Source organism: Pseudophryne corroboree, chromosome 1 (assembly GCF_028390025.1).
Source record: "Pseudophryne corroboree isolate aPseCor3 chromosome 1, aPseCor3.hap2, whole genome shotgun sequence".
Lineage (NCBI taxonomy): Eukaryota > Metazoa > Chordata > Amphibia > Anura > Myobatrachidae > Pseudophryne > Pseudophryne corroboree.
Window position 1 is genome coordinate 829,701,948 of NC_086444.1, and position 72,089 is coordinate 829,774,036.

Below are 72,089 nucleotides of genomic sequence, written 5' to 3' on the forward strand. Positions count from 1 at the left end.
TTTCCACTTCTCACATGGCCGAAACTTAGAGTTTGACAGAAGCTTGCACAGATCAGTGAGATCTGAAACAAATGGCGTGAGGGCCCCCAAAAAAACCTTAACCATCCCAGGGCTCTTTGAGCTGGTCCTGGTTCAAAAAGTACATAGAAAAAATGTGTAGGGTTCCCTTGTATTTTATGAACAAGGATCCAGGCTCTTGGAGCAAGTTCTGGTTTTAAAAACACAGGGAACAAAATGAGTAGAGGTCCCCTGATTTTTTAATCCAGCACCAAGCTCCACTAGCAGTAGAGTAATGACATAGCCAGGGGACACACATGGCCATAGAATTCATCCCCCTTAGCTAGTCAACCCAGGCTGGGGATTCCTGGGGAAGTGGGAAAGTAGGTCATTGGCAATCATCTTAGCGGTTCTTACCGTTGAAGTGAATGGGGAAGAGTTTATTGGCTGAGAGAGCTAAGGGCTCACTTCTCTCAGGCAGTAAACACTCTGCTTATTTTTTTGCAATGGCAGATTTTGCTGGTGACAGGAAATTCAGAAAGTAGTGAACGAACATGTCCGGTGGGTTCGTAATTGCAATTTTTTTGTTTAAAGAAGATCATGATGCCTACATGGACCAACACAAGGGGTATGTCAGTATGGGTTTTTTATTACAGTGATCACGAATGCTACTGGAAAAGTGGACTCAATTGGCACCAGGGACAAGGTATGTGTAAGTGCATGTAGATAGTAAAGGTATACTGTTACTGTGTGTGTGTCTTGTTTTTTATATTTCTTTTACAGGAGGACTACAGGTTCCAGTGGACCCTTTAATGCTGTGCATGCTGTCACTTGCGGTTCTCTAAGTGTCAGCATGCAGGGGAGGCCATGGGTGCTCTTGATGGGGGGGCTTTATTGAGTGGTCCCCACTACCCTAGCAATACCCAGCTTGGACTGACTAATTAGGAGCAATGTATGCTGTCAAGTATTGCCCCTGGCTGTGGCATGACCGCCCTGCTAGTGTAGTGCGGTGCTAGTTTTAAAAATACAGGAGACCTCTCTTAATTTTGTTCCCTGTATTTTTAAAACCAGGACTGGTTCCAACTGCCCAGTGATGGTTCACAAAATACAGGGGAACCCTACACATTTTTATCTCTGTATTTTTTGAACCAGGAACGACTCAGAGAGCCTGGGGCTGGTTACGCTTTCGGGGGCCCCACGCTGTTTTTCTTTCCTGATTTTTATCCTTTTCATTAATTTTACACACAGAAGCCTGCACGGATCTAGCAGATCTGCGCAGGCTTCTGACAGAATTGCAACCTTGTAATGAAACTCGCATTACAAGGTGCGAGTTTATCTGCAGTTTAACTCCTCACTAGATTGTTAGCTCTTCAGAGCAGGGCCCTCGTTCCTCTTGTTGTCAAAGCCCTCTTCTCAACACATTTCACTCACAGCTCTCTTCTACTCAGTGACCATCTTTACCTGCTTTTTCTCCTGCTGGTAAAGGCTCATCTCTATCTATGGCCGCCACGCCCAAGTAGTACGATGATTACTCCCTCACTACTTACATCTTAGCTGTATTATGTTTCAAGAATTGTGGTGCTCTTTGTTACCTGTACTCTATTTTTGTTATTTATTTACTGTAATGCTATGTTTTGTCTCCCTGTACTGTCCTTGTACGGTGCTGCGAAACACTTGTGGCGCCTTATATATAAAATGTAATAATAATAATAATAATAATAATAACTCGCATGACAAAGCATGCCAGTCAAACTCACACCCGCAAACTCGCACTCTATTACACTGTGCGAGTTGTAGCAAGTGAGTGACAGTTTGTACTTGAACAGTACAGTAACTTGCACCCTTTTACATTTAGCCCCAAGCATCATTTGGTCACATATCCAAGAGAGCATATAACACTTACTTTGCTCACCCTTGTTTTGCCTCTCCAGGTGTAAGTCTAAGATATGTTCAAATTTCAATAAAGACATTTGTATACCTTACCCCCACCTGCACTTATCCACCTGTAAATGAGGCCACAGAAAATGTTCTCCTCAAAGGATATCTTTTTGTATAAAATGTCTCACCATAACACCCTTTTTTAGACCTGGGGGTTTATTTACTAAAGTTCAGAGTTTGTCCGATTTGTGTTTTTTTTTTACAAGTGGCAACATGGTAATTTACTAACCACAAATCTCGGCAGTGTTTGGCCTATTTGTACTGGTTTTGATGGCAAAGTTCAGAAATACGAATGATAGACCATCGGTCAAACACGGCTGTTTGTTCATACAACACGGGAATTTACTATTCATTCGTATTTGGGTGTTTGACTCTGAATGTTCAACTGCGGTCGTATTTTTTTGCGATTCGTTAAAAAAAACAGCAAAAAAAATAGACCTGCTTTTTTCAGGCGTGTTTACATGTGTTGCAACTTAAAAATCAATCACACCTGAATTAGGATGCCTATAAAAGGAACTTAGGCCCATTTCAAACAACCTACACTCAGAAATGGCTGCTGGAGTATGGTGCAGTGATCTTTTGTGTGCTGTGGGATTCCTCAGACTCAGATATCAGCCTGGAAGTAACCAGGGCCAAGAAACTGAACATGGTCAGCAGGTTGTACAGGTTCCGCTGAGGCTGTGCATGCCTCATTTTTTTTAGGGGCGTTTAAACTTGAATGCATTGTCTGATGACAGGGTCATACAGATGTTCCGTCTAAATCGTAACAACATTTTCCATCTGTATGACCTTGTCAAACTGGGCCTAGACCCTGAGACAACATGCTCTCACCCTGTCTCAGGCCTACACAAACTCCTGGCTGTGTTGTACTTTATGGCTACTAGGAGCTTTCAGGCTGTGTCTGGGGATGTTATTGGAATCTCACAGCCCTCCTTTTCCAGAATACTAACACAGGTGACGTATACCTTACAACATCATCTGTTTATTTGTTGTTTTAATTACTCTCAGTGGCCAGTGATGATGTTATGTAATTTAATCTCAGTACTTTTTTTTTTATAAATATACACACAGGTGTTGGATGTTTTGCAGCCCTACATCGATGCCTCAATCTGCTTCCCTACCCAGGAGTCTCAGTGGCATGTCGTCAGGGTAGATTTCTATAAGCTTGTTGGCATGCCCAATGTGCTGGGAGCCATAGATTGCACACACATTCAGCTGAGACCACCTAGGGCAGGCAGCACATATATACTAATCGACATCTAGACAACTCCACAAATGTACAGGTGGTTTGTGATGCAAATCTCAAAATAATGAGTGTTGTTGCTGGTTACCCTGGGGGCTGCCATGACTCCTTCATCCTCAGTCAGTCATCCCTCTTTGATAAATTTGAGGATGGACAAATGCCAGATGGATGGCTGCTGGGTATGTTATTTGATATGTGTATTACTTTGTATACTACACAAAAATACACTGTGTTACTTATGTGTTGCTGTATCTTACTATGAAATACGTTACTATATCTGTCCTTCAGGTGATGGAGGATATGGCTGTTTCTCTTGGCTTCTAACTCCATTGTCCCGACCTGATTCCCCTGCTGAACACAATTACAATAATGCACATAAGTCCATGCGGAATGTGATAGAAAGATGTTTGGGATGCTGAAATCTAGGTTTCGGTGTCTGGATAAGTGTGGTGGTCTTTTGTTGTATAGCCCCTTGAAGGTGACCCAAATTGTGTTCTGCTGCTGCTTTCTTCATAACGTGTTTGCAACAAGATCTGCCACATGTTGATGAGGATGAGGAGAATGAAGAAAGCAGTCAGCAAGCAGAGGATTTAGAGACATCTGGCGACACTTGGCGTACAGATGTAGGGAGGCAGGTAAGGCAAGACCTCATAGTCATTTTTAAGGTATGTTTTTTTGTGTTATTTGTTGTGTCAACCAAAATATATTTGAAATCTCTAAAAAAAAAATTTTTACTCAGAATGTGTCTGTCTCCTTTACACATACAAACATACCCTGACTTCATGCAAAACAAATGCAGCATGTGTATTGTGTGTTTTTATTTTCTAAAAACAACAGATTATGAGTCACATTAATGAAGTCTGGAGAAGTATTTAAGCAATCAAAAATGGAAGTTATTAAAATCACACATAATCATGATAGTTAATGAATATGTTATTTACTTTGTGAATGTGTGCTACGTCTTAATGCAACACTTCATCACATTTAATATCTTATCCATGCTGAACACATGTCCCTATGTGTGGTGTTCCATGGGATATAAGGGACACAAACTTAGTCTCATCCAAAAAAAATATTTTTTTCTGTTTGCTGGAGGAAACCTGCAGATTTGTAAGAAAAAACACAGTAAACCAGATATATCCATTATTACACACATTAGTTTGGATTTTGAAATGTTTTATATTTCTTTTGTTATGCATCATGTTTTAGAATCAGATTACTCCTTTTTATGACACACAAACATGGCAGAACAATAATGACAATCATTTTTAAAAATAATGATCTCAATTTGGAAACAACATATTAGGACACTCTCTTCTAACACAGTAGTGTTATTATTGTAATGTCGTCTATAGAAGAAATGTAAATGAGTAAAAAAATCACATTATAAGTTGTATGGGTCATGGGACATTCTGTATGGCTGCCAATTATTAAAGCTGCAGGCTATGAGACTGATTGGAATCAAGAAGTATTCATTAGATAATCAAATTATATGGACTTATTTCTGCATGCTAAAGACATTCTGCATGGCTGCCAATTATTAAAGCTGCAGGCTATGAGACTGATTGGAATCAAGAAGTATTCATTAGATAATCAAATTATGTGGACTTATTTCTGCATGCTAAGAACAATGTGTAGCTCAAAGAACATTTTCCTCGACCAAAAAAATACAGAGAATGTCAATAATCATTGTGTCGAAAAAAGTCCTTTTGTTGTTTGTGTCGGTTGTAATTAATGATGTTTAAATTATTAAGGTTCACGTGTTGCAGCATTTTGAGTTTCTAAAATTCTGGTGATAGATTCATTGATCATTTGATTGGTTTCTAAAATGGTGAGGTAGCTTTGCTGTTGTCTGTGCTGTTCTTCTATTATGCATTGTAAGTTGCCCATGACATGTGTCATGTCTGCCCGCATGATTTCCATGGTATTGGCAATCCTCGTGGTTGGTTCCTTTTGGTGGCTGATATTTCTGCTGATTCTTCTGAGATGAGATGGTAGGCTTGAAAATATTTGGGTCTGCCTACGCAGGCAATCCTGATTAGTGGCCTGTGTGTAGCCCAACTGTCCCAAAACACTTGATCAGGGCCTTGTGCTACTGTTGTTGTTGTTGTTGGGCTGTTTTGTGGTGGTGGTGTGTTTTGCTGTGGTGATGTACTCACTGGTGCTGGGGGGGTGTTTCCTTCAATTACTGGCTGCATTTGTAAAATTATTGTCTCATCCATGTCACTGTGTTGCTGGTGTTGCATAGGGATGCTGGTAGCAGTACTTGAATCTGGAAGAACAATGATTTTGAGTTTAGTTATCCATATGTTGGAAAATTGACTCCAAAGCAAGAAACATGGAACACATGTATTTGAATGGTGATTGTAGATATCCTGCATAGCAACAATATCACTCATAGCTTAAATACATACATATGGCTGTTTTTGGCAAATGTGGCTGGTTACTTCATTTTGAAAGCAAGCACATGAGTTGTATTGTATATCAGACATACTCCACCATAAAAACACACTTGTAAACATAATGTGTTGCCTTTTACAGTGTAAACCAAAAACAGTAATGTTTTTGCATGTTGGAGGCAATGTTAGTTAAAACACACATGTTAAATTTAGGATTACAGCCTTACTATTTGACAAGCTTACACAACAATCTGCTACTGTATGGCTAAAGTGGACATACATATCTTTACTGGATGTTGAAAAGGCAATTTTGCTTTGGGTCCATTTGCTGTTTTTCTTCCTTTGGTAAGTATGGGTGATTTGGCTGGATCACCAGTTTATGAGTATAATTAAATGGCTCATTAAGAGATGACTAATATAGTATTTTGTTATAGATTCTTACTCACCATCAAGATGAGGGGAGTGTGGTTGGCGTCTTGGAGGTGTGTCCAAAATTTGGAGTGGTGGCACCGAAGAAACTGCAGACAATCTTCGTGGTGGGGTAGCCTGATGTGGTTGGGAGTGGCCATCAGACCTGGCTTTCTTTGTTGGCACATGTGTCCATTTTTTGTGTGGTTCAGGAGGCCGACTTCTGCTGCTCAATACTTCTATTGAGGGACCTAGTGTTTAAAGGAAAACATTTGTATGTCCATTCCTTTACAAACATAACCTGTACTACAATGGACACTTTACCTGCTTCTGCAGCGTCATCATCATCAGATGTCATGGGACTGACTGTAGGGCGAGCAGTAGTGCTTTTTTTCAACACTGTAAATCATGAAACAAATAAAATAACACATTTAATCATGCAATTGTATAAAAATCCAGCCATTATGTTTATAAACATTACAACCAAAAAAATTGAATTGTGATTTTTGTTTAAACATTTTTAGAATTTTTTTGTGATATTGCAAATACACACACACATTAACACATCAATATTGCTCAATAGCCATATGCACTATGGAAAGTGCAACACAGGAAATAATGTAAAGGCCACAAACATAGGACACAATTCCAAATACATACACTAACAATCCAAATCACACACATCTTGCTTTTATTATCTAATGTACTTAATGAAAGATGGAATATTGAAAATCCTCTGTGATGTGCCACTACAAACACACACTAGCACAATATCAGCAAAAAATTAAGTAAAGCATTTTTTATAAACAATATCCATCATAATAGTACTGTAACTAAGTCAGCAGTGTTGTGTCAGGGTACAAATACAGCCTCAAACTGAGCCACCAAATAGGGTGTTTGCTTTAAACATGATTACATTCTGCCCTAATTAAAAAACACATGTAACTGGTTTAAAAGTGTCTTATCACTACTCCAGCCTCTAACACAGGGGTGGCCAACCAGTCAGAGACAAAGAGCCAAACAATCTTGTTAGGTATGTCAAAGAGCCGACATCAAGCCGAAGGTGCGTGTGCAAAAATGGGGTGTGGCCTGCTAGGCCACAACCCTGGTATAAAATACAATGAAAATGCCAGATCCACATAAAATACATTGAAAAAGACACTTCCACATTAAATAATTAAAAAATCTAGATCCACATAAAATATATTGAAAAACCCATATTCACATAATACACTTCAGCTCCTCCATGTGTCACTCCAGCCAGCCAATGTGTCACTGTGTCACTATAGCCAGCACCCTCCTGTGTCACTCCAGTCAGCTCCCCCATTGTGTCTATCCTGCCAGCACCCTCCTGTGTCACTCCAGCAAGCTCCCCATTGTGTCACTCCTGCCAGCACCCTCCTTTATCACTCCAGTCAGCTCCCCCATCATGTCTCTCCTGCCAGGATCTTTCTGTGTCACTCCAGCCAGCTCCCCCTTGTGTCACTCCAGCCCACCCTCATATGTCACTACAGCCCAGTATCTGTCTCCCTCAGTTTTCAGTCGCCATAGTGCTGCTGTGTGTCTGGCTGGAGTGCACCAGTTTCCAGGATCTGTTGTGGTCACGGGACTGAGTGTTCGGAGCCACATTTGAATAAATAAAGAGCCGCATGTGGCTCAAGAGCCACGCGTTGGCCACGGCTGCTCTAACATGTCAACCACTGTTTTGTGAACATTGCATATGGATAAATGCATAAAAAAACACAGTCCAACTTTACAAATCTAAAATGTGCTAAAGGACAATATTACTGCTTTGCAATTCAATGACACACAAACTCACAAATAGACATACTAAATGTAATGTTAAAATACCACATTAATACTGTTCTATGGTACATTGGCTTTTGTACAAAACATTATACCAAGCTATGTATTTGCTGACGCGCACTTGAAGATGGTAGTAATGTGCTACATCACATGACACACAATTTCAATATACATTAATACATAACAAATGTAATACAATGTTATGAAGAAAACACATGCTCACCATCCTTCTGGGGCCGATTGGAATCACGGACATGGGTTGCTGACACTACTTCAGGAGGTATTAAACTCTGCATGGGCTCCTCATAGTCCAGATATCTAGCAATAAAGGGCTGTCCACCACCAGTTTTGCGAGCCGACTTCGCCTCCTTGGCTATTTTTGACTTCACACGGCGCTTTACGTCATAGTACCATTTGCGGCACATGTCTTCCGTCCGCCTGACCACCCCCTCACTATTTACAGCAGCAACAACTTTTGCCCACAACACCGTCTTCTTCCGTGTTGGCACCTTGGCGGACTCAGGCCCAAATAGCTGTCGCTGATATTTCTTCAGCTCCCGCACCAATGCCACATTTTCAGCATAACAAAATTTTACATTCCGCTCAGTCTTAGTAGTGGTGCGTGGCTGCGGAGCTGTCTGATTGTCACTTGAGGCTGCAGCAGCAACCTCACCCACCTCCTCCACCTCACTAACCTCACTCTCACTCACCTCCTCCACCTGACCAACCTCCTCCCCCTTACTCACAGCCTCCACCTCACTCACCTCACCCACCTCGCACACTTCTGAGTCAGACATAATTGTGTGCTTCAACAATTAACACAGAAAAATAATAAGACAAACAACACACTCCTCCACTACCACTACACAACACCCCTCCACACACACACACACACACACACACACACACACACACACACACACACACACACACACACACACACACACACAAACAAACACTGAAAAGGGACTCCAAATAAAAACAACTAGGACAAAAAATAAGACAAAACCAAAAAAACAAGACTACAAGAATGACAAGACTACTTTCAAACACAATACTACACTCAGAAATCGCAACAAAAACTCCTCACCAAACCAATTACTCGCCAACCTCCACAGCACAATCTCTCTCCTCACCACTAACTAAACCCACGAGGTGCAGATGGTTTGGGGCATATTTATATGGTTGCGCACAGACACTCCTACATCGGAGACACAACCAATCACGAACGTGGATGAAAATCGAAACTAAAAGTGAAAATATGGCCGTGGTTGGAGAAAAACACTGCTGTGTTAAACATTGGAAAAAAAACTAGTCAAAACAACAAAAACACAAACGCAAACGTGATTGATGGCCGTAAATGGCAAAAAAATACGACATACATCGACATCGGAAAATATACGAAAACCAATAACTCGACAGCTTTGTAAATTAGCATAGATAGATTCAAAAAGTTGCATGAAAATGCACCCTATAAAAAATTAGTTTAAACTCTACACAAACTGACTCAAACACGAATATTAGTAAATAAACCCCCTGGTATGAAGATAGAATATGTTAACAACTGGTACAAGGCTTCTGATGCCTGCTGCCACATCAGATTTTAAAGCTTACTTTACATTTGATCTGGTGCATTCTGGTATCATGACCTCGCCCCTCATTTGACATTACTAAATTTGGTGAGCCAGTCTAAAGGCCCATATAGACTGGCCGATGCAGGAGAGATGTGTGCTGAGCGAACCGCTCAGCACACATCTCTCCCGCCGCTCAGCACAGCGTGATCTGTGCTGAGCATGTGGGGGGAGGCGGGGGGGGGCTCCTCATTTCACCCAGCAGGTGAAGTGAGCGACCCGCTAGACTGGCCTGCATGCAGGCCAATCAAGCAGCAGCGATAGCGATGTGCGGGGCTGCGCATCGCTATCACTGTAGGGGGTACACACGGAGCGATAATGCTGAAATTCTAAGCAATCTAGCCACATTGCTAAGAATATCGCTCCGTGAGTACCCCCCTTTACTGTGCAATCTTGTACTCTGTCATCTTCATATAAAAGCACTCACTTTCAAAAGACCAAAACAATACATTTAGCTGTGCTATAAAAAGGATTATCAATTCTTACTAGACTAAGGGGGAGATGTACTAAGCAGTGATAAAAGTGGAGGTGAGCCAGTGGAGAAGTTGCCCATGGCAACCAATCAGCTGCTCTGTATAGTTTTATAGTATGCAAATTATAAATGTTACATCAATGCTGGTTGGTTGTCATGGGCAACTTCTCCACTTTTATCACTGCTTAGTCCCCCAAACTCTTCAAGAGTATCTCTAACATTCATGATTGGTCAGATGCATGTTAGCTTCGGCTTGATCTATGTCGAATACAGTGCAACAGTATTATTATATTTTATTACGTGTTATTTATATAGCGCACACATATTCTGCAGCGCTTTATAGAGAATATTTTTTGCCATTCAGATCAGTCTCTGCCCCAGTGGAGCTTACAATCTATATTCCCTACCACATACACACACACATTCATGCTAGGGTTCATTTTTGCTGGGAGCCAATTAACCTACCAGTATATTTTTTAGATTGTGGGAGGAAACTGGAGTACTCGGAGGAAACCCACACAAGTTCGGGGAGCATATACAAACTCCACACAGTTAGGGCCATGGTGGGAATTGAACCCATGACCTCAGTGCTGTGAGGCAGTAATGTTAACCATTACACCATCCGTACTGCCCTTCCATTTCTTATTTTAGATGTATATGAATGACCTATGGTTTGGAGGAGCTTGTAATACAGTACAGTGGCATAACTTTGTGGGTCCTATAGCATCATTTTGAAGGGTCCATTTCCAAATGCTTCTAGAGAGACACCTCTTTGCAGCAGTTGTTAATGTTATGCCTCATAGTAGTGCCCTAGTTCATTTTGTGAACCATAGTAATGCCATAGTTCATATTAAGTCACATTGTAGGGCTGCCAGTACACATTATGCAACACAGTGCCCCTAATTCACATTATGACATCCAGTGTCCCCAGTTCATATTATGACACATTACAGTGCCTCTAGTTCATATGCCACACTATAGTGCCTTCACTTCATTTTGTGCCACATTACAGTGCCCTTGTTCATATTATGTAACATTATAAAGCCCTCCAGTTCATTTTATTCCACATTACTGTACAATGAACATGTGACGTATCTAGATATTTGAAGGTCCCAAGGCAAAAGTTTGAGAGGGCCCATATCTACCACCCAAGGATAAAAAATATTTATATCAGATAACTTTGACAGGAAAGGTGGGCCCCTCTGAGTTATGGGCCCCATAGTAGCTGCACTCCTTGCACCTATGGTAGCTACACCCTTGCTACAGTGTTTTATACAGATGGAATATGCTGAAACCTTGGAGATCTGTGGCAATGATGGGATTGGTAGGGAGAAACAGATTTTAAATACAGTGCTATCTGTCTATAACATTGAGAATTAACCCACTGTACAAAGCACCTTATACTATGATGTCTGTGTAACTCCCAAAATAAAATAAAAATCCTTTATACCAGATGGCTAGAAAATCAAAAGTGTCAATTTCAATCCCTATTGACAGTAGCAGTCGGATGATACTATGTAAGGCGGCAGATACAAAGCGAAAGCCTTTGTGCTGGTTGTCCCTGATTTGAACATCCTTAATTAAACAGTCACTCTGAGGATGTATTGTAATATGTCAAAATTGAAATCTCAATCAACTCAATCAAAAATTAGAATTTCAATTTCTGGGGTTTTTAGTAACTTAATAGGAACATACTTCAAATACACAACAAATTTATTGTAGGTATGTAAAGACATACAAATGTATCTTACATGCGTTATACTAATTGTATTTTTAGAAAGTTTAATTTTTGTTTATTAATGATACAACAGCACATTAATTTATTAAAATGAATTACTATATATCCCCATAACACTAAACACTAAGACTAGAGATGTATAAACTTTGCAGATCTCGGAGTCATGTCAGTTTTCTTTTTTTTATTTTCTTATTCATATTTTATAACTTCTGAGAAACCAATCTAGAACTATATTAATTAAAACTCAGTCCAATACTTCCCTCTGCAAGATTTAGGAATTAGTGTGATTTCATCTCATTAGATCCTTTATAGCTGTGTTCATCCTTTTAATTAAGCATTAAGTCCCTCCAAGCAACGCTTCATCATCCAGTAACACATTTAGGCCTCAGCTGCTGGTCTAAAAGCACATCTCTTGGATGGTATCCATTATAAGAGTGTGTTACCATACTTGGTGCCAGAGCAAGTTGCTGCACATTAAAATGTATTCAATGCACTATACCTATAGTGTTAAAATAAATTACAAGCAATATAAATGTTATTGTAGAATTATACATTTGATTTAAATATATGTAAATAAAACTGTTAGAATGCAGACATTTCATTGCAGCATAATATTATCATTCATTTTTAATGAATTACATTTAAACTTCTGTACATCCCCATGCATAAAGTGAAGGCACTGATCCATCCTTCTTAGATATCTGTATGTTACAGTAAGTGCCATAATAGTGAGCATTGACATCAGTACAAATTTTTTTAACATTACAGAAAATAACAATGTTACCTATATAAAGTAGGCAATAAAAATAGGAAAAATCAATCACAGTGCGCTACCAATGGTGTAGGAGCAGCCTACCACTGACACAGGTACTTTCACCAAAATTCCAAGGTATACATAAAGAAAGAAAAATGGAAAGTGGTGGGTGCAACACCATATAATCTTACATATAAAATAACGATGGACTGGAGGATTCTCTCTTAGTCCGGCAGCAAGGGCTTAGTGGGTCTGAGGTGAATTCTCTCTGTATGTCTTCCCAAGGTATGGTGTCTATCTCGGTATGAAGAGACAGATCATAGAGCAGACCAGTTTGACAAACGACAACAGATTTATTCACACTAAGCACTCACAATTTGACAGATAAAACGAGCATGTAACCACATCAAAGTGGATATAGGGGTAGCTGGCATCTGGTATTCAAGTTACCCTCCCAAAAGGTACTGAAAACTCCGGAATCCACAGCACATCGGGGGAGAAACGACAGCCCAGGTCAGACAGCTACAACCCTTCACAACCAAACGCCACTAGCTTAACGCGTTTCGGACTATATAAGTCCTTCCTCAGAGGCATATGGTGTTGCGCCCACCACTTTCCATTTTTCTATATAAAGTAGGGAAAGTAATACTTCTCTTTCATGTTTTACATGAACACATCGAAGTATATTTGTAAATGTATCACGATGGGATAAATATCTGTTAAACGCTGAAGATGAATTACGTATTATGTGTTGCATGTGATTAAAAATGTATTTTAAAGTGTGCACCAAAAATAACAAAATTTAAAAAAATCTTAAAACTACCATACAGTCAAGTGCAACCTGAGTGAGAGTGCTGACTCGCTACAACTCTCTGCAGAGGAGGATGCAACAAGTCGGCATTCAGTAAAGCTCTATGAATGCCATGGACATCTTGAAGTGTATTGGATACAGGGGCATATTGGCAATAGGGCTTTCTTGGAATTTTCCCAGTGGACCACTGGCCTGATGGGGCCAACTGGAGCTGTCTTTTTTTAAATTCATTAATGGCACAGAGAGAGTAGGTGTTATTGGCAGTGGGAGTGGAGTTGGGGTAGGTAGGGCCACACGGCATATTAACAGAGGTGGAGGCCCATGCACAACCTCCTCAGTCCGGGCTCTGTCCTCTGTAGCTGCCGTCTGGCAGTGCAATAGAATCTGAGCACTAGAGGAGCTCAGAATCTGTTACGTATGCCTAAAACTCTGGGGAAGATGGTCACCGCGTCGTTTACCCAGAGATTTGTGGAGAGATGCTGTCACTGGCAGTGGACTCCGCAGAGGTAGGTATTGAAAAAATGGGCACAAGGACCCATGTGCACCGCACACACTGCACCCATTTTAGATATGTCACTGCGTTGGTTTTTTTCCTTGTATGCATGTATATATTTATTACCAAGAACACATGCACACCATTTAGAAATCAAACACATTGGGGTAAATTTACTAAGGTCCCGATTTTGACCGAGATGCCGTTTTTTCATCAAAGTGTCATCTCGGTCATTTACTAAACTTAAATACGAATGAATACACCATCGGTCAAAACGCGGCTGTTTAAGTATGAATCTCGGTCATTTACTAAGAAGTGCAAAGCAAAAAAAAAAAAAAACACTGCCGTGAAAAATTACAACTCGTAAAAAAGTGCTTTAAAAAAACAGACCTGCTTTTTTAATCCGTGATTGTATAGGCATGCAGGGATCCATGAGATCCGTGCATGTATATCAGTGGGAAGGGGTGGGAAAGTGGTTATTTTCTTTAAAAAAATTGCGTGGGGTCCCCCCTCCTAAGCATAACCAGCCTCGGGCTCTTTGAGCCGATCCTGGTTGCAGAAATATTGGCAAAAAATTGACAGGGGTTCCCCCATATTTAAGCAACCAGCATCGGGCTCTGCCAAGATTTCTAAGTGTCCTCTTTCCTGCGCTCCCCTTAATTTAAGAAAAACAAACGGAGAAAATAGATCTCTACTTATCTTAAATCAGATGTTTCTCTCTCAGTTATACACCTTCTTCATACCCCCTTGTGCTGTCAAACGGGGTGTATGTTTATTTCAGAGGTAGTACATGCAAAAGAGAGGTCAGAAGAAACACTCTAGTGTATTAACTTTTTAACGGTTAAACAGTAATCACTTGCCAAAAATATGAATTTTAATGACAAGAAGTGTTTGTAATAAAAGATGTCTGTTTAATAGTTCATAAAATAATCAAATGGTAAAATCCAAGTATAAAATCTTCATCACATGGAACAAGGTTTTCATATCCAAACAATATATGAGGGTGGCTTCCTACCAGATTTGGGATTTCATAAGTGCACCAAATTTGTAGCTGTGTTGATGTTTCCAACGTCCCCGGGAACGGTCAGCTCCAAGCAATGGGCACCTCGTCCTCTCCTCGTCCAGGTGATTAGCCACCAAAATGTCACAAATCATCCAACGCGTTTCGATCCGTGGATCTTTTTCAAGGCATGAGTGGCTCCTCCCAGTATTTGGGAGTATCAATCTATAAGGGTATAAATAGCTGGGAAGAGGAGCCAGAAGGACACGCCTTGAAAAATTGTCTATTAAACAGACATCTTTTATTACAAACACTTCTTGTCATTAAAATTCATATTTTTGGCAAGTGATTACTGTTTAACCGTTAAAAAGTTAATACACTAGAGTGTTTCTTCTGACCTCTCTTTTGCATGTACTACCTCTGAAATAAACATACACCCCGTTTGACAGCACAAGGGGGTATGAAGAAGGTGTATAACTGAGAGAGAAATATCTGATTTAAGATAAGTAGAGATCTATTTTCTCCGTTTGTTTTTCTTAAATTAAGGGGAGCGCAGGAAAGAGGACACTTAGAAATCTTGACAGTTTTAGGTATTCTTTTTGGGGATGAGGGTAACATCCCACCTCTGAGTGTCCACTGACCTGCAGCTTGGTAGCGCAATTTCTTTTTAGTGTAAATTTTGTGTATTTTTGAGCATCGGGCTCTGCGCCTGGTCCTGGTTCCAAAAATATGGGGGACAAAAAGAGTAGGGGTCCCCCGTATTTTTAAAACCAGCACCGGGCTCCACTAGCTGGACAGATAATGCCACAGCCGGGGGTCACTTTTATATAGTGCCCTGCGGCCGTGGCATCAAATATCCAACTAGTCACCCCTGGCCGGGGTACCCTGGGGGAGTGGGGACCCCTTCAATCAAGGGGTGTCCCCCCCCCAGCCACCCAAGGGCCAGGGGTGAAGCCCGAGGCTGTCGCCCCCATCCAATTGGCTGCGGATGGGGGGCTGATAGCCTTTTGTGAAAATGAAAAGATATTGTTTTTAGTAGCAGTACTACAAGGCCCAGCAAGCCTCCCCCGCATGCTGGTACTTGGAGAACCACAAGTACCAGCATGCTGCGGAAAAACGGGCCCGCTGGTACCTGTAGTACTACTACTAAAAAAATACCCAAAAAAAGACAAGACACACACACCTTGAAAGTAAAGATTTATTACATACATCCACACAAACATATACACATACTTACCTTATGTTCACACGCAGGTCGGTCCTCTTCTCCAGTAGAATCCAAGGGGTACCTGTTGAAAAAATTCTACTCACCAGATCCAGGGTCCCAGGCTCCTCGTAGCATCCTTTTGTAATCCACGTACTTGAATAAAATAACAAAACGGAGACCCGAGCCACGAACTGAAAGGGGCCCCATGTTTTCACATGGGACTCCTTTCCCCGAATGCCAGAAACCCACTCTGACTTCTGTCTAAGTGGGTTTCTTCAGCCAATCAGGGAGCGCCACGATGTAGCACTCTCCTGATCGGCTGTGTGCTCCTGTACTGAGTGACAGGCGGCACACGGCAGTGTTACAATGTAGCGCCTATGCGCTCCATTGTAACCAATGGTGGGAACTTTCTGCCCTGCGGTTGACCTAAAGTGACGTCACCGCTGAGCACTAAGCAGTGATAAAAGTGGAGGTGAGCCAGTGGAGTAGTTGCCCATGGCAACCAATCAGCTGCTCTGTATAGTTTTATAGTATGCAAATTATAAATGTTACATCAATGCTGGTTGGTTGTCATGGGCAACTTCTCCACTTTTATCACTGCTTAGTCCCCCAAACTCTTCAAGAGTATCTCTAACATTCATGATTGGTCAGATGCATGTTAGCTTCGGCTTGATCTATGTCGAATACAGTGCAACAGTATTATTATATTTTATTACGTGTTATTTATATAGCGCACACATATTCTGCAGCGCTAGTCCGGCAGCAAGGGCTTAGTGGGTCTGAGGTGAATTCTCTCTGTATGTCTTCCCAAGGTATGGTGTCTATCTCGGTATGAAGAGACAGATCATAGAGCAGACCAGTTTGACAAACGACAACAGATTTATTCACACTAAGCACTCACAATTTGACAGATAAAACGAGCATGTAACCACATCAAAGTGGATATAGGGGTAGCTGGCATCTGGTATTCAAGTTACCCTCCCAAAAGGTACTGAAAACTCCGGAATCCACAGCACATCGGGGGAGAAACGACAGCCCAGGTCAGACAGCTACAACCCTTCACAACCAAACGCCACTAGCTTAACGCGTTTCGGACTATATAAGTCCTTCCTCAGAGGCATATGGTGTTGCGCCCACCACTTTCCATTTTTCTATATAAAGTAGGGAAAGTAATACTTCTCTTTCATGTTTTACATGAACACATCGAAGTATATTTGTAAATGTATCACGATGGGATAAATATCTGTTAAACGCTGAAGATGAATTACGTATTATGTGTTGCATGTGATTAAAAATGTATTTTAAAGTGTGCACCAAAAATAACAAAATTTAAAAAAATCTTAAAACTACCATACAGTCAAGTGCAACCTGAGTGAGAGTGCTGACTCGCTACAACTCTCTGCAGAGGAGGATGCAACAAGTCGGCATTCAGTAAAGCTCTATGAATGCCATGGACATCTTGAAGTGTATTGGATACAGGGGCATATTGGCAATAGGGCTTTCTTGGAATTTTCCCAGTGGACCACTGGCCTGATGGGGCCAACTGGAGCTGTCTTTTTTTAAATTCATTAATGGCACAGAGAGAGTAGGTGTTATTGGCAGTGGGAGTGGAGTTGGGGTAGGTAGGGCCACACGGCATATTAACAGAGGTGGAGGCCCATGCACAACCTCCTCAGTCCGGGCTCTGTCCTCTGTAGCTGCCGTCTGGCAGTGCAATAGAATCTGAGCACTAGAGGAGCTCAGAATCTGTTACGTATGCCTAAAACTCTGGGGAAGATGGTCACCGCGTCGTTTACCCAGAGATTTGTGGAGAGATGCTGTCACTGGCAGTGGACTCCGCAGAGGTAGGTATTGAAAAAATGGGCACAAGGACCCATGTGCACCGCACACACTGCACCCATTTTAGATATGTCACTGCGTTGGTTTTTTTCCTTGTATGCATGTATATATTTATTACCAAGAACACATGCACACCATTTAGAAATCAAACACATTGGGGTAAATTTACTAAGGTCCCGATTTTGACCGAGATGCCGTTTTTTCATCAAAGTGTCATCTCGGTCATTTACTAAACTTAAATACGAATGAATACACCATCGGTCAAAACGCAGCTGTTTAAGTATGAATCTCGGTCATTTACTAAGAAGTGCAAAGCAAAAAAAAAAAAAAACACTGCCGTGAAAAATTACAACTCGTAAAAAAGTGCTTTAAAAAAACAGACCTGCTTTTTTAATCCGTGATTGTATAGGCATGCAGGGATCCATGAGATCCGTGCATGTATATCAGTGGGAAGGGGTGGGAAAGTGGTTATTTTCTTAAAAAAAATTGCGTGGGGTCCCCCCTCCTAAGCATAACCAGCCTCGGGCTCTTTGAGCCGATCCTGGTTGCAGAAATATTGGCAAAAAATTGACAGGGGTTCCCCCATATTTAAGCAACCAGCATCGGGCTCTGCCAAGATTTCTAAGTGTCCTCTTTCCTGCGCTCCCCTTAATTTAAGAAAAACAAACGGAGAAAATAGATCTCTACTTATCTTAAATCAGATGTTTCTCTCTCAGTTATACACCTTCTTCATACCCCCTTGTGCTGTCAAACGGGGTGTATGTTTATTTCAGAGGTAGTACATGCAAAAGAGAGGTCAGAAGAAACACTCTAGTGTATTAACTTTTTAACGGTTAAACAGTAATCACTTGCCAAAAATATGAATTTTAATGACAAGAAGTGTTTGTAATAAAAGATGTCTGTTTAATAGTTCATAAAATAATCAAATGGTAAAATCCAAGTATAAAATCTTCATCACATGGAACAAGGTTTTCATATCCAAACAATATATGAGGGTGGCTTCCTACCAGATTTGGGATTTCATAAGTGCACCAAATTTGTAGCTGTGTTGATGTTTCCAACGTCCCCGGGAACGGTCAGCTCCAAGCAATGGGCACCTCGTCCTCTCCTCGTCCAGGTGATTAGCCACCAAAATGTCACAAATCATCCAACGCGTTTCGATCCGTGGATCTTTTTCAAGGCATGAGTGGCTCCTCCCAGTATTTGGGAGTATCAATCTATAAGGGTATAAATAGCTGGGAAGAGGAGCCAGAAGGACACGCCTTGAAAAATTGTCTATTAAACAGACATCTTTTATTACAAACACTTCTTGTCATTAAAATTCATATTTTTGGCAAGTGATTACTGTTTAACCGTTAAAAAGTTAATACACTAGAGTGTTTCTTCTGACCTCTCTTTTGCATGTACTACCTCTGAAATAAACATACACCCCGTTTGACAGCACAAGGGGGTATGAAGAAGGTGTATAACTGAGAGAGAAATATCTGATTTAAGATAAGTAGAGATCTATTTTCTCCGTTTGTTTTTCTTAAATTAAGGGGAGCGCAGGAAAGAGGACACTTAGAAATCTTGACAGTTTTAGGTATTCTTTTTGGGGATGAGGGTAACATCCCACCTCTGAGTGTCCACTGACCTGCAGCTTGGTAGCGCAATTTCTTTTTAGTGTAAATTTTGTGTATTTTTGAGCATCGGGCTCTGCGCCTGGTCCTGGTTCCAAAAATACGGGGGACAAAAAGAGTAGGGGTCCCCCGTATTTTTAAAACCAGCACCGGGCTCCACTAGCTGGACAGATAATGCCACAGCCGGGGGTCACTTTTATATAGTGCCCTGCGGCCGTGGCATCAAATATCCAACTAGTCACCCCTGGCCGGGGTACCCTTGGGGAGTGGGGACCCCTTCAATCAAGGGGTGTCCCCCCCCCAGCCACCCAAGGGCCAGGGGTGAAGCCCGAGGCTGTCGCCCCTATCCAATTGGCTGCGGATGGGGGGCTGATAGCCTTTTGTGAAAATGAAAAGATATTGTTTTTAGTAGCAGTACTACAAGGCCCAGCAAGCCTCCCCCGCATGCTGGTACTTGGAGAACCACAAGTACCAGCATGCTGCGGAAAAACGGGCCCGCTGGTACCTGTAGTACTACTACTAAAAAAATACCCAAAAAAAGACAAGACACACACACCTTGAAAGTAAAGATTTATTACATACATCCACACAAACATATACACATACTTACCTTATGTTCACACGCAGGTCGGTCCTCTTCTCCAGTAGAATCCAAGGGGTACCTGTTGAAAAAATTCTACTCACCAGATCCAGGGTCCCAGGCTCCTCGTAGCATCCTTTTGTAATCCACGTACTTGAATAAAATAACAAAACGGAGACCCGAGCCACGAACTGAAAGGGGCCCCATGTTTTCACATGGGACTCCTTTCCCCGAATGCCAGAAACCCACTCTGACTTCTGTCTAAGTGGGTTTCTTCAGCCAATCAGGGAGCGCCACGATGTAGCACTCTCCTGATCGGCTGTGTGCTCCTGTACTGAGTGACAGGCGGCACACGGCAGTGTTACAATGTAGCGCCTATGCGCTCCATTGTAACCAATGGTGGGAACTTTCTGCCCTGCGGTTGACCTAAAGTGACGTCACCGCTGAGCAGAAAGTTCCCACCATTGGTTACAATGGAGCGCATAGGCGCTACATTGTAACACTGCCGTGTGCCGCCTGTCATACAGTACAGGAGCACACAGCCGATCAGGAGAGTGGTACAACGTGGCGCTCCCTGATTGGCTGAAGAAACCCACTTAGACAGAAGTCAGAGTGGGTTTCTGGCATTCGGGGAAAGGAGTCCCATGTGAAAACATGGGTCCCCTTTCAGTTCGTGGCTCGGGTCTCCGTTTTGTTATTTTATTCAAGTACGTGGATTACAAAAGGATGCTACGAGGAGCCTGGGACCCTGGATCTGGTGAGTAGAATTTTTTCAACAGGTACCCCTTGGATTCTACTGGAGAAGAGGACCGACCTGCGTGTGAACATAAGGTAAGTATGTGTATATGTTTGTGTGGATGTATGTAATAAATCTTTACTTTCAAGGTGTGTGTGTCTTGTGTTTATTTGGGTATTTTTTTAGTAGTAGTACTACAGGTACCAGCGGGCCCGTTTTTCCGCCGCATGCTGGTACTTGTGGTTCTCCAAGTACCAGCATGCGGGGGAGGCTTGCTGGGACTTGTAGTACTGCTACTAAAAACAATATCTTTTCATTTTGACAAAAGGCTATCAGCCCCCCATCCGCAGCCAATTGGATGGGGGGGGACAGCCTCGGGCTTCACCCCTGGCCCTTGGGTGGCTGGGGGGGGACCCCTTGATTGAAGGGGTCCCCACTCCCCCAGGGTACCCCGGCCAGGGGTGACTAGTTGGATTTTTGATGCCACGGCCGCAGGGCACTATATAAAAGTGACCCCCGGCTGTGGCATTATCTGTCCAGCTAGTGGAGCCCGGTGCGGGTTTTAAAAATACGGGGGACCCCTACTCTTTTTGTCCCCCGTATTTTTGGAACCAGGACCAGGCGCAGAGCCCGATGCTGGTTGCTTAAATATGGGGGAACCCCTGTCATTTTCCCCCCCATATTTTTGCAACCAGGATCGGCTCAAAGAGCCCGAGGCTGGTTATGCTTAGGAGGGGGGACCCCACGCATTTTTTTTTTGTGATTTTACAGGGTTTAATTTAAAAAAAAAAAAATGAACCCCAGCACGGATCACACAGATCCGGCCGAGATTCATTTTTAAAAAGTCGGCAGTGTTTTGCTAATCACTGCCGTAAAAATAAAAAAATAAACACGAATGACATCGACATCGGAACAAAAGAAAAATCCGAATACGACAGCTTAGTAAATTAGTCGTAATAAATTCAAAAAGTTGCAGTTTTACACTTTCGATGTCATTCGTGATTGAACTTTGACCTGAAACGGGAAAATACGAATCTTAGTAAATTTACCCCATTGACTTTTAAAAAAAATCAAAACTCGCATGAATCTAGGGGATCCGAGTCAAACCAAGTACTGATTTGGACCTTCCCTCGGTCCGGGTCTCAGATTTAAAATCCAAATTTTGGGTTCTGAAATGCTTGTAAATTGTTCACCCATCCTGCACATCACACAGGGAGAGAAGACACCGCTGTAGCTGCCTCTCTCCCCAGTGCAGCACAGAGCAACGTGTGTGCTGCGCTGGGGAGAGAGGCTCCTGCTGCAGTGGTGTCCTTTCTCCTGACTGATGACATTGAAGGGGAGGGGGGGACAGCAGGACTAGGGCCCCCTGGCCCCTCCAACTGGCCTGGGCTTGGGTAAAAATGACCCCCTCCCCCGTGTCACTGTCCATAGCAGGTATGCACAAACTGCTGGCTGCTGGGCATTTTTTGCAATTGCTTCCTTCCATATAGTCTCCTCTATGGTAGTGGGCAGCTCACAGGTGATGCCCCCCCATCATCTCACCCAGCCCCTTCTCCCGTTATCTCACCCAATTCACATCAGCCCTGAAGACTCTCTACTGTACCTGTTTCTGCTACACCAGCCAGGAATAACAGTGGCATGAGCTACAAGTAGCTTTCTATAGTATACCAGGCATGCAAAATGTCCTGGGAGCTATAGATTGCACACACATAGGGCTGAAATTCATATAAATATGCACCATGCTTATACCATGAACATGCAAGTGGTGTGTAATGCAAAGCAAACAATAAAAAGTGTTGTAGCTGGCTATCCTGGCTCATGCCATAATGCATTTTTCCTCAGTCAGTCATGTATTCATGATAAGCTTGAGGTGGAAGAATGCCAGAGGAATGGTTGCTGGCTATGTATACAATTGCTCAAACCTTCATTGTAAACCCACACACATATTTTTATATTTTTTACCCAAATTCACTTGTAATTTAAAGGTGATTATGACTATGTCTGTTTTTCATGACTTACGATTCTGTTGTTGGTTCAACGGACTACTGCTGAGCATAGGTATAATGAGGTAAACAAATCCATTAGATCATAGATAGAACACACTTTGGGCTATTAAAATGTAGGTTTAGGAGTCTTGACAAATCTGATGGTGTATAGTTATATGCTCTGAAAACGTAATCCGAGATTGTGCTCTGCTGCTGTCTATTGCATAATCTGCCATTGCCTCAACCTCTTCCCCTAGTTTATACAAAAAATAGTTTCTTCAAACACTTGACAGAACTTCTTGGCTATTAACATTGCATACCTCCCAACATCTGGACTCCATAAAGAGGGACTCGTCTTGCGTGGCAAAGTTAATGGGGCATGGCTTCATGGGTATGCTGCAATTGTGAGCCGCGCCTCCAATTTTCATAGCTGTGGGGTCATGGCCAGTGCTCTGTGAGCTGTGCGTATACGAACAGCGTCTATTCACCTCTGCTCTGCTAAACAGGGCAGCAAGTGCAGGAGCCTCCCAACTGCCCCCCCAACGCTGGACACTGCTGCCCGCGGGTGAGACAGTGGGACAGCCTCACTAAAATGGGACTGTCCTGTGAAAATAAGTACAGTTGGGAGGTATGACGTTGTACTTTTTGTGACCTTTTCTCAGTGGATGCAAAATAGATTGCTGTGATTTTCTAAATTAATTAATTGCATTAATATTTATTTCAATCAATGAATCAATTTTAATCAATTAATCAGTCAATCAATCAATCAATCAATCAGTGCTTTACCTGCCATCCACTACATACCTCCATTTCACTGTACTGCCCTGGGCCGTCTTCTTTTGAAAGCATTCTTTCTATTGGGTGATATAGTTTATTAAACTGCCATCTGGTCTGTCACTGCTGTGTTACAATGTTTCATAGATGTGCTACATTCTTAAATTAACTGCCATGTGTTTGTGCTGCTGCTCAGTCACTTCATTTAGCCAGCCAGCTTTTGGCAGTATATTGTTGAATAATTCTGTTAGCTGTGATGTGGTCAGAATTGACTAGAAATTTATGTTTTTGGAGTTATAATACTGTAGGGAAAAAAATAGGCTCAAATTACATGATTTTAGAATTTAAAAATAAAAAAATTGATCCAAAACCAAACCAAAACATGTGAGGGTGGTTTTGGCAAAACCAAAACGAAAACCTGATGATGATGATGAATTAGAACCAATATCTCTAATTATTTATTTTCTCTTTTTAGGAAGTTGATTAGGAGACCACACCAGGGTTGTGTTGATGAGGAATTGGAATTGGAATTTGGTTTTATTGTCATTAAATATTCAACGCATGAACAATCAATGAAATTTTCATGTAAGCAAAAGAACAAACACCACAAAATATGTATAACACAAAGAATAATACCATAAGATACTTTAAAAAAAAGCCATAAGAACATGGTAACACATAGACAGCTACAACGATCCTATCTACATTTAGAACCATTAAGCATTGTTATAGCCCTAGGGAAAAAGCTATCTTTCAGCAGGCTAGTTTGTGGTTCTCCAGTTTCAGTGCATGTCCTTGTGTTCTAATTCTTCTCTTCTTTTGAAAAATGTCCTCCTGTACCTTCTTAAAACCCTTGATATATTTGAAAGTTTCTATCATGCCACCTCTTTCCCTTCTCTGCTCCAAAATATAGATCTTAAGATTTTTTAGTCTTTCCAGGTAATTTTTGTGATGTAGGCCATGCACCATTTTAGTTGCTCTACTTTGTACAGTCTCTAATGTATTAATATCCTTCTAAAGATATGGGTTTCAGAATTGAAACCAGTATTGTAGATGTGGCCATTGCAATGACTTATATAGTGGCATTATCACTTCTTTTTTTCTGCTGCTGATTCCTCTCCCAATGCAGCCAAGCATCTGACTAGCCTTCCTTGTTGCTTTGTTACATTCCTTAGCTGCCTTTAAGTCACCTGAAATAGTGACTCCTAGATCCCTTTCATCCTCAGTAGTTTCCAGTATAGTGCCATTAATACTATATTTAGCCTTTGGATTTTTCAGACCCAAATGCCTGATTTTACATTATATCACATTAAACTGTTATTGCCACACTCTTCGCCATTCCTCTAGTGTACCTAGATCATCAATCATTTGTTTTTCCCCTCTTGGTTTGTCTACCTTGTTGCATACCTTTGTGTCATCTGCAAAAAGGCATACTTTCCCTTCAATACCATTTGCTATATCACCAACAAAGATATTAAAAAGCACTGGTCCATGTGCAGATCCCTGGGGTACTCTACTGGTAATATTTAGCTCTTGTGTGTACACTACATTTACTACTACTCTCTGTTTTCTGTCCTACAACCAAGATCTTATCCATTCAACCATCTTAGTTTCCAATCCCATGCGTTCACATTTATTTAACTGTGTGCGATGTGGGACAGTGTCAAAAGCCTTACTAAAGTCTAGATAAGCAATATCTACGCCGCTCCCTCCTTTATAATTTTAGTTACCCTGTCAAAAAAGTCAACAAGATGTGTTTGACCTGATCTCCCCCCAGTAAATCCATGCTGTTTATAATCCTACAAGTTTCTGGGTTTAAGATAATCTACTACTCTTTCTTTTAAGAGTGTTTCCATCAATTTCCCAACTTCTGATGTAAGACTCACTGGTCAGTACTTATTTACATCTTCCTTGCTTACACTGTTGTGCAGTTAGACTATGTTTGCTCTTTCCCAGTCCTCTGGAATTACTCCTGTAGCTAACTTGTTGAGTAGTTCTGGTAATGGTGCTACAAGCACTCCTTTTAACTCTTTTAATATCCTTGGATGTATCCCAATTATATACAAAAATGCGCTATGACACTGGGTACAATAAAAGTAATTTCAAATGAAAATTCGAAAGTCCTCACAGTTTTTGTCAAATACTTCAAGGAGTTTTCTCCAGTCCAAAGGTACATAAAACGGGGAAAGAAAATGGAAAAAGAAAATTTCCAATGTGTAGTAGTTCTTTAAAACATATTGGGAGTTATACTACGGGAATGTAGGATGTAAATTTTCCCCTCCTCCGTGTCTGTATGGAATATTCTGGGGCCACCCGGAAAGTGTATCGGTCAAAGTTGAAACAAATGCTCACTTCTTGCTTACTTCGACAAATGTGTGTAGACTCCTATAAAGGTATCTTTTAAGGCTTCTAGGGATCTTGCTTCGCTCTTAGTAGAATCCTTGATATCTGTGATTGCTCTCCAGAACATGTAGAAAGAATAACACAAAAGAAAAAAATCCAATGTGTAGTATTTCTTAGACACCCGTTGTCATGGGTATGGTAAATGAGGGAAGGAAATAAAAACAGAAAACCCTTATTGCTTAGTGTTTTTATACCATGTAGAGGGACCACCCAAACATAAAGTGATATATAGGGTGAATGCCAGATGCTCACTCTTTGGATTACATCTAGGCAGATGAATGGACACACATAAAGGTATCTTTTTAACTTGAAATAGTAGTTGTTCAAAATATCACGCTTACACGTGTTCTTACTTGAAGAATGCAAGGTATATTCCCATAGCGGGTTCTTTCAAAATCCTATCTGTAGTCAAATTCCACCCATAGACGTGCTCATATCAAATGAGTTTTATTCCATAAAATAAATAAAATAATTTACATTAAAAAACGTGAGAGCCTGGGTCGCCCTGCCTCGGCAGCTGTGATAGTCCCAAAAGAGGGCAAAGAACATATGAAGAAAGTCCAAATGATCTTACCCGAAATTGTTGGGAAATGCCAAAGGACAAGGGTCACCAAGTTCTTAACAAACAAGCATGCCACCAACGCGTTTCGACTACTTTAGTCTTCCTCAGGGTGATAGTATGGGTGAGGATCTCAGAGCAATCTATTTATGCTCTGGGAGATCCCGCCCCTTTGGATGGATTCATAGAGAAAATACAGATATACAATATAATAGAATCACGGGAAAGGTCCATATGTATAACCATAATCTAACAATATTCAAAAAGATATAGCGTTTATAGAATTAACAAGTATAATATGGTTGGATTAATTAAATATCCAGAGGAAAACGGGTTGTCATGACAACCTGTATGAACAGCCAATGGTATTGTTTCCTGTCTCCATTTTAAAGCTAAGATTGAGCTGGCGTGGAACGCATAATGCGGGGCAACGTGGTGTAAACAGGAAGTTCGGGTGACGTATTTCCTGTCACGATCCGGGTATCTGGACGCCATTTCTTACCCATCAGATGCCTCCTAAGGCTGGCTCAGCGCTCCAGGACCGGATCCCATCTGTTATCCTGATGTGTACATTCCTGTATCCTCTCCTGTCACTCTGGGACGCTGTCACAGTAAACGCCATATTACACCTGGCATGGCGTCTCCCGCGGCCTCCGCCGCCGTCCCTGAACTTCTGCATGCAGAGTGTCTGAGTGGCGATTACGTCAGCCGCGGCCTCCGCTGTGTCCGCGTGGTTGGATGTGCATCTGTCAGCCTGGCACCTCCTGTCTCCGGTGGCCGGCGCCGCCATTACTGTTTTCATTACCACATGGATTACAAACCAAACTTCCCTCCAAGTGTCTGCATGGGCGCAGCCATCTTGGATTCTGTCAGCTGATCATTTCCACCAATCTGTTCTCAGTATTGATAATCTGCATAATTGCCTAGCCAATCCCTTCCTTGCTGCAGGTATAAATACACTGTGCCTGAGCAAGGAAGGCGTCAGTGCTTTGGTTGTCAAACCTAGTTCCTGTTTGTCTCTCTCCTGTGATTGTCTTCCAGGTTCCAGCTCCTGTCTCAAGACTTCCACCATAGAGACCCGCACCAGCATTCCACCTGCGGTGTAGCCTGACTCTCCAATCCATTGTGGATTCATCTGTTTCCAGCTACAACATTACCTGCTTCCAGCTCAGCTTCCAGCAGAGTACAGCTTCCCTTAAAGGGCCGGTGTCCTTTCTACACTTTACCACTCTCCACCGGTATTATTATTTCTCCGCTCTCAAGTTCTACATTTCAGTTCATATTTCATCGCTCCCAAGTTCATTTATTATTTAACTGGTTCCAGCCAGTATCCACTCCGTGCTAACAACAGTCTGGTTCCAGCCAGTATCCACAGCAGCTGTTTTATCTTCAGCAACCCAGCTTTTCCTGGAACACCAGCTGGCACAATCCTGGGTTATCTCCATTGCTACAGTCGGGCCTGGTAAGGACTTTCCATCTAGAAGATCATAAGAACTATCTCACACTACCAGTGCCCTGTGGCTCCTGCCATCCTGTAGTCCCCAGGAACTGTATTTATTCTTTGCTGACTTTAACGTTTTTTTTTTTACTGCTGCTGTGTTGCGGAGTTGTCATAATAAACATCATTGACTTTTATCCAAGTTGTCGTGGTCACGCCTTCGGGCAGTTATTATTCATGTTACTTACATGTCCAGGGGTCTGATACAACCTCCCAGGTTCCTGTACATCTCAGCCCCTACAACTGAGGCTGCCTCCCGTCAGCTCAGGCCCTCAGTTGTGACAGTAAGCACTGACCTAATGAATCCAGCCGGAGACCAGGATCAAGCGGCCAGGCCGATGCAAGAACTGGCAGCCCGACTAGAACATCAGGAGGCTGCACAGGGCCACATCATCCGCTGTCTCCAGGATCTCTCTACTCGGCTGGATGGGATTCAGACAACTCTCCGTGGATCAGGCGCGTCTGGTGCGTCAACCACAGTGACTCCAGCTATAACCCCACCCACCTTACCCATTTCTGCTCCACGTCTTCATCTTCCAACGCCAGCAAAATTTGACGGATCTCCAAGATTCTGCAGGGGATTTCTCAACCAGTGTGAGATTCAGTTTGAGCTACAACCTGGCAATTTTCCCAGTGACCGTACAAAAATTGCCTACATTATTTCTCTTCTCAGTGGCTCAGCCCTTGATTGGGCATCACCGTTATGGGAGAGGTCCGACACCCTGCTATCTTCCTACACTGCCTTCGTGTCAACATTCAGGCGCATCTTCGACGAGCCAGGCCGGGTAACCTCAGCTTCATCCGAGATTCTCCGTTTACGCCAGGGGTCACGTACTGTAGGACAATATCTGATACAGTTCCAGATCCTGGCATCCGAACTGGCATGGAACGACGAGGCCCTATATGCTGCATTCTGGCATGGCTTATCTGAGCGTATTAAAGATGAGTTAGCTACCAGAGACTTACCTTCTAAGTTAGATGAGCTAATCTCACTCTGCACGAAAGTTGATTTACGTTTCAGAGAGAGAGCAGCTGAGCGTGGAAGATCATCTGCTCCAAAATCTTCTGCTCCTCCTCCTCGTCAACTGTCACCATCTAAAGATGAGCCCATGCAACTTGGCCGTTCCCGTTTAACTCCTGCTGAGCGCCGAAGACGTCTCTCCGAGTTTCTCTGTCTCTATTGTGCAGCTCCGTCTCACACCATTAATGCCTGTCCCAAACGTCCGGGAAACTCCAAATCCTAGCTCGCCAAGGAGAGGGCCGGCTAGGAGTAATGATCTCCTCTCCATCTCCTCAAGATTGTAATCTCCCAGTCTCGCTTCAAGTTGCTCAACGTTATCGGAACGTCATTGCCCTCCTTGATTCCGGAGCAGCTGGGAACTTTATTACCGAAGCCTATGTTAAACGGTGGTCCCTACCCACCGAGAGACTTCCTTCGTCCATTTCTTTAACTGCCGTGGATGGCAGCAAAATTTTTGATGCAGTTATTTCTTTAAGGACTCTACCAGTTCGTCTGAGAGTGGGAGTTCTTCATTCCGAACTTATTTCTTTTTTAGTGATTCCAAGAGCCACACATCCTGTGGTCCTGGGCCTTCCATGGATCCGTCTTCACAATCCTACAATTGATTGGACGACTACGCAAATCCTGGCATGGGGTTCCTCCTGTGCTGAGACATGTTTGTTTAAAGTATTGCCTGTCTGTTCTTCCTCCCCCAGGTCGTCTGATGTTCCACCTCCTCCATATCAAGATTTCACGGATGTGTTCAGTAAAGCTTCTGCTGATATCCTTCCTCCTCATAGAGAATGGGACTGTCCGATTGATCTCGTTCCAGGGAAGGTTCCACCTCGAGGCCGAACTTATCCGTTGTCTCTGCCTGAGACGCATTCTATGGAGGAATATATTAAAGAGAACCTAGCAAAGGGGTTCATTCGACCTTCTTCTTCTCCAGCCGGCGCAGGCTTCTTTTTTGTAAAAAAGAAAGATGGTGGTCTGCGGCCGTGCATCGACTACAGAGGTTTGAACGACATTACCATCAAGAACCGTTATCCTTTACCCCTGATTACTGAGCTCTTTGACAGAGTTAGCGGAGCTACCATCTTTACAAAGCTGGACTTGCGAGGTGCATACAATCTCATCCGGATCCGTGAGGGTGACGAGTGGAAGACCGCCTTTAACACCCGTGACGGACATTATGAGTACCTCGTCATGCCCTTCGGATTGAGCAATGCTCCAGCTGTCTTCCAGCATTTTGTCAATGAGATCTTCAGAGACATTCTATACCGTCATGTCGTGGTCTATCTAGACGATATCCTCATTTTTGCCAACGATTTAGAGGAACATCGTTTTTGGGTTAAAGAGGTTCTGTCCCGTCTCCGTGTCAATCATCTCTATTGCAAATTAGAAAAATGCGTCTTTGAAGTCAAGTCCATTCCGTTTCTAGGGTACATTGTGTCCGGTTCCGGACTAGAGATGGATCCTGAGAAACTACAAGCAATCCAAAATTGGCCGGTACCCTTAACCCTCAAAGGGGTCCAGAGGTTCTTAGGGTTCGCCAACTATTACCGAAAGTTTATACAAGACTTTTCCACCATTGTGGCGCCTATTACTGCTTTCACTAAGAAGGGTGCTAACCCGTCCAAGTGGTCTGAAGAAGCCATGCAAGCATTTCATCTTTTAAAACAAAGGTTCATCTCTGCGCCTGTTCTGAAACAGCCTGACATCGACTCTCCTTTCATCTTAGAGGTGGATGCCTCCTCCGTTGGAGTAGGAGCAGTGTTATCTCAGAGGGCTAAAGATGGCCATTTACACCCTTGCAGTTTCTTCTCCCGGAAGTTCTCCCCAGCTGAGCGCAACTATGCCATTGGCGACCAGGAGTTGCTAGCCATCAAGCTCGCTCTAGAAGAGTGGAGGTATCTGTTGGAGGGAGCTTCTCATTCAATCACCATACTTACAGACCACAAGAACCTTTTATACCTGAAGGGCGCACAATGTCTCAACCCTCGTCAGGCCAGATGGGCACTTTTCTTTTCCAGGTTCGACTTTAAACTCCATTTCTGTCCGGGCTCTCAGAATCGCAAGGCCGATGCCCTTTCCCGCTCATGGGAGCAAGAAAATGAGTCAGAGTCTTCAGACAAGCATCCTATTATAAATCCGTTGGCATTCTCCACGGTAGGGATGGACTCTACGCCCCCATCAGGGAAAAGTTTTGTGAAGCCGATGCTAAGGAAGAAGCTCATGCATTGGGCCCATGCTTCCCGTTTTGCCGGACATACAGGTATCCAAAAAACCCTGGAGTTTATCTCTAGGTCCTATTGGTGGCCAACTCTGAAAAAGGACGTCTTGGAGTTTATTGCATCTTGCCCAAAGTGTGCCCAACATAAAGTATCCCGCCAGTCGCCTGCGGGGCAACTGGTTCCACTATCCGTTCCCCGTCGACCATGGACCCACTTGTCGATGGATTTCATTACAGACTTACCCATGTGCAACAAGTTCAATACTATCTGGGTGGTAGTTGACCGGTTCACCAAGATGGCACACTTCATTCCTCTCACCGGTCTTCCGTCAGCTTCCAAGTTGGCTCAAGTATTCATACAAGAGATCTTCCGACTCCACGGTCTTCCTGAAGAAATTATCTCAGATCGAGGAGTTCAATTCACAGCCAAATTCTGGCGAAGTTTATGTCAAGTCCTCCAAGTCAAGCTAAAGTTTTCCACGGCTTACCATCCTCAGACCAATGGTCAAACCGAGAGGGTGAATCAGGACTTGGAGGCCTTCCTCCGCATCTATGTGTCCTCCTCTCAAGATGACTGGGTTCAATTACTTCCCTGGGCCGAGTTCTGTCATAACAACCAGTATCATTCTTCATCTGCTTCAACACCATTCTTCACTAACTTTGGATTCCACCCTAAAGTCCCTGAGTTCCAACCGCTTCCAGCAACTTCTGTTCCCGCAGTGGATATCACCTTGCATCAGTTTGCCAATATCTGGAAGAGCGTACGATCAGCTCTGCTCAAGGCATCGTTCAGGTACAAGAAGTTTGCGGATAAGAAGCGTCGAGCAGTTCCTGCTCTCAAGGTGGGTGATCGGGTATGGTTATCCACGAAGAATTTGAGGTTAAGAGTTCCCAGTATGAAGTTTGCACCTCGCTATATCGGTCCTTTCAAGATTGAACAAGTCATCAATCCTGTTGCTTACAGACTCCAGTTGCCTCCCTTCTTAAAAATACCCAGGACATTCCATGTTTCCCTGTTGAAACCGCTGATCTTGAATCGGTTTCATTCCTCACTTCCTCCAACTCCGAAAGTCCAAACTCAACGAGGCGTTGAGTATGAAGTGGCCAAGATCCTGGACTCACGTCACCGTTACGGTCAACTACAATATCTTATTGACTGGAAGGGTTATGGTCCTGAGGAACGTTCATGGACCAATGCTTCTGATGTCCATGCTCCTGCCTTGGTCCGGAGATTCCATTCCAAGTTTCCTCAAAAGCCAAAGAAGTGTCCTGGGGCCACTCCTAAAGGGGGGGGGGGGGTGCTGTCACGATCCGGGTATCTGGACGCCATTTCTTACCCATCAGATGCCTCCTAAGGCTGGCTCAGCGCTCCAGGACCGGATCCCATCTGTTATCCTGATGTGTACATTCCTGTATCCTCTCCTGTCACTCTGGGACGCTGTCACAGTAAACGCCATATTACACCTGGCATGGCGTCTCCCGCGGCCTCCGCCGCCGTCCCTGAACTTCTGCATGCAGAGTGTCTGAGTGGCGATTACGTCAGCCGCGGCCTCCGCTGTGTCCGCGTGGTTGGATGTGCATCTGTCAGCCTGGCGCCTCCTGTCTCCGGTGGCCGGCGCCGCCATTACTGTTTTCATTACCACATGGATTACAAACCAAACTTCCCTCCAAGTGTCTGCATGGGCGCAGCCATCTTGGATTCTGTCAGCTGATCATTTCCACCAATCTGTTCTCAGTATTGATAATCTGCATAATTGCCTAGCCAATCCCTTCCTTGCTGCAGGTATAAATACACTGTGCCTGAGCAAGGAAGGCGTCAGTGCTTTGGTTGTCAAACCTAGTTCCTGTTTGTCTCTCTCCTGTGATTGTCTTCCAGGTTCCAGCTCCTGTCTCAAGACTTCCACCATAGAGACCCGCACCAGCATTCCACCTGCGGTGTAGCCTGACTCTCCAATCCATTGTGGATTCATCTGTTTCCAGCTACAACATTACCTGCTTCCAGCTCAGCTTCCAGCAGAGTACAGCTTCCCTTAAAGGGCCGGTGTCCTTTCTACACTTTACCACTCTCCACCGGTATTATTATTTCTCCGCTCTCAAGTTCTACATTTCAGTTCATATTTCATCGCTCCCAAGTTCATTTATTATTTAACTGGTTCCAGCCAGTATCCACTCCGTGCTAACAACAGTCTGGTTCCAGCCAGTATCCACAGCAGCTGTTTTATCTTCAGCAACCCAGCTTTTCCTGGAACACCAGCTGGCACAATCCTGGGTTATCTCCATTGCTACAGTCGGGCCTGGTAAGGACTTTCCATCTAGAAGATCATAAGAACTATCTCACACTACCAGTGCCCTGTGGCTCCTGCCATCCTGTAGTACCCAGGAACTGTATTTATTCTTTGCTGACTTTAACGTATTCTTTTACTGCTGCTGTGTTGCGGAGTTGTCATAATAAACATCATTGACTTTTATCCAAGTTGTCGTGGTCACGCCTTCGGGCAGTTATTATTCATGTTACTTACATGTCCAGGGGTCTGATACAACCTCCCAGGTTCCTGTACATCTCAGCCCCTACAACTGAGGCTGCCTCCCGTCAGCTCAGGCCCTCAGTTGTGACATTTCCTTCCCCATGCGTTCCACGGGTATGCGATACCGGAAATATGCGTTCCACCTTTACAGAATTGTGGATGCGTACCATAAAAGATTTTATCTTTCCATTTATCGATAATTAATAGAATAACAGCCGCACCAAAAGTGATAACAAGTGGGCTAAAATGACCTTGATCTTAAAGGTTATATAAAACCAAAACGGTAGTGATGTACAGCAAAAGAAATAATTGAATACACAAATCTAAGTTCTTCGTCCTAAGGGATTGGTGGAAGATGGCGTAGATAACTTAGATTAATACGCCTTGTCTGGGATAGTTTATATTTCAATCTTGTAGCTTTATTTATGAATGTTAATACCGATTTAGTTTCCATGGCAACCTTTTAGGGATAGCCACTGGGATTTATTTTCTGGGTCCAGGATATTTACTAGGTAATAATACCCCCTTCTATAATGGTATACAACAATCTCTATATGCAGAGGAGTATGTACGTTATATTCCGAAGTTTATGGGGATGTACTAAACACAGGGTGGTGGTTGGTACTATATTACCCATTAGTGTTTAGATGGTGGTGTAGTACCCTCAGATATGTGCTGGTAATAGAGACATCAAAAATAAAATAAAAATAAAATGTAAAGAAGTGTACATTCAGTAAACGATACAATATATATATGACACAAACAGGCCATGAATAGTTGTGTCCAGACATACATCTATATTACGGATAAGTGGATCATTGGTGATTTAGACATCCTGCCAAACGAAAGATTTTATCTGTTTTTTATGTTGGCCTATTGCCAAACACCCCTATAGGAACCATTTCAGTTCGAATTCTAAGTTTAGGCCTGTAGGGGACAGAGTTTGCATATCATATATATATTTCATTTCTGTTTTAGCCAGTAGTGTGTTAGTGTCTTTTCTTCTCCAGTTTCCTTCTACTTTCTTGATCCCTATGACAAATGTGATTGAATCTAATGAACACTGATGTTCTTCCCTAAAATGGTTGGATAAATTGTAATTTCTTCATTTGAGTGATGGGTTTTTCCTTATATTTGAGTAGAGTACTTCTCTCTGTGTTTCTTATTTTCATCACAGTATGTTCTATTTCCTCTTTGTCATAACCCTTTTCTACAAATCTGGTCGTCATTTCTGATGCTTGTTCATCAAAGACATCATCAAAGACTTTTATCTCGGAACAATTTCTTCTTATTCTTTGTATCTGGCTTCCTGGAATACCCTTCAGCCAAGCGGAGTGATGATTACTTGTCCTTAGGATATAAGAATTGTTGTCCGTCGGTTTCGTATAGTTCTTTGTTCTGAGGATATTATCCTCAACATATATCCATAAATCCAAAAAGTGCACTTCTTTGATACTGATATCGAACGTGAGATGTATGTTACATGAATTTGTATTTAAGATTTCACAGAAATTTTGTAAAGTATTAACTTCTCCTCTCCATATAAACAAAATGTCGTCTATATATCGTTTCCATAATATTATATGGTCAAGATATGGATTGTTTTCCCAAATATACACATCCTCCCAGTGCCCCATAAACATATTAGCGTACGCTGGGGCGAACTTCTACTCAAATATAAGGAAAAACCCATCACTCAAATGAAGAAATTACCTTTCATCACTCAATATAACACACACATCGGGAAATAGAAAAGGCTGTCAAAAAACATTGGCACATTTTGAAATGTGACCCCCTCTTAAAAGAAATCATCCCAGACAGACCACAGTTCGTATACAAAAAGGCAAACAATTTAAAATCTCGTCTAGTCAAAAGCGCCATTCCGGAGAAGAAGACAGGACGTATAAAAACCACAGGTTTCCATAGATGCGGAGATTGCATTATGTGCAAATCTCACACAACCACCCCCAGAAAAGTGAACGAATTCATAGCCACAAGAACAGGCAAGAAATACCAGATCAAAGAATTCATAACCTGCAATAGCAACAAATGTATTTATCTAATCCAGTGTAGTTGCAACTTGCAATATGTTGGTCGTACTTCACGAAAGCTCCGTGAGAGATGGGGTGAACACACACGGAACATTAAAAAAGGACTGGACAAACACAATTTATCCAACCATTTTAGGGAAGAACATCAGTGTTCATTAGATTCAATCACATTTGTCATAGGGATCAAGAAAGTAGAAGGAAACTGGAGAAGAAAAGACACTAACACACTACTGGCTAAAACAGAAATGAAATATATATATGATATGCAAACTCTGTCCCCTACAGGCCTAAACTTAGAATTTGAACTGAAATGGTTCCTATAGGGGTGTTTGGCAATAGGCCAACATAAAAAACAGATAAAATCTTTCGTTTGGCAGGATGTCTAAATCACCAATGATCCACTTATCCGTAATATAGATGTATATCTGGACACAACTATTCATGGCCTGTTTGTGTCATATATATATTGTATCGTTTACTGAATGTACACTTCTTTACATTTTATTTTAATTTTATTTTTGATGTCTCTATTACCAGCACATATCTGAGGGTACTACACCACCATCTAAACACTAATGGGTAATATAGTACCAACCACCACCCTGTGTTTAGTATATCCCCATAAACTTCGGAATATAACGTACATCCTCCTCTGCATATAGAGATTGTTGTATACCATTATAGAAGGGGGTATTATTACCTAGTAAATATCCTGGACCCAGAAAATAAATCCCAGTGGCTATCCCTAAAAGGTTGCCATGGAAACTAAATCGGTATTAACATTCATAAATGAAGCTACAAGATTGAAATATATACTATCCCAGACAAGGCGTATTAATCTAAGTTATCTACGCCATCTTCCACCAATCCCTTAGGACGAAGAACTTAGATTTGTGTATTCAATTATTTCTTTTGCTGTACATCACTACGGTTTTGGTTTTATATAACCTTTAAGATCAAGGTCATTTTAGCCCACTTGTTATCACTTTTGGTGCGGCTGTTATCCTATTAATTATCGATAAATGGAAAGATAAAATCTTTTATGGTACGCATCCACAATTCTGTAAAGGTGGAACACATATTTCCGGTATCGCATACCCGTGGAACGCATGGGGAAGGAAATACGTCACCCGAACTTCCTGTTTACACCACGTTGCCCCGCATTCTGCATTCCACGCCAGCTCAATCTTAGCTTTAAAATGGAGACAGGAAACAATACCATTGGCTGTTCATACAGGTTGTCATGACAACCCGTTTTCCTCTGGATATTTAATTAATCCAACCATATTATACTTGTTAATTCTATAAACGCTATATCTTTTTGAATATTGTTAGATTATGGTTATACATATGGACCTTTCCCGTGATTCTATTATATTGTATATCTGTATTTTCTCTATGAATCCATCCAAAGGGGCGGGATCTCCCAGAGCATAAATAGATTGCTCTGGGATCCTCACCCATACTATCACCCTGAGGAAGACTAAAGTAGTCGAAACGCGTTGGTGGCATGCTTGTTTGTTAAGAACTTGGTGACCCTTGTCCTTCGGCATTTCCCAACAATTCCGGGTAAGATCATTTGGACTTTCTTCATATGTTCTTTGCCCTCTTTTGGGACTATCACAGCTGCCGAGGCAGGGCGACCCAGGCTCTTACGTTTTTTAATGTAAATTATTTTATTTATTTTATGGAATAAAACTCATTTGATATGAGCACGTCTATGGGTGGAATTTGACTACAGATAGGATTTTGAAAGAACCCGCTACGGAAATATACCTCGCATTCTTCAAGTAAGAACACGTGTAAGCGTGATATTTTGAACAACTACTATTTCAAGTTAAAAAGATACCTTTATGTGTGTCCATTCATCTGCCTAGATGTAAGCCAAAGAGTGAGCATCTGGCATTCACCCTATATATCACTTTATGTTTGGGTGGTCCCTCTACATGGTATAAAAACACTAAGCAATAAGGGTTTTTTGTTTTATTTCCTTCCCTCATTTACCATACCCATGACAACGGGTGTCTAAGAAATACTACACATTGGATTTTTTCTTTTGTGTAATTCTTTCTACATGTTCTGGAGAGCAATCACAGATATCAAGGATTCTACTAAGAGCGAAGCAAGATCCCTAGAAGCCTTAAAAGATACCTTTATAGGAGTCTACACACATTTGTCGAAGTAAGCAAGAAGTGAGCATTTGTTTCAACTTTGACCGATACACTTTCCGGGTGGCCCCAGAATATTCCATACAGACACGGAGGAGGGGAAAATTTACATCCTACATTCCCGTAGTATAACTCCCAATATGTTTTAAAGAACTACTACACATTGGAAATTTTCTTTTTCCATTTTCTTTCCCCGTTTTATGTACCTTTGGACTGGAGAAAACTCCTTGAAGTATTTGACAAAAACTGTGAGGACTTTCGAATTTTCATTTGAAATTACTTTTATTGTACCCAGTGTCATAGCGCATTTTTGTATATAATTTGTATATCACATGTCTGTTCTCCTTTCCGGTCGATAACTCCGGAGCATATACTTATTTGCAGCAGTGACATTTTCCAGCACAGGGAGGTATTCCCTTTTCTTTTGCATTGGATGTATCCCATCTGGCCCCATTGATTTATCCACTTTCAGTTTTGAGAGTTCTGTTAGGATCTTTTCCTCTGTAAATGTACTTGTTTCTACATTTTTCTGAATATACCTGCAACTTACCTGTAGCCCCTTCCCTTCTCTTTAAGTAGTCAATACTAAGCAAAAATAATTATTAAGATGATGTGCCATTACATTGTCTCCCTCAGCAAGACTCCCACTTTCTGTCTTTAGTCTTATTATTCCAACTTTTGTTTTTCTCCTTTCACTTACATACCTAATAAAAAGTTTTGCTCCCTTTGCCCACTGACTGGGACATTTTCTCCTCCGCTTGGGCCTTTGCACATCCGATTTCTTTTTTAGTCTCCTTCTGTCTAACAAGAAACACCACTTTGGGGTATATGCAATTCACGGCGAATCGCAGCAAATTATCGCCGTTTGTTAATTCGACACAATTCGACAGGTGAATTCCGGCAGGTGGCTGCCGGAATTCACCATATTCAATGAAAAACGGATTCGACAGTCCCGCGGGCGAAAAACGGCCGATTTGCCGGATTTTGCCGCGATTTAAAAAAATGGGGAAAAACCCGTAAAAAAAATGGCGTGGGGTCCCCACTTCAAAGCATAACCAGCCTCGGGCTCTTCGAGCTGGTCCTGGTTCTAAAAATGCGGGGAAAAATTGGGCAGGGATCCCCCGTATTTTTAAAACCAGCACCGGGCTCTGCGCCTGGTGCTGGTGCAAAAAATACGGGGGACAAAAAGAGTAGGGGTCCCCCGTATTTTTTACACCAGCATCGGGCTCCACTAGCTGGACAGATAATGCCACAGCCGGGGGTCACTTTTATACAGTGCCCTGCGGCCGTGGCATTAAATATCCAACTAGTCACCCCTGGCCGGGGTACCCTGGGGGAGTGGGGACCCCTTAAATCAAGGGGTCCCCCCCCAGCCACCCAAGGGCCAGGGGTGAAGCCCGAGGCTGTCCCCCCCATCCAATGGCTGCGGATGGGAGGCTGATAGCCTTGAGAAAAATGACAATAATATTGTTTTTTCCAGCAGTACTACAAGTCCCAGCAAGCCTCCCCCGCAAGCTGGTACTTGGAGAACCACAAGTACCAGCATGCAGGAGAAAAACGGGCCCGCTGGTACCTGTAGTTCTACTGGAAAAAAAATACCCAAATAAAAACAGTACACAGACACAGTGACAGTAAAACTTTATTACACACTGCCGACACACACATACTTACCTATGTTGACACGCCGACTGCCACGGTCTCCGACGATCCGAGGGTACCTGTGAAAAAAATTATACTCACCTTCCAGCGTCCAGAGGTACATCCACGTCCAGAGATACATCCACGAACTTGTTAAAAAAAAAAAACGAACACTCGTACCACCGGACTGAAAAGGGTCCCATGCTTTCACATCAGACCCCTTTCCCCGAATGCCGGGACACCACGTGACTCCTGTCACTGAAGTCTCTTCAGCCAATCAGGAAGCGCTACTTCCGTGGCGCTCACCTGATTGGCTGTGCGCTGTCTGAGCTGTCAGACAGCGCATCGCAAAGCCTCTCCATTACTTTCAATGGTGAGAACTTTGCCGTCTGCGGGGGTTACCCGCGGTCAGCTGCTGACCGGCGGGTGACCTCACCGCTAGCCGCTAAGTTCCCACCATTGAAAGTAATGGACGGAGCTGTGCGATGCGCTGTCTGAGTTCAGACAGCGCACAGCCAATCAGGTGAGCGCAACAAAGTTGCGCTTCCTGATTGGCTTTAGAGACCTTTCTGTGACAGCTGTCACTCTGAGAGGTCTCTCTGCATTCGGGGTAAGGGGTCCCATGTGTAAGCATGGGACCCCTTTCAGTCCGTTTGGTCGGGTGTCCGGTTTGTTTTTTTTAACAAGTACGTGGATTTATCTCTGGACCCTGGCTGAGGTGAGTATATTGATCTTTTCTTTTCAGGTATCCGTGGATTCTACTTGGAGAAGAGGACCGATGTTGGCGTGCGAACATAGATAAGTATGTGTGTGTCGACGTATGAAATAAAGTTTTACTGTCACGGTGTGTGTGTCCTGTTTTTATTTGGGTATTTTTTTTCCAGTAGAACTACAGGTACCAGCGGGCCCGTTTTTCTCCCGCATGCTGGTACTTGTGGTTCTCCAAGTACCAGCTTGCGGGGGAGGCTTGCTGGGACTTGTAGTTCTTCTGGAAAAAACAATATTCTTGACATTTTACCAAGGCTATCAGCCTCCCATCCGCAGCCCTTGGATGGGGGGGACAGCCTCGGGCTTCACCCCTGGCCCTTGGGTGGCTGGGGGGGGGGACCCCTTGATTGAAGGGGTCCCCACTCCCCCAGGGTACCCCGGCCAGGGGTGACTAGTTGGATATTTAATGCCACGGTCGCAGGGCACTGTATAAAAGTGACCCCCGGCTGTGGCATTATCTGTCCAGCTAGTGGAGCCCGATGCTGGTGTAAAAAATACGGGGGACCCCTACTCGTTTTGTCCCCCGTATTTTTTGCACCAGCACCAGGCGCAGAGCCCGGTGCTGGTTTTAAAAATACGGGGGATCCTCTGTCAATTTTTTCCCCGCATTTTTAGAACCAGGACCAGCTCGAAGAGCCCGAGGCTGGTTATGCTTTGGAGGGGGGACCCCACGCCATTTTTTTCAGGGATTTCACCATTCCATCTATAAAAAATAAAATATAAAAAATAAAAATATTATTTTAAAAAATATATAAATAATACTTGTGCCTCCCAAAAAGACAAACCAAGTACCTAATCCCTTCTAATATAAATAGATCTGATATTACCACGAAAAGAACCCACAAAAAAAACATGTTTTAAATTTTTTTTATTGGTTTCACCCTCCAAAGTGTGGCGGATTGAAAATGACGAATTTGCTGTCTAAAAGCACTGCTGTCGAATTTCCAAACTTGAATTGAATATGCTTTTGTCGAATTGCAGCACTTGTATCATTGCAGAAAAGTCAAATTTGCAAAAAGTCGAATTTCAAAAAGTCAAATTTTGAAAGTCCGTTTTTTTGACGGAAAGCACTGAATTGCATTGACAATTTTTTTTTTTGGGCGAAAAATACCCGAAATTCGACAATTTCGGGAATTCGACCGCAATTGCATATACCCCTTTGTCTTCATTATTTTGCATCTGCTTATATTTCCTAAAGGGCATCTTTGTTGTTTTCACAATTCTTACTACTTTTGCAAATACACTGTCTTCCTTTTCCTTGTGTTTTTCCTAACCCTTTTGATATAGAGGTCCTTAATAACAGCATATTTGTGTTTAAGGTATTGTATGCTTGTATCCTAAAATATACTGCCTGCATTATAAGTAGTGATGAGCGGGTTCGGTTTCTCGGAAACCGAACCCGCCCGAACTTCACGCTTTTTACACGGGTCCGAGGCAGACTCGGATCTTCCCGCCTTGCTCGGCTAACCCGAGCGCGCCCGAACGTCATCATCCCGCTGTCGGATTCTCGCGAGGCTCGGATTCTATCGCGAGACTCGGATTCTATATAAAGAGCCGCGCGTCGCCGCCATTTTCACACGTGCATTGAGATTGATAGGGAGAGGACGTGGCTGGCGTCCTCTCCGTTTAGAATAGAAATAGATAGAGAGTGAGAGTGAGACACTTGATTTACTGGAGCTTAGGAGTACTCAGAGAGTGCAGAGTTTACTAGTGACTGACCAGTGACCACCAGTGCAGTTTTATTATTATTTAATATAATCCGTTCTCTGCCTGAAAAAAAAACGATACACAGTGACACAGTATACCATATCTGTGCTCAGCCTCAGTGTGCTGCATCATCTATGTATATCTGACTGTGCTGAGTGCTCACTGCTCACACAGCTTAATTGTGGGGGAGACTGGGGAGCAGTTATAGCAGGAGTACATTAACAGTGCACACTTTTGCTGCCAGAGTGCCACTGCCAGTGTGACTGACCAGTGACCACTGACCACCAGTATATTGTGATTGTCTGCCTGAAAAAGTTAAACACTCGTCGTGTGGTGTTTTTATTCTATAAACGCATTCTGCTGACAATGTCCAGCAGGTCCGTCATTATATAATATATACCTGTCCTGCAGTAGTGATATATATATTTTTTTTATATCATTATCATCCAGTCTATATTAGCAGCAGACGCAGTACGGTAGTCCACGGCTGTAGCTACCTCTGTGTCGGCAGTCGCTCGTCCATCCATAATTGTATACCACCTACCTGTGGTGTTTTTTTTTTTTTCTATCTTCTTGATACTAGTAGCTTACTTTAGGAGTCTGCAGTGCTGACAGTGTCCAGCAGGTCCGTCATTATATAATATATACCTGTCCGGCTGCAGTAGTGATATATATATATTTTTTATATCATTATCATCCAGTCTATATTAGCAGCAGACGCAGTACAGTAGTCCACAGCTGTAGCTATCTCTGTGTCGGCAGTCGCTCGTCCATCCATAATTGTATACCACCTACCTGTTGTGTTTTTTTTTTCTATCTTCTTGATACTAGTAGCTTACTTTAGGAGTCTGCAGTGCTGACAGTGTCCAGCAGGTCCGTCATTATATAATATATACCTGTCCGGCTGCAGTAGTGATATATATATTTTTTATATCATTATCATCCAGTCTATATTAGCAGCAGACGCAGTACGGTAGTCCACGGCTGTAGCTACCTCTGTGTCGGCAGTTGCTCGTCCATCCATAAGTATACTAGTATCCATCCATCTCCATTGTTTACCTGAGGTGCCTTTTAGTTGTGCCTATTAAAATATGGAGAACAAAAATGTTGAGGTTCCAAAAATAGGGAAAGACCAAGATCGACTTCCACCTCGTGCTGAAGCTGCTGCCACTAGTCATGGCCGAGACGATGAAATGCCATCAACGTCGTCTGCCAAGGCCGATGCCCAATGTCATAGTACAGAGCATGTAAAATCCAAAACACCAAATATCAGTAAAAAAAGGACTCAAAAATCTAAAATAAAATTGTCGGAGGAGAAGCGTAAACTTGCCAATATGCCATTTACCACACGGAGTGGCAAGGAACGGCTGAGGCCCTGGCCTATGTTCATGGCTAGTGGTTCAGCTTCACATGAGGATGGAAGCACTCAGCCTCTCGCTAGAAAAATGAAAAGACTCAAGCTGGCAAAAGCACAGCAAAGAACTGTGCGTTCTTCGAAATCACAAATCCACAAGGAGAGTCCAATTGTGTCGTTTGCGATGCCTGACCTTCCCAACACTGGACGTGAAGAGCATGCGCCTTCCACCATTTGCACGCCCCCTGCAAGTGCTGGAAGGAGCACCCACAGTCCAGTTCCTGATAGTCAGATTGAAGATGTCAGTGTTGAAGTACACCAGGATGAGGAGGATATGGGTGTTGCTGGCGCTGGGGAGGAAATTGACCAGGAGGATTCTGATGGTGAGGTGGTTTGTTTAAGTCAGGCACCCGGGGAGACACCTGTTGTCCGTGGGAGGAATAGGGCCATTGACATGCCTGGTGAAAATACCATAAAAATCAGCTCTTCGGTGTGGAAGTATTTCAACAGAAATGCGGACAACATTTGTCAAGCCGTGTGTTGCCTTTGTCAAGCTGTAATAAGTAGGGGTAAGGACGTTAACCACCTCGGAACATCCTCCCTTATACGTCACCTGCAGCGCATTCATCATAAGTCAGTGACAAGTTCAAAAACTTTGGGCGACAGCGGAAGCAGTCCACTGACCAGTAAATCCCTTCCTCTTGTAACCAAGCTCACGCAAACCACCCCACCAACTCCCTCAGTGTCAATTTCCTCCTTCCCCAGGAATGCCAATAGTCCTGCAGGCCATGTCACTGGCAATTCTGATGAGTCCTCTCCTGCCTGGGATTCCTCCGATGCATCCTTGCGTGTAACGCCTACTGCTGCTGGCGCTGCTGTTGTTGCTGCTGGGAGTCGATGGTCATCCCAGAGGGGAAGTCGTAAGACCACTTTTACTACTTCCACCAAGCAATTGACTGTCCAACAGTCCTTTGCGAGGAAGATGAAATATCACAGCAGTCATCCTGCTGCAAAGCGGATAACTGAGGCCTTGGCATCCTGGGCGGTGAGAAATGTGGTTCCGGTATCCATCATTACTGCAGAGCCAACTAGAGACTTGTTGGAGGTACTGTGTTCCCGGTACCAAATACCATCTAGGTTCCATTTCTCTAGGCAGGCGATACCGAAAATGTACACAGACCTCAGAAAAAGACTCACCAGTGTCCTAAAAAATGCAGTTGTACCCAATGTCCACTTAACCACGGACATGTGGACAAGTGGAGCAGGGCAGGCTCAGGACTATATGACTGTGACAGCCCACTGGGTAGATGTATGGACTCCCGCCGCAAGAACAGCAGCGGCGGCACCAGTAGCAGCATCTCGCAAACGCCAACTCTTTCCTAGGCAGGCTACGCTTTGTATCACCGCTTTCAGAATACGCACACAGCTGAAAACCTCTTACGGCAACTGAGGAAGATCATCGCGGAATGGCTTACCCCAATTTGACTCTCCTGTGGATTTGTGGCATCGGACAACACCAGCAATATTGTGTGTGCATTAAATCTGGGCAAATTCCAGCACGTCCCATGTTTTGCACATACCTTGAATTTGGTGGTGCAGAATTATTTAAAAAACGACAGGGGCGTGCAAGAGATGTTGTCGGTGGCCAGAAGAATTGCGGGACACTTTCGGCGTACAGGCACCACGTACAGAAGACTGGAGCACCACCAAAAACGCCTGAACCTGCCCTGCCATCATCTGAAGCAAGTAGTGGTAATGAGGTGGAATTCAACCCTCTATAAGCTTCAGAGGTTGGAGGAGCAGCAAAAGGCCATTCAAGCCTATACAACTGAGCACGATATAGGAGGTGGAATGCACCTGTCTCAAGCGCAGTGGAGAATGATTTCAACGTTGTGCAAGGTTCTGCAACCTTTTGAACTTGCCACACGTGAAGTCAGTTCAGACACTGCCAGCCTGAGTCAGGTCATTCCCCTCATCAGGCTTTTGCAGAAGAAGCTGGAGACATTGAAGGAGGAGCTAACACAGAGCGATACTGCTAGGCATGTGGGACTTGTGGATGGAGCCCTTAATTCGCTTAACAAGGATTCATGGGTGGTCAATCTGTTGAAATCAGAGCACTACATTTTGGCCACCGTGCTCGATCCTAGATTTAAAACCTACCTTGGATCTCTCTTTCCGGCAGACACAAGTCTGCTGGGGTTCAAAGAACTGCTGGTGACAAAATTGTCAAGTCAAGCGGAACGCAACCTGTCAACATCTCCTCCTTCACATTCTCCCGCAACTGGGGGTGCGAGGAAAAGGCTCAGAATTCCGAGCCCACCCGCTGGCGGTGATGCAGGGCAGTCTGGAGCGACTGCTGATGCTGACATCTGGTCCGGACTGAAGGACCTGACAACGATTACGGACATGTCGTCTACTGTCACTGCATATGATTCTCTCCCCATTGAAAGAATGGTGGAGGATTATATGAGTGACCGCATCCAAGTAGGCACGTCAGACAGTCCGTACTTATACTGGCAGGAAAAAGAGGCAATTTGGAGGCCCTTGCACAAACTGGCTTTATTCTACCTAAGTTGCCCTCCCACAAGTGTGTACTCCGAAAGTAGTGCCGCCGCTCACCTTGTCAGCAATCGGCGTACGAGGTTACATCCAGAAAATGTGGAGAAGATGATGTTCATTAAAATGAATTATAATCAATTCCTCCGTGGAGACATTCACCAGCAGCAATTGCCTCCACAAAGTACACAGGGAGCTGAGATGGTGGATTCCAGTGGGGACGAATTGATAATCTGTGAGGAGGGGGATGTACACGGTGATATATCGGAGGATGATGATGAGGTGGACATCTTGCCTCTGTAGAGCCAGTTTGTGCAAGGAGAGATTAATTGCTTCTTTTTTGGTGGGGGTCCAAACCAACCCGTCATTTCAGTCACAGTCGTGTGGCAGACCCTGTCACTGAAATGATGGGTTGGTTAAAGTGTGCATGTCCTGTTTATACAACATAAGGGTGGGTGGGAGGGCCCAAGGACAATTCCATCTTGCACCTCTTTTTTCTTTCATTTTTCTTTGCGTCATGTGCTGTTTGGGGAGTAGTTTTTGGAAGGGCCATCCTGCGTGACACTGCAGTGCCACTCCTAGATGGGCCAGGTGTTTGTGTCGGCCACTTGGGTCGCTTATCTTAGTCACACAGCTACCTCATTGCGCCTCTTTTTTTCTTTGCGTCATGTGCTGTTTGGGGGGTGTTTTTTGGAAGGGCCATCCTGCGTGACACTGCAGTGCCACTCCTAGATGGGCCAGGTGTTTGTGTCGGCCACTAGGGTCGCTTATCTTAGTCACACAGCTACCTCATTGCGCCTCTTTTTTTCTTTGCGTCATGTGCTGTTTGGGGGGTGTTTTTTGGAAGGGCCATCCTGCGTGACACTGCAGTGCCACTCCCAGATGGGCCAGGTGTTTGTGTCGGCCACTTGGGTCGCTTATCTTAGTCACACAGCTACCTCATTGCGCCTCTTTTTTTCTTTGCGTCATGTGCTGCTTGGGGGGTGTTTTTTGGAAGGGCCATCCTGCGTGACACTGCAGTGCCACTCCTAGATGGGCCAGGTGTTTGTGTCGGCCACTAGGGTCGCTTATCTTAGTCACACAGCTACCTCATTGCGCATCTTTTTTTTCTTCTTTGCGTCATGTGCTGTTTGGGGAGTAGTTTTTTGAAGGGCCATCCTGCGTGACACTGCAGTGCCACTCCTAGATGGGCCAGGTGTTTGTGTCGGCCACTTGGGTCGCTGAGCTTAGTCATCCAGCGACCTTGGTGCAAATTTTAGCACTAAAAATAATATTGTGAGGTGTGAGGTGTTCAGAATAGACTGAAAATGAGTGGAAATTATGGTTATTGAGGTTAATAATACTTTGGGATCAAAATTACCCCCAAATTCTATGATTTAAGCTGTTTTTTAGGGTTTTTTGAAAAAAACACCCGAATCCAAAACACACCCGAATCCGACAAAAAAAATTCGGTGAGGTTTTGCCAAAACGCGTTCGAACCCAAAACACGGCCGCGGAACCGAACCCAAAACCAAAACACAAAACCCGAAAAATTTCCGGTGCTCATCACTAATTATAAGGTTGGAATTATGCAGTCTATCATATTTCAAATTCTCTACATATGAACACAACCTATTACTGTTCACATTAATGGAAGACAATACACGATTCCTTCATACGTATATACTGTATAATTTGCCTAGACTAGTGTCCTATCTTACGTGTTTGGGTTCCCATCAGCTCTACCTGTCTTTCCTAAAATGCAGATATACTGTACCACACATTATTTGAGCTACATGACCTGTAACAGGTGGGGCAATGGGTACTTTTGGTTGCTGGCTTGGTGGTTCAGGGCTTGGTGCAGTTGGGGCTGATTTATCTAAGAAGTGTAAAGTTATCATGGATCGCTCATCTCCATCATCAGCTGAATGTTATCAGTTGCAGGCACTGCTCTCTGTCAGTGTGGGTCCCTGCTGTTGCCAGGCAACCAGGACACCGCATCAGACCTGCCACACTGATCAATGGTTCTATGGTTGCTAGGCAACTGGGACTCAGAGCGGCCGTGTTGTCAACTGGTCCTAGCTGTTGCTAAGCAGCTGGGATGCTTTGCTTGTACATGCAGCCACTCAGCTGTGGCTGCTTTGAGTAATCATGGGCTGGTCTCTCTGCAGAATGCTTCTCTTATAAGTCAGTTAGCCCTGTGCTTCATTGCCAGAGATACTGTAGTTTGGCTCTGGAGTCTTGTCATTCGTCCCTATTCCTAGCTGCTGATTTTATGCAGTCTTGTTTCTGATGCCCTGACAATGCTTCCATCCTTATTCCTTTCAGCTAAGTGCCTGTATCTTTGTATATTACTACCACTGGCTTACATGAACCAAGATACCTTTTCTACCGCTACTTCATTAAGAGTTTCTTTTTGGAATTGTGTTCATCTCCATTACTGTGGATACTTACTGTGGCTTGCATAATTTTTTGTATACAACCATTGCTACTTCAGTAGTAGTTGCTATGCTATCCAAACATACGGTACCTCCCTTACTGTGAATATATTCTGAGATTGCACTGTGTATCTTACGTTATCTCTATGTTATAAACATATATACTATCTGCCTATTACTCCCTGGTAGTATTCTTATTACCATTTGTTTCATTGTCTTTGGAGAATCCTGTTATTACTTAATATGTGTTAGTATTATCTGTCTGCCATATTGGAATTATCATGCATTAATTCTCCAGCTATATCCTGCGATCTCCTGCAGGATAAGCCACTACTGTCTGGAAGTTTAAGACCTGGTGTCATCCTAAGTGCCGGCATGTGTATAAAACACTAAGGGAACAATAGGCGATTGTAATTGGCAGAAGATCCTACCTAGTGCCTCTAGGGGTCTTATGTAATTGTGCAGTAGTTTCATAACACTGGATCTGCTGTTATCACAGGTGTTTTGACTTCTGCTGAATCTGTTGAGAAACAAGAGGTTAATGAAGTGGGATATTAAGGGCTATTTTAAAGGTGTGGAGATTGGCAGAAAGTCTGAGCATGGGAGCCACTGTACCAGTGGCGGCTCCAGAGGTGGGGCTGCGACACAGTCCAAAATTCAAATATGGGAGCCACACCAACTGCCATTCCAAACACTGCCAAACATCTCCGGCTGAGACTGACTGGCAGTTGGTGTTGCGCCCCTATTTAAATTTTGGACTTTGCTGCAGCCCTACCTATGTAGTCTCCACTGCACAGTACCCATGTGCTGCAATACTACTGCGACTTCGGTAGCATTGTTGGAGAAGCCCCACTCTAATTGAAAGACTGTGGCCATTTGTAGGTGGGGAGGAGGTCCCAGAAAATGGGGGCTTGCTGAGGCCAGTGTCTGCATCTTCTGGGAAGCCTAAAAAGAGGCATACAAATAAGGCATAACCAATGTAAAAGTCATAAGAGTGTGTTTTATACTATATGTTTTCTTGTTTGAAATGAATATGTTTAATATACAGTAGTTATTGCCATCTCGATGTAAGTAGAACATACACAAATTAAAGGGTTTTAAGACAATTTCATTAGTAAAGTAAAACTAAAAGTTAAATTATAAATAATAGTTAAAAAAGATAAATACAAATCTCTGACTATTTCAATTGTTATACTAAAGGGCTTATAGAGAACAAAGGCCATCAAGTGTGAATGGAAGAAAAATGCTTTAATTAGCATAAGAGGGGGTTTATACTGTAAAACTTATAAAGATATGGAATTCTTTCCCACATGAGGCAGTGGTGGCAATTTCATCAACAGAACTAAAAAATGGATTGTATGCCTTTTAGTATAAGAAATTGTCTCTGTATTAAATATTAAATATTAGTAAAGGGCATTATGGAGTTGTTTGATCCAGGTAATGTATCTGATTGCCATTTATGCTTTCCACAGATAAGGCTAAAATGACAACGGTCACAGAGGAGGTTTCATTTTGCCTTTTTCAAGTCAACACAAGTAGAATTTGGGGCACTAGGGCAGGGACTGTATGACTATATATTATCTGTAAAGCACTGTGTAACATTTCTGAGCTATATAAATAAATGTTAATCAAGTAGTTGTTACAGTGCACCATCCAATGCAGTATTTGTTTTCCATTGTAGGGCCTGTATTTTGTTTTCTGTAGATAGGCTACTATGGGTGGGATTTACTATCCCAGTAGTTAGGAGACAACATCTATAAAACTGGAAGGTGTGTATGTGTTCTGTAGAAGTACTGAGGTGCATAAAATCTTTCACCAAAGTGACAAAACAATTGATCTGGAGCATTGCTCTACGTAAGTGTGTTCCACTGTATATTCCAGTAGAAACTAGTTAATACTGTCTGGTGGGTGCTAAACTACTTCAAATGATATGGGTAAGGTCAGCCACAGTTGTCGTAGTTGAATTTCCATAATAGCCTTTGCTAATTTGAAGCATATTTAACTAGTTGTTTGTGCAATACCACAGTGATACTGGGATCTTGTAAATTTCAATATGTTAAACATTTTATTCAAGGCAATGTCTCAAATTTCTAGTTCTGGAATACATGCAGAGAAAAATAAAATCCTAATCCTGTCTACCTATCCACTCAAGTAGATGGTCAATGCTCATTTTTTCCGAGTTGGCAATATATTATATACCGTACAGTGAACTTGTGCTTTTAGAAAATGATAGATTTCTAAAGCAAATATAATTGTAATATATCCCTGACATGGGTCCAGATATGGAACGTTCATCCTTTCATTTTAAAGAGATTATTGACTCTGAATACAATTTAAAAAAAAATCCTGCTTTGCCCTAGCTTATTAGTAAGAGAAGTCACTGTTCAGGAGTGCATTAAAAGAAAGGCTTTTTATTTTATTTCTTTTATAAAATTACAGACCCTAAACTAAAACTCTAGTATAGTCGCCTTTCGATCTTGAGTGATGATTTTTTGATTTGTAAATGAATAAAATAGATAAAAAAAGGAAAGGGAGATACAACGATGATTAGATATTTGAACTTTATGGAGAATGCACTTAGATTATCAAAAAGGATTTGTAAAAGATCATAACCTTAAACAAATGGACAGTCAAATCGTTTTTACTACCTCTCAAACTGCACAGCATTTAATTAATTAAAAAGTTTATTTTTGGTATTATTTATTTGTGTCCCCAAACACTTATATAATACGTACTGATATCACAAGGTAAGATAAACAAGGGTTGTGTCCTATTTAAAATAGCATGAATTTAATACTAACCAATTTAATACTAACATGAAGATAAATAATACTCGAATAGGCAAATATAAAGTGCATCATTTAATTTATATTATACAAGTTATTTATATTTGCCAAAGCAAAATAACATCAGTTGGGCTATTACAGTTATACATAAATTCACCTGACAAATGACATCATTAGAAATATCACTGATACTGGCCTGTACCACTGCAATCCACTGTTGGGCTCTTCATGCCCCAGTCAGTCACTGGCTTCGGGGAGTATCCTTCTATCCACCAGAATTAAATTTTAACATTACCTGTAGCTAGCTTGGATGTTCCATGTGCAAAGTCTATACAAGCAATGCTTTATAATCTGCTGTTTTCCAGTGGGAAGAAATATATTTTAACTGAGAGTAAATATTTTTATTTATCTTATTTTATTATTGTTATATGCAATTAGTACCATAGATGTTATATACAAAGAGTGGTATACATCGACAATTACTTTACTTGATTTTTTACATCCTGCAATCCCAATATCACATTATCATTTATTAATTGATATAATCACAGGTAGGTGCACTTCAATATTATCTATTAAACATAGAAAGTAATAAAGAAAAAAAAAAGTTTTTTATGGGGCACACACTGTATGGACTAAGAATTGTTCTTATGGAACAAATTGTTACAATAATAATCCACTATAGATCCTATTTATATAACTAATTAAAATAAAACGTTTATTATTAATTATATTGATAAAATACTCAAACAGAAAGTGAAATATAAAGTGAAAAAAGTCAAATCACTATTAAGTGAATACAGGTTGAGTATCCCATATCCAAATATTCCGAAATACGGAATATTCCGAAATACGGACTTTTTTGAGTGAGAGTGAAATAGTGAAACCTTTGTTTTTTGATGGCTTAATGTACACAAACTTTGTTTAATACACAAAGTTATTAAAAATATTGTATTAAATGACCTTCAGGCTGTGTGTATAAGGTGTATATGAAACATAAATAAATTGTGTGAATGTAGACACACTTTGTTTAATGCACAAAGTTATAAAAAATATTGGCTAAAATTGACTTCAGACTGTATGTACAAGGTGTATATGAAACACAAATGCATTCTGTGCTTAGACTTAGGTCCCATCACCATGATATCTCATTATGGTATGCAATTATTCCAAAATACGGAAAAATCCGATATCCAAAATACCTCTGGTCCCAAGCATTTTGGATAAGGGATACTCAACCTGTAATAAAATCCAGTAGCTGCTAGCTTTTGGGATCGTCATGGTAAAGTCTTTCTGTGAAACTGTACCTGAGAAATCCTTATCAACAGATAAGCGCTCATTTTTATGTGTTCTGTACGTGTGCTACTTGTAATTTTTAATATTGATCACTGTGTAAATAAATATTGCATTTTAAAATGTATAACTCTGGTAGTTTTTACCTTATGGGAATATGATATCCCTACATTTTTTATTATTTATTTATTAACAATTTCTTACAGTGCAGCATATTCTCTTGCACTTTACAATTGTAACAACAGTAATAGAACAAAACTGGGTAATAACAGACAGCCAAAGAGGTAGGAAGACCCTGCTTGCAAACTTACAAGCTATAGGGAAATCCTTTGCAAGCTTCCAAGCTATAGGGAAAGACAAAATATGTGAGGTTATGTGTAGACTGTACAGAGAGGATGTAATTAGATAGGGAGGTATTGAAGGTTATGCGGGTGGGTTCAAATTTGATAAGCATGTCTGAAGAGGTGAGTTTACAGGGAACGCTTGAAGGTTTGGAAACTAGAGGTGAGTCTTATTGTGCTTGGGAGGGAATTCCACAGATTTGGCGCAGCCTGGATAAAGTCTTGTAATTTTGAGTGGGAGCGAGTAATGCTTGTGCATGAGTGACATAGATCCTGTGCAGAGAGGAGAGGTCGGGTAGGGAGCTATTTTGAGATAAATGAAGAGATGTATGTTGGTGCAATTTGGTTAGTAGCCTTGTATGTAAGTAAATGTATTTTATATTGAATACAGTAGAAAACTGGTATGACAGAGTGACATAGTGGATCCACAGACAATGAACATCTAGTGAGGAAGATCAGCCTTGCAGCTGCATTCAAAATGGATTGCAGTAGTGAGAGCCTATTTTTGGGAAGACCAATAAGTGACTGTTGCAAAAATCAGTGCGAGAGATAATGAGTGCATGGATTACAGTTTTTGCAGTATCTTGTGTAAGATATGGTCATATTTTGGAGGTGGGTTCAGTGAAACAAACACTGAAAGAGCGATTAGATAGGTAGGATGAGAACCAAGAAAGGGCTGTGTCCTGGACACCTAGGGATTGTAGTGTTTGTATGAGAAGGGAGTGGTCACCTGTGTAAAAAACAGCAAAGAGATTAAGGAGAATAAGAAGTGAGTAATGACATTTAGACTAATAGTGTGTTATTAGTTTTGTATTGTTAATTAATTGAATTATCAATCACAGGAAACACAGTATAATAATGTATTAAGACATGTCATGTTAAATTATTAGGTTGTGTATAAATAGCATAATGTCACTCTCCAACACATATGGCTAATGTTTGTGTATAGTAGAGATGTGCGGCGGGCACTTTTCGTGTTTTGTGTTTTGGTTTTGGTTCTGGTTCCATGCTCATGTTTTAGATCTGGATTGGTTTTGCCAAAACCATCCTTTCGAGTTTTGGTTTTGGATCTGGTTGATTTTTGAAAAAAACCCCCATAAAAACCAGCTAAAATCACATTATTTGGGAGTAATTTTGGTCCTACTGTATTATTAACCTCAATAACATTCATTTCCACTCATTTCCAGTCTATTCTGAACACCTCACAATATTGATTTTAGGCCAAAAGGTTACACTGAGGTTGCTGGATGACAAAGCTAAGCGACACAAGTGTGCGGCACAAACACCTGGCCCATCTAGGAGTGGCACAGCAATAGCAGACAGGATGGCACTTAAAAAAAACTAGGCCCCAAATAGCACATCATGCTAAGAAGAAAAAGAGGTGCAATGAGTTAGCTGTATGACTAAGCTAATCGACACTAGTGTGCGGCACAAACAACATGGGACGTGCTGGAATTTGCCCAGATGTAATACACGCACAATATTGGTGGCACAGGAAAGCGTACCCCTAAACCAAACACACACATGGCAAAGCCTGTAAAATTAATTTGGATAATAATAACCCTTTTATTTGGAGCTATTATAATAATATGCAGCACAGGCGAGCGTACCGCTACACCACACAGGGCAAACCTTGTAAAAATTATTTGAATAATAATATAAGTAATGTATATATATATAAAACCCTTTTATTTGGAGTAAATAATATACAGCACAGGACACCACCACTGAATGGATGCAGCACAAGATAGCAACACTGGACTGGACTTATATGGCAGTACCCCTGGACTTATACGGCAGTGTCAGACAGGATGGCACTTTAAAAAACTAGTCCCCAAACAGCACATGATGCAAAGAAGAAAAAGAGGTGCAAGATGGAATTGTCCTTGGGCCCTCCCACCCACCCTTATGTTGTATAAACAGGACATGCACACTTTAACAAACCAATCATTTCAGAAACAGGGTCTGCCACACGACTGTGGCTGAAATGAGGGGTTTGTTTGGGCCCCCACCAAAGAAGAAGCAATCAATCTCTCCTTGCACAAACTGGCTCTACAGAGGCAAGATGTCGACCTCATCCTCATCCTCTGATTCCTCACCCCTTTCACTGTGTACATCATCCTCCTCACAGAGTATTAATTTGTCCCCACTGGAATCCACCACCACTGGTTCCTGTGTACTTTCTGGAGGCAATTGCTTGTAAAGGTCTTTCCGGAGGAATTTATAATTAATTTTGATGAACATCATCTTCTCCACATTTTGTGAAAGCAACCTCTTATGCCAATCGCTGACAAGGTTACTGGCTGCACTAAACACTCTTTCGGAGTACACACTGGGGGGGGGGGGCAACTTAGGTAAAATAAAGCCAGTTTGTGCAAGGGCATCCAAATTGCCTCTTTTTCCTGCCAGTATACATAAGTCTGACATGCCTACTTGGATGCTGTCACTCATATAATCCTCCACCATTCTTTCAATGGTGACAGAATCATATGCAGTGACAGTAGACATGTCAGTAATCGTTGGCAGGTCCTTCAGTCTGGACCAGATGTCAGCACTCGCTCCTGACTGCCCTGCATCACCGCCAGCGGGTGGGCTAGGAAATCTTATCCTTTTTCTCACAGCCTCAGTTGCAGGAGAAAGTGAAGGAGGAGCTGTTGATGGGTCACGTTCCACTTGAGTTGCCAAATTTCTCACCAGCAGGTATTTGAACCTCTGCAGACTTGTGTCTGCCAGAAAGACAGATACAACGTAAGCTTTAAACATAGGATCGAGCATGGTGGCCAAAATGTAGTACTCTGATTTCAACTGATTGATCACCCGTGAATCCTGGCAAAGCGAATGAAGGGCTCCATCCATAAGTCCCACATACTTTGCAGAATCGCTACATCTTAGCTTCTCCTTCAATTTCTCCAGCTGCTTCTGCAAAAGCCTGATGAGGGGAATGACCTGACTCAAGCTGGCAGTGTCTGAACTGACTTCACGTGTGGCAAGTTCGAAGGGTTGGAGAACCTTGCACAAGACTGAAATCATTCTCCACTGCACTTGAGTCAGGTGCATTCCCCCTCCTTTGTCTATATCGTAGGGGGATGTATAGGCTTGAATGGCCTTTTGCTGCTCCTCCATCCTCTGAAGCATATAGAGTGTTGAATTCCACCTTGTTACCACCTCTTGCTTCAGGAGATGGCAGGGCAGGTTCAGGAGTGCTTGCTGGTGCTCCAGTCTTTGGCATGCAGTGGCTGAATGTTGAAAGTTGCCCGCAATTTTTCGGGCCACCAACAGCATCTCCTGCATGCCCGTCATTTTTCAAAGAATTCTGCACCACCAAATTAATTGTATGTGCAAAACATGGGATCTGCTGGAATTTGCCTAGATGTAATGCACGCACAATATTGGTGGCGTTGTCCTATATCACAAATCCCAAGGAGAGTCTAATTGGGGTAAGCCATTGTGCGATTATGTCCCTCAGTTTCAGTAAGAGGTTGCCAGCAGTGTGCCTCTTACGGGAAGCGGTGATACATAGCGTAGTCTGCCTAGGAACAAGTTGGCGTTTGCGAGATGCTTCTCCTGCTGCCGCTGCTGTTGTTGCTGCGGGAGGCAATACATCTACCCAATGGGCTGTCACAGTCATATAGTTCTCAGTCTGCCCTGTTCCACTTGTCCACATGATTCGTGGTTAAGTGTACAGTGGGTACAACTGCATTTTATAGGACACTGAAGACACTTTTTCTAACGTCTCTGTACATTCTCGGTATCGCTTGAGTAATGAAGTGGAACCTAGATGGGATTTGGTACCGGGGGGGCACTACCTCAAATAATTCTCTCAGTCCCACTGAACTAATGGCGGATACCGGACGCACGCCTAACACCAACATAGCTGTCAAGGACTCAGTTATCCACTTTGCAACAGGATGACTGCTGTCATATTTAATCTTCCTCACAAAGGACTGTTGGACAGTCAATTGCTTAGTTGAAGTAGTACAACTGGTCTTCCGACTTCCCCTCTGGGATGACGATCGACTCCCAGCAGCAACAACAGCAGCGGGAGCAGCAGAAGGCGTACCACTCAAAGATCCTCCGGAGGAATCCAGATTATGAGAGGACTCCTCAGTCTTGCTAGTGACATGGCCTGCAGGACTACTGACATTCCTGACTGAGGAGGAAGTTGACATTGAGGGAGTTGGTGGTGTGGTTTGCAGGAGCTTGGGTACAAGAGGAAGAAGGGATTTAGGTGTCAGTGGACTGCTTATGTTCTTACCCAAAGTTTCACAACTTGACACTGACTTATGATGAATGCGCTGCAGGTGACGTATAAGGGAGGATGTTCCTAGGTGGTTAATGTCCTTACCCCTACTTATTACAGATTGACAGAGGCAACACACGGCTTGACACCTGTTGTCCACATTTGTGGAGAAATAATTCCACACCGAAGAGGTGTTTTTTTTGGTATTTTGCCTAAGCATCACAATGGGCTTATTCATCCCATGGACAACAGGGGTCTCCCCCAGTGCCTGATTTAAACAAAACACATCACCATCAGAATCCTCCTCGTCAACTTCCTCCTCAGTGCCAGCAACACCCATATCCTCATCCCGGTATACTTCAACAGGGACATCTTCAATTTGAATATCAGGAACTGGACTGTGGGTGCTCCTTCCAGCACTTGCAGAGGGCATGCAAATGGTGGAATGAGCCACCTTTTCCCGTCCAGTGTTGGGAAGGTCAGGCATCGCAACCGCCGATACACTTGGACTCTCCTTGGGGATTTGTGATACCATCTTAGAAAGCACAGTTCTTTGCTGTGCTTTTGCCAGCTTAACTCTTTTCCTTTTTCTAGCGGGAGTATGAGGGCTTCCATCATAATGTGAAGCTGAAACACTAGTCATGAACATAGGCCAGGGCCTTAGCCGTTCCTTGCCACTCCATGTCGTAAATGGCATATTGGCTAGTTTACATTTCTCCTCAGACCATTTAAATACATTTTTTGGGGTCATTTTACTGAACTTTTGCTTTTTGGATCTGACATGCCCTTTACTATGACATTGGGAATCAGCCTTGTCATAGTAGTACGGCAGTACCACTGGACTGGATTTATACGCCAGTACCGCTGGAATTATACGCCAGTACCATTGGAATTATATGGCAGTATCACTGGAATTATACAGCAGTACCACTGGAATTGTACGGCATTATCACTGGATTTATATGGCAGTACCACTGGACGTATACGGCAGTACCACTGGACGTATACGGCAGTACCACTGGACATATATGGTAGTACCAGTGTACATATATGGCAGTATCACTGGACATATACAGCAGTATAGCTGGATTTATACGACAGTGCCACTGGACATATACGGCAGTATCACTGGACATATACGGCAGTATTACTGGACTGGATTTATACGCCAGTACCACTGGACATATACGGCAGTATCACTGGAATTTTATGGCAGTACCACTGGACACAAACAGCAGCATCACTGCACTGGATTTATACGCTAGTACTGCTGGAATTATACACCAGTACACTGGAACTATATGGCAGTTTCACTGGAATTATACGCAGTACCACTGGAATTTTACGGCAGTACCACTGGACATATACTGCAGTATCACTGGACTGGATTTATACGCCAGTACCGCTGGAATTATACACCAGTACACTGGAATTATACGGCTGTATCACTGGACTTATACGCCAGTACCACTGGAATTATATGGCAGGATCACTGGAATTATACGGCAGTATCACTGGAATTATACGGCAGTACCACTGGACTTATACGGCAGTACCACTGGGCATATACATTTAGTAGTACAAAGGATACCCCTGTCCCGGGCCCCGAGAATCAGAGGGGGCCCCTAGGTTCAGAGCAGCACAAAACAGAGGCACGGCACCTGAATTTGATTTACATCTCTCCCGCACCGACCAGGCATCTGGAGCCGCACAACTAGTCAAAGATACATTATAGCTGGTCATAATAACTTCCCATCCCCCAATCTCCCCAACTTATCCCGTCACCTGGTTGGTGCATGCTGCACATGCACCGTTGGAATGAATGATGCCACAACGCTGCGCAGCTCTTCTTTCCTACTTCCTATCTCCCTGCAGCTGGTGGCACCGGCACCTACTGTAGGAAGAGCGGAAGAAATCTCAACCTGGCTGCCAGACCTCAGAACCGAGCTACAACTGCAGCACCACTGTATGGCGCCCGCACTGCTGACTGCAGACACCATACCCCCCCTTGTGCACCCGCAGGAGCACGACACAACTGTAAGTATACATGTTCTGCAGTCATATTTAAATGAATGATCCTGGTTGTCATTTGTCCAAGCCTTTTCTCATGCTGGTACTTCTTGTGTGCTGACTAGCACTGGGTCCAGTGGCATGACCCCAGCCACACTGCATGGGCACAGTGAGTTGTGTGGGTACAGTGCAACTATTTTTAATTTTATGGGTAAGCAACAAATTTACTCCTCTCTGCAATGTACAGTATGCAGTGAAATAGGCAACAAGAGTTTGTAGGGTCCAGTGACGCTGAGGGGGAGAGGTGTCACCCACTATTCCCCTCCAGTATTTGTCCTAGTTACAATCTTGACTTAGCCCTTCCATGTGTATGGGGCCCTGGGCAACCAACACAGTGCCATCTGGCACTGAGTGAATAAGAGTGCATCTTCTGTCACACTCCCTGTTGCCACCCCTGACAGTCACATCTCATGGTGCTCCTGCCAGCTGGGCAACAAAATCCTAAAAGGATCGCCCATCTTGCGGCTACAGGAAGACAGAGTTCCTGCAGCCTTCACCAGCACCTAAGGGAAGTTGCAGCTTTCCTCCTCTCCCCTGGCTACAAGCAGTAATAGGCAACCTTGATAGGATTGCCCACCAGTCTGAGCTGCCTACACAGCTGCAGCCCTGCCTCCCCCTGGTCTATCCCAGCCAGCAGCATGTCATGAGTGGGACTTTAGGAATGCCCCCTGCTGCTGGCTGCTCTTCCTGCAAGATTGTGAAGAGCTGCGAGAAGTCTTAGTATACTGTAATTATATTTTATATAGTTAAAATTAAAAGTTTATGGTGTGCATATTATTTACATCGTAAAGTGTTTTTTTAACTGTATAAAACTATTACTTTCCAAAAATGTCCTCAAAAGTGTTGATTTTCTAAATGATCAAAGAATGGGCCTGATTCATGTTTGTGATACCCCTTTCAGACTGCCACAACAAACTGGGATATTGTAGGGTTGACCCAGGTCGTGGCTCTGTCTGAAGGAGTCACAAAAAATAACCTGGGTCAATCAGCAAACCAACCTTGGTAGTGATCAGGTTTGGACCCGGTTTTCAACCCGGGTTATGGGACAATGTAAACAGGTGACTTTACAGTATAGGAAGAGCCGACTTACCGGTGCTAGGAAACTGGGGCATGTTCCCCACCCTCACTTCAGTGTCCCGCCCAATCTCCTTTCCACTTCACCCAGTCTCCTCCCCCTCCTCACTATCTCCATCTAGTCTCCTTCCCCTGGTGATCCCTCTGACTGTCCTGGAGAGCACTCACACACAGGAGGCAGCGGGAGAAGGAGAAGCACTGTGGTCAGTGAGTGTCCGGCAGCGGCAGAGAGTTAGGTGAGTTAGGTGGTGCTCAGCAAGGCAGGCTGGGGGCAGTAATTATATCATCTCTAAGCAAAGAGTTCACACTTCAGTGCAATTGGCCTGACCCAAGAATAACCTGGGTCAGAGGCGCAGTAATAATAGGTCATGTCTCGGGTCTGCCCTTGGGTTGGACCCATGTTCAAAATCCTGGGTCGGACACGGGATTTCGATCTGAAAGGGGTATTGGTAAAGCAAAAAAGAAAGAAACTGGCCAAAAGCATATTGCAATGCAGGTGGGGCAGCTGTAATGTGCAGAGTGATTTAAATTTGGGTGGGGTGTGTTCAAACTAAAATCTAGATTGCAGTGTAAATATAAAGCTGTATAAAATTTGTTGGCTACAAGTAAAAGCAAAAAATATTTACCCTGCACAGAAAAAATATAATCCACTGAAATCTAAATCTCTCTGCACGTGTTTAATCTTAAATCTTTCCTCTAGTGCAACCTGGTTTTTCCCCAGTTGCTTGCTTTCTTGCTTTACTTACACACAAACATGAATCAGGCACAATGTCAATAACTACTATTTAAATCTTATTCAGTATAATTTTATTGAAAATTTGCAATTGGTGTTAACTAGCTATTATTTACATAATTGGATCATTACAAAAATCAACAATTTTGGGGACATTTCTCGGAAAACATATAAACCAGGTATGTGGTTAAAATGTTATTGGCAGATTGAGAATTGTGCAACTCAGTTGTCCTCTTATAAGCATGACAACTATGCAATCTCGAGTGCAAAATAATATTGCCTCCCAATGTTTAATATTAAACTGCAAACACACATCATGCAGACACTGCAAATTGGTTTGCCAATTACTGAAATTTTACTTTACTTCTGAGTTGTACAAATTGACTTGATGTCTGATTGACTGGCATATGAATAACATTTAATACTTTGCTGCTAGTTATGGTGGTGGTGGTAACACAGTGGTGGTGTTATTGGTGGATTTGCTTTATTTCATTTAACATTACAGTATATTCAATTTCAACTAAATGTATAAAATACATAGGAAAGAGGGCAAATAATCTGTAATCCTCTGAAAATACAGAAAATAGATGGATGTAAGGTAATAAGATATACCAGAAGTAACTGTATGGGGATTATACACAATGACTGCTCTAATTAATTTATTCTAGGCGACTGCTAAAATTAAAACATTTTATGGAAAAGTAGTTTATGGTAATTATATCTGGAGAACATTATCTTAAAGGACATTGGAATTCCAGACACTTACAGTTTCTATCAAGATACAGTACTAACAACAAAACAATTTATGGAAAACTACCTTGTATCAATTGTGTCTGAAGCATAATACTCAAATGTAAGACATAGAAATATAACTATTATACTAAGGATATGCAGTTAGTTTTTTCTGAAATACGAGCACACCCGAAATGAGAGGTTCTGAGTTGAATTGAGTCCCATTTCAGAATCACTTTGGGGTTCCGAGTGGAACCGAGTCCTGGCTTGGGTCTGTTGTCAGTATGGAAACCAAACTCAGGTATGGCTTGCATGGAAACAGGTCCAAATGTGACATGATTTTAGCTGTTTTTATTTTAAAAAAATGATCAATGTTTATATATTTTTGTCGATTTTAAAGGAATCCAAAACCGAACTAAAATACTTGAGGGTGTCCATGCACATCTCTATATTATACAGATAATGGGAATGACAGACGCTCATGATATACTGTACTGCATATGAAAAACACAACCAGATATTAGAAGAATAACAAAACAGTTTGAATTCACTTATTTGCAGTTGTCATGTAAAATATTATATTGGATCTTCACATTTTTTACATTTTCACATTTTCTATCTATTTTGCCAAAGGAGATTGCTAGATATCTTATTTTGAGATAATATTAAAAGTGCAGTTTGAATATTGAATTTAATATTCAGAAAATATTGATAAACATGGCTACAACTACGCACTGTTAAATATATCAGTCTTAGTCTGTGAGTGCCCCATAGGAGAATATTTGGTTATTTTCCTTTCTGTTTCTGTTGCCTTTATCCTTGAGTGCACCTTCCCAGGAGAACGATGTGTCGGTGACTGTAAATAGTGATGGGGAATGGATAAATATGAAATCTGATCCTGTGCAGACACTCAACCCAGTTCTTTAGGCACCTTAGAAAAGGACACAGTTTTTGTAAAAATACAAAGTAACTGTATATTGTAGTGATTATATTAAAGCTTATGTATTTTTTGTAATTTGAGGAAATTTCCCAGAAGTCTTAGAAAATGAAATATTCAGCATTTCCCTTCAACTAAAATAATAAATGAAGTAAACCATTGGAACACATTTAATATTTAAATACTTTATCTAAAAAATGTACTGTTTATTTCTTGCATTTTAACTGAATTTACAGTTATTTTCCTCAACCTTCAACATTTTCAATTCCTCTCCTTTGAACAGTTTAATAGTACATCCTATTCTCACTCTTGTTGGAATTTTGGGGCTCATTCCGACCTGATCGCTCGCTGCAGTTTGTTGCAGCGATCGGGTCGGAACTGCGCATGCGCTTTCGTCACCTAGCAATTGCCTCTGAGACAGAGGTGGTCGCTAGGTGGGAGGGGGCTGAACGGCGCCGCTAAGCTGCCGTTTAGGGGGAGCAGTCCGGCCAACGCATGTCTCACGCAGCCGCTGCGTCCAACGGGAGCGACAAGCAACTCCCGGCCAGCCACAGGAGCTGCGCTGGCCAGGAGTTACTCCTCAAATACGAAGGCATCGCCGCTGTGCGATGCTTTTGTATTTGTACGGGGGGGCGGCACTTACATGCGGGGCGGACTAGCCCTGTGCTGGGCGTCCCCCTGCATGTCTGAGTTAACGATCGTAGCTGTGTTAAATTTAGTACAGCTACGATCAACTCGGAATGACCCCCATTGCCTCTTTCCGTCAGGTTGATGACATTTCCTCTCAGGAACAGAAGCAGAGCATCAGCTGCTCTCAGCAACCCATCTAGAGATCACCACATTAGCCTGATTGGACAAGGGAATACATGTGTAATCCCGATGGGCGGGATGTCAGCTGTCCATATGCTGACATCGTAGGAAAAAAACTGTGTTCCCTAATGCACACCGAGTGAATAATATTACTACATAATAATAGTCAGATAATACGGAGATCTTAGTTGCGTATATCTGCAGATATAGGGTTAAGCCCCCAGGCCGATCGACAAGGCTTCTCCGTCACTGGGGGTCCCTAATACTAGGTATGGGCCTGGGGTGCAGGACCCCACGATGTCGGCACAGGTCGGCCACCCCAGGTCAGCACACAGGTGAGAATTAATAGGGGTTAATAAGAAGCACAGAAGTGCTATGTAAGTGGTGTGATTAAAATAATATATACAAAGTGATAGGAAAAATAATAAGTGTTAATAAAGTGTTAGGGTGTGCCGACCTGAAGCAGCCCAGCCATACCGACACAGGGGCCACCGCACCCCACACCCACCCCATAAATAATTACAAATATATCTGGGTTAAATTCCCAGTGTAAGCAACTCGTGTGCCAGAATGCCGGCAGTGGGCTGAGTGCAAAGGGTCCCCTTGCGGGCTCGCTGCGCTCGCCATGCTGCAGGCTCGGTGGCTCTCTGCACTCACCACAGGATCTATTCCCACTCTATGGGTGTTGTGGACACCCATGAGTGGGAATAGCCCCTGTGAGCGGGTATTCCAGCTGTCGGGATTCCGACATTGGTATCTGACTGCCAGGATCCCGACAGCCAGCAAATTAATTGCCTCCCTGGACAAGTGGTGTGTTGGAAACATATATCATATTAAAGTTAGACCACTTAATTGAGAAGTATTAAACATGTCTTTACCATCCTAATTTTATCAGGGTTAGTTTAATAAAATGACAACCAGAAACGCATAAATAACATTTGGTTAAACCGTAACATGCAGCAGTAATGCTGGCTGTCATTCTGATATGCTATCTAGCAGACAAGAGAAACATACAGTAAGAGCAGAGCACTCTTATGGCACTTGTATGTATGGGTGCTCCAACTTGTAATAGAGGTTATAGATGTACTGATTTTCTTCTGGAGGTAATAGTGTAATATGCAAGGGGGGATTTAGGTGTGAGAGCACCCCTAGGCACAACAGTAATGGCCGCCCCTGCCTGCCTAATTTTATTTTTATTGATTGGTTATAAGCCTTCATTTGATGATAGCTAATTTAATAGAATAATTTAAAAAAGCCACTAACATTTATTTATTTTTATATTATGTGTACATATTTACTAAGTGGGACAGCATACAAAGGGCAGTATGTGCATGTCCTACCCATTTACACTCCATTCAAGATAGCATATGGAAGAGTATAGTGAAAATATATTGCAATTGCTGGTACTTTTTGTGCTGACAGAACCAACACAAGCATCCAAGTGCCGCCACCAAACAAGTGCCGCCCCTAATGGGAAATGCACTACTGGTAATGTGTTCAAACACCTTATGGAAATGTCCACTGCCTATAGCTGCTCCAAAACTAGAAAGTGCTAGGTGCTATATGTAATTGATTCCATATAGTCATGATGTCCTTAACACATTTCTGCTGTGATTTGCACACTTTATTCATAAGGTAGAATGTGGGCAAATCACCAGAGAAATTCATCAATGACACAACTATCTGAAATTCTCAAGAGAACTGGTACAGTACGTATCCAACAGCAATTTGGAATACTACTCCCACCATTAAAGTGGACACAGTTAAGGGCCGTACAGACGGGAGTTGTGGAGGGAGATGTGTGCTGAGCGAACCGCTCAGCACACATCTCTCCCCCCGCTCAGCACAGCGTGATGTGCTGAGCGGGGGGGGGGGGGAATGGACACGGGGGGGCGATCAATTCACCCAGCGGTGAAATGAGCGACCTGCTAGATAATGATGTGTGGGGCCGCGCATCGCTGTCACCTGCACCCGTACACACGGAGCGATGTTCAGCTAATTTCTAAGCAATCTAGTAAAATTGCTTAGAAATTAAGTAAACGTTGCTCCGTGTGTACCCCCCTTAAGAGTACTCTACTTTATGATGTTTCTTTTGATTGCTTAATAACAGCTCAGAAGGTCTGCATAATACATATTGTACCCCAACACCTGCAGCATTCACAGATATGTGATTAAGATTTGCTTTTCCAGAGACATGGGCCCTCATTCCGAGTTGATCGCTCGCTGACACTTTTCGCTGCGCAGCGATCAGGTTACTACTTTGCATGCGTATGCACCGCAATGCGCGTGCGCTTCGTACGGGTACAAACAGCATTGTTGCTGTGCAATGCTTCTAGCAACGAATCTATTCGCACAACCGATCGCAAGGAGATTGACAGGAAGAAGGCGTTTATGGGTGTCAACTGACCGTTTTCTGGGAGTGTTGGAAAAACGCAGGCGTGTCCAAGTGTTTGCAGGGCGGGTGTCTGACGTCAATTCCGGGACCGGACAGGCTGAAGTGATCGCAAGTGCTGAGCAAGTCCAGACCTACTCAGAAACTGCAAAAATCTTTTTCATACCGCTCGGCTGCACATGCGATCGCAGACTTGCAAAGCGAAAATACACTCCCCTGTGGGCGGCGACTATACGTTTGCATGGCTGCAAAAAGTAGCTAGCGAGTGATCAACTCGGAATGAGGGCCATTGTCCAAAATTCTGGACATACAATCAATTCTTCCAGAATTGAAAGGAAGTTTTGGCCTCTCAAGCCATGTATGGGGACACAGTATATGAATGCTTGCTGTTTTCAACTAAGAAAAGCATAGTATATGTAATAGTTGAGCTCCTTGGCTGACACTTGTTCACAGATTCAAACACCACAATCAGACTAAGGGCTTAATTCATATCTGATCACAGTAGCAAATTTGTTAGCAAATAGTTAAAACCATGGGCCTAATTTGGGGGGTCATTCCGAGTTGATTGTAGCTGTGCTAAATTTAGCACAGCTACAATCAGGAACACAGACATGCGGGCGGACGCCCAGCACAGGGCTAGCCTGCCCCGCATGTCAGTCCCTGTCCCGTCGCTGAAGTACAAAAGCATCGCACAGCGGCGATGCTTTAGTACTTCAGGAGTAGCTCCTGGCCAGCACAGCTTTTGCGTGCTGGCCGGGAGCTACTTGTGGCTGTCCGGCTCGCAGCGGCTGCGTGTGACGTCACGAAGCCGCTGCAGCCCGCCCCCCGCACGGTCCGCCACACCTGCGTTGGCCGGAACGCGCCCACAAAATGGCGGCCAAATGAAGCCGTGCCGCCCCCTCCAGCCCAGCGACCGCCTCTGCCTGTCAATCAGGCAGAGGCGATCGCTAGGCAGCGACAGCCGTCGGCTGTCGGCCATGCGCCAGTGCACTGTGGCGCTGGTGCATGCAATGTTCTGACCTGAACGCTGCTCTGCGAAGAACTGCAGCGAGCGTTCAGGTCAGAATGACCCCCCTCAGACCTGATCGCAGCAGCAAATTTGTTAGCAGATGGGCAAAACCATGTGCACTGCATGGGGGCAGATATAACATGTGCAGAGAGAGTTAGATTTGGGTGGGGCATGTTAAAACTGAAATCTAAATTGCAATGTAAAAATAAAATAGCCAGTATTTACCCTGCACAGAAACAAAATAACCCACCCAAATCTAACTTTCTCTGCAAATGTTATATATACCACACCTGCAGTGCACATTAGCTAATAAATTTGCTGCTGCGATCAGATCTGAATTAAGGTGCATACACACGGTGAGATTCGGGCTAAGCCCGATTCTCACTATGCCACAGGGGCTAGGTCGGCATCGCAAGCACATAATGACTTTGTTTGCGATACTGACTATGGGGGTAATTCAGAGTTGATCGCAGCAGGAACTTTGTTAGCAGTTAGGCAAAACCATGTGCAGTGCAGGGGGGGGGGGGGCAGATATAACATTTGCAGAGAGAGCTAAATTTGGGTGGGTTATTTTGTTTCTGTGCAGGGTAAACACTGGCTGCTTTATTTTTAAACTGCAATTTAGATTGCAGATTGAACACACCACACCCAAATCTAACTCTCTCTGCACATGTTATATCTGCCTCCCCTGCAGTGCACATGGTTTTGCCCAGTTGCTAACAGAATTCCTGCTGCGATCAACTTGGAATTACCCCCTATGTGCGATTTTGGCTAAGTGTCAATTTTGGCTATCTCTTCTACAGAGATAGTCAAAATTGACTTGCCTGCACAGTCTATCTAGGCTTGCGATGCCAACTGTGCGGGACCGCGCATCGACATCGAATCGGGATCGTAAGGGACTTTCTGCACTAACTTTTCTTACGATTTTGAGTCAGTCGTAAGAAAATATCTCACCGTATGTACACACCATTAGGCCCTAAATCAACAATTAGATAATAGGGAAGATGTACTAAGCCTTGGAAGGGAAGATGTACTAAGCATTTGAGAGAGGTAAAGTCCCAGACAATCAGCTGCTGACATTTTTTTCAAACAGCCTGTAGCATGGCAGTTAAGATCTGATTGAATGGTACTTTTTCTCTCTCCACTTTATACCTGTCTAAGGCTTAGTACATCTCACCAGGAGAGTGATAAAGTGGAGAGAGATAAAGTATCAGCCAATCAGTTCCTGACTGGCATGTTACAGGCTGTGTTTGAAAAAAAATGACAGTAAGTATATGATTGGTAGATTATCTCTAGCCACTTTAACTCTGCAAGGTTTAGCACATCTACCCCTATATCCTCAATCAGACTATATACATAATTAGAATACATCCACAATCAGACTACATACACTCAGAGCCGGCCCTAACCAATATGATGCCCTAGGCAAGATTTTGGCTGGTGCCCCCTAGCACAGCCGCTAGTTCTGCAGGAGATGCCTGGCATGAGTCAGTTGGCAGCTCTGCTAAGGTTGGGCACCTTTTGTGTATGAAAATGCATCTTATTTGCATTACTATGTGGCTAGGACGCACAAGCAGCTTCTGCCGATTAAAATTATATGCAGTATGGCTATATTCTGTGTGCGACTGCTGCTGTATCTGCATATGAAATGCTATATTACAGTGATTTCCAGGAATACACTGCAACGTAGCATTTCATACGCAGATACAGCCGCAGTCACACACAGAATATAGGCATGCCGCATATCATTTTAATCAGCAGAAGCTGCTGGTGCCCCCAAGCATACCAAATGCCCTAGGCATTTGCCTAGTTTGCCTATGCCTAAGGCCGGCTCTGCATACACTATCAAAATATATCCCCAATCAGACTACATACAATAGACGTCTTAATAGCCTGAACATATTGGAATGTTGAGAAATGTAAAAAAGGTAACATACCTGTAAGGTTTTATTATCCTGATGGCCTATGTTGTAGTATATTTGACTTTATTTTTATACTCAGGTTTGATTAGTTAGGTAAAAATAAAAGAAAGAACAATGAACTGCTTTCACAGCGCCTCAGGAATAGATAACTAATAAATAATCAACAAATTACCCTGATAAATGCGCAGCTGAAAAACACTAAGTGGGTGTTTGTAAGGAAACAATTAAAACAAAAGAATCAGCTGCGCTATATATCAGGAGAAAAAACAATAAGGGGTATGAGAGCCGATGTGTATAAGATCGATTTATTAACCATAAATGTGATAAAATAATTGATTAATAATCAAATTGTAACAATGCATAAGACATTAAAAATGCTTAATATAAAATAAAAAAAGACCACCTCGAATCAATATATCCCATTCAATGGAATAACAGCTGTTTTAGTTCTCTGAGTGAAAGTCCACACGTAGTATGAAACTCAGCTGATATATAGAGCAATAAGTGACAGACAATCCCGAGATAATGAACACAAAGCTGAATGCTGGGGACACAGTGAAAGGTCAGCTGGATGTATGTCCCATAAGCATCAAAAGCGGGTAGTCCCGATGGTGAGCACAGAATGAGGTGATAAAAGTGAGTTAATACCTCTCCTTATGTAGGCTGGTCCAGAGCCGAGCGTCCTCGGCAGTGTATCCTGCAGTGCCCACTAATGCGAATGCCGCAGAGGAGAGGAAGCCGTGAATTCACTGTGAAGTAGGAGCCGTTTGTTGATTTGGACGGCTAGCGTGGAGAACAAGCCCGCGGCTGCTCTTGCAGTCTCTGTAGGTGGTATAGACGGCTGGCGGGGAGAACAAACCCGCAACTGCTTCCAAAGCCGGATACCTTTGCAAGGTGTGCTGAAGGAGGCGGGACCTAACGCGTTTCGTCACATGACCCGTGACTTTATCAAAGGTGTATACACCTTTGATAAAGTCACGGGTCACGCGACGAAACGCATTAGGTCCCGCCTCCTTCAGCACACCTTGCAAAGGTATCCGGCTTTGGAAGCAGTTGCGGGTTTGTTCTCCCCGCCAGCCGTCTATACCACCTACAGAGACTGCAAGAGCAGCCGCGGGCTTGTTCTCCACGCTAGCCGTCCAAATCAACAAACGGCTCCTACTTCACAGTGAATTCACGGCTTCCTCTCCTCTGCGGCATTCGCATTAGTGGGCACTGCAGGATACACTGCCGAGGACGCTCGGCTCTGGACCAGCCTACATAAGGAGAGGTATTAACTCACTTTTATCACCTCATTCTGTGCTCACCATCGGGACTACCCGCTTTTGATGCTTATGGGACATACATCCAGCTGACCTTTCACTGTGTCCCCAGCATTCAGCTTTGTGTTCATTATCTCGGGATTGTCTGTCACTTATTGCTCTATATATCAGCTGAGTTTCATACTACGTGTGGACTTTCACTCAGAGAACTAAAACAGCTGTTATTCCATTGAATGGGATATATTGATTCGAGGTGGTCTTTTTTATTTTATATTAAGCATTTTTAATGTCTTATGCATTGTTACAATTTGATTATTAATCAATTATTTTATCACATTTATGGTTAATAAATCGATCTTATACACATCGGCTCTCATACCCCTTATTGTTTTTCCCCCTGATATATAGCACAGCTGATTCTTTTGTTTTAATTGATTAGTTAGGTATTCTACTGTATTAAGATTTGTTAAGAGGCAGTAAGTTGGTTTTATATTTATGGTTTATAGAGGGTGTTCTGTCCCCTGGTGGTTACATGAATTACCTCCTACTGTTTGCATCATAGAATTGGTTGTTTTGTTGGTGCTTTGTTGTTCTGGGTTTTGGTTTGTGTTCTGGGAAAGAGGTAAAGCATTGCTCTTAGTGGTCACAGGTGGCACAGGAGCTAGTCATGGAGCATTCAACTGAGGAGCATGGCCAGGGAGCCACAACTCATATAGGGGAATATGGGCAGCTTCTGATTCGAGGTTTCACTAGGTGGTATACAGTCACCCCCATGTATTGGATGTAGCTGAGTGGGCATTGTTTTCTTGGCCATTCTCTAGTTTTTATAATTCATGGATAAATAAAGTATTACCCTTTTTATTTACAGATCATGCTTCCATGTCATTATTTTAGTTGTGTTTTTAGAGTTCTTAACACGAGGGGAGACATCATTCGCTAGGTGGCCTAATGATGCTTAATAGTTCACACGACCAACATGCCAGAAAAGGATGTCCATGTGGAAGTAATCCTAACCAGCTCAGTTTTGGGTGAGTTATCAACGTAAAGTCCCAGCCAGAACATTAGAGCATAGCTAACTATTGTCACTAATTGCCAAGTTGTATGTTTGAGCATGATGCTAACCTACAAATATCTTCTTGACTACCTTTATTTTGCCATTTTTTTTTAGAGGTGATGTATAGTGCAAAATCTAAATGTAAATAAATAAATAAATAAAAAAAAGATATTTAAGCAGACATGTTCAAAAGTATCAATATACATTTTATTTATTCCAGCACTTTGCTATATTTTACTTCTTTAAAAACTAGTAATTTAGAATCACAACATGAGTTTAAAATATAATTAAAATAACCATGTTTAAGAATACCTTTCTAGTTACGCTGGATTCATATTTATAATTCAGAATGGTTGTAGGATGCCAAATCAATGTAAGTAAACCTTTATTGTGCTTTAATTGATTTATTAGATTTCAGCACATAAAAAAATATATGACCTCTGAGTTGCCTTGTGAGAAAATATAAAAATAACGTGCAAGGAAACCACTCTGCAAAGACTACAGATGGGCCAAGTGGCAACTTTGGGAACAAATCAGTATTAAACAACATATGGAAGGTCATAAATATGTACAGTAGAACACAATTCCATGCTAATCAAGTCATTTCAAACCATAGCAGATTCTCAAGACTGAGCTACAGATTACAGATGAAAATTATAAGGTTATATGAATAAATATTATCTCACGTTTTTAGACTTGTATTTATTATGCTTATTTAGAGTTTGTGGATATTTTACTAGGAATTCTGTACATTGTACAGATGATAATCATAAATTATTGCCATTTGCAGAGACAGATCACAGATGTCATGTAAAGAACACAAAAAGTATGAAAACCAGAAAAAAATATTTTTTTCATTCTTTGAGAAAGTTTTGGTTAGAATTTAAATGAATATTAAAGCTATACAAGCTTTGCAACTATATGTACTCATGGGAATATTTAGAATGTCTTGTGTTTTTGGAATACAATTTTACTCTGCCGTTCTCAATTTTACTATGGGCCTAATTCAGACCTGATCACAAAAGCAAAATCTTACTCTAATGGGCAAAACCATGTGCACTGCAAGTGGGGCAGATATAACATGTGCAGAGAGAGTTAGATTTAGGTGGGCTATCTTGTTTCTGTAT